Source organism: Pleurodeles waltl, chromosome 1_1, assembly GCF_031143425.1.
Source record: "Pleurodeles waltl isolate 20211129_DDA chromosome 1_1, aPleWal1.hap1.20221129, whole genome shotgun sequence".
Lineage (NCBI taxonomy): Eukaryota > Metazoa > Chordata > Amphibia > Caudata > Salamandridae > Pleurodeles > Pleurodeles waltl.
In genome coordinates, this window is record NC_090436.1 from 579,143,155 (window position 1) to 579,213,388 (window position 70,234).

A 70,234-nucleotide genomic window follows, 5' to 3' on the forward strand; every position below is an offset into this window, starting at 1 on the left:
GCCCAGAGTGCTTCATCCTGCCAAGGAATGAGGTAGTGGATGTGATACTCCACTAGTTCTGGAGGGGGCTTTGTGCCCAGAGTGCTTCATCCTGCCAAGGACTGAGGTAGTGGATGTGATACTCCACTGGTTCTGGAGGGGGCTTGGTGCCCAGAGTGCTTCATCCTGCCAAGGACTGAGGTAGTGGATGTGATACTCCACTGGTTCTGGAGGGGGGTTAGTGCCCAACGTGCTTCATCCTGCCAAGGACTGAGGTAGTTGATGCCTTTCTCCCCTGGTTATAGAGAGCTTTGTGCCCAGAGTGCTTCATCATGCCAAGGAATGAGGTAGTGGATGTGATACTCCACTAGTTCTGGAGGGGGCTTTGTGCCCAGAGTGCTTCATCCTGCCAAGGACTGAGGTAGTGGATGTGATACTCCACTGGTTCTGGAGGGGGCTTGGTGCCCAGAGTGCTTCATCCTGCCAAGGACTGAGGTAGTGGATGCGATACTCCACTGGTTCGGAAGGGGGTTTGGTGCCCAGAGTGATTCATCCTGCCAAGGACTGAGGTAGTGGATGCCTTTCTCCACTGGTTCTGGAGGGGGCTTGGTGCCCAGAGTACTTCATCCAGCCATGGACTGAGGTAGTGGATGCCTTTCTCCACTGGTTCTGGAGGGGACTTGGTGCCCAGAGTGCTTCATCCTGCCAAGGACTGAGGTAGTGGATGTGATACTCTACTGGTACTGGAGGGGGCTTGGTGCACAGAGTGCTTCATCCTGCCAAGGACTGAGGTAGTGGATGCCTTTCTCCACTGGTTCTGGAGGGGGCTTTGTGCTCAGAGTGCTTCATCCTGCCAAGGACTGAGGTAATGGATGAGATACTCCACTGGTTCTGGATGGGGCTTGGTGCCCAGAGTGCTTCATCCTGCAAAGGACTAAGGTAGTGGATGCCTTTCTCCACTGGTTCTGGAGGGGGCTTAGTGCCCAGAGTGCTTCATCCTGCCAAGGACAGAGGTAGTGGATGTGATACTCCACTGGTTCTGGAGGGGGCTTTTTGACCAGAGTGCTTCATCCTGCCAAGGACTGAGGAAGTGGATGTAATACTCCACTGGTTCTGGAGGGGGCTTGGTGCCCAGAGTGCTACATCCTGCCAAGGACTGAGGTAGTGGATGCCTTTCTCCACTGGTTCTGGTGGGGGCTTGGTACCCAGAGTACTTCGTCCTGCCAAGGAATGAGGTAGTGGATGCCTTTCTCCACTGGTTCTGGAGGGGGCTTGGTACCCAGAGTGCTTCATCCTGCCAAGGACTGAGGTAGTGGATGCCTCTCTCCACTGGATCTGGAGGGAGCTTTGTGTCCAGAGTGCTTCATCCTGCCAAGGACTGAGGTAGTGGATGTGATTCTCTACTGGTACTGGAGGGGGCTTGGTGCACAGAGTGCTTCATCCTGCCAAGGACTGAGGTAGTGGATGCCTTTCTCCACTGGTTCTGGAGGGGGCTTTGTGCTCAGAGTGCTTCATCCTGCCAAGGACTGAGGTAATGGATGTGATACTCCACTGGTTCTGGAGGGTGCTTGGTGCCCAGAGTGCTTCACCCTGCAAATAACTGAGGTAGTGGATGCCTTTCTCCATTGGTTCTGGAGGGGGCTTAGTGCCCAGAGTGCTTCATCCTGCCAAGGACAGAGGTAGTGGATGTTATACTCCACTGGTTCTGGAGGGGGCTTGGTGCCCAGAGTGCTTCATCCTGCCAAGGACTGAGGTAGTGGATATGATACTCCACTGGTTCTGGAGGGGGCTTGGTGCCCAACGTGCTTTATCCTGCCAAGGACTGAGGTAGTGGATGCCTTTCTCCACTGGTTCTGGAGGGGGCTTTGTGCCCAGAGTGCTTCATCCTGCCAATGAATGAGGTAGTGGATGTGATACTCAACTGGTTCTGGAGGGGGCTTTGTGCCCAGAGTGCTTCATCCTGCCAAGCACTGAGGTAGTGGATGTGATACTCCACTGGTTCTGGAGGGGGCTTTGTGCCCAGAGTGCTTCCTCCTGCCATGGACTAAGGTAGTGGATGGCTTTCTCCACTGGTTCTGGAGGGGGCTTGGTGCCCAGAGTGCTTCATCCTGCCAAGGACTGAGGTAGTGGATGTGATACTCCACTGGTTCTGGGGGGGGCTTGGTGCCCAACGTGCTTCATCCTGCCAAGGACTGAGGTAGTGGATGCCTTTCTCCACTGGTTCTGGAGGGGGTTTTTGTGCCCAGAGTGCTTCATCCTGCCAAGGACTAAGGTAGTGGATGCCTTTCTCCACTGGTTCTGGAGGGGGCTTGGTGCCCAGAGTGCTTCATACTGCCAAGGAATGAGGTAGTGGATGCCTTTCTCCATTGGTTCTGGAGGGGGCTTTGTGCCCAGAGTGCTTCATCCTACCAAGGACTGAGGTAGTGGATGTGATACTCAACTGGTTCTGGAGGGGGCTTTGTGCCCAGAGTGCTTCATCCTGCCAAGGACTGAGGTAGTGGATGCGATACTCCACTGGTTCTGAAGGGGGTTTGGTGCCCAGAGTGATTCATCCTGCCAAGGACTAAGGTAGTGGATGCCTTTCACCACTGGTTATAGAGGGGGCTTTGTGCCCAGAGTGCTTTATCCTGCCAAGGAATGAGGTAGTGGATGTGATACTCCACTAGTTCTGGAGGGGGCTTTGTGCCCAGAGTGCTTCATCCTGCCAAGGACTGAGGTAGTGGATGTGATACTCCACTGGTTCTGGAGGGGGCTTGGTGCCTAGAGTGCTTCATCCTGCCAAGGACTGAGGTAGTGGATGTGATACTCCACTGGTTCTGGAGGGGGGTTAGTGCCCAACGTGCTTCATCCTGCCAAGGACTGAGGTAGTTGATGCCTTTCTCCCCTGGTTATAGAGGGCTTTGTGCCCAGAGTGCTTCATCCTGCCAAGGAATGAGGTAGTGGATGTGATACTCCACTAGTTCTGGAGGGGGCTTTGTGCCCAGAGTGCTTCATCCTGCCAAGGACTGAGGTAGTGGATGTGATACTCCACTGGTTCTGGAGGGGGCTTGGTGCCCAGAGTGCTTCATCCTGCCAAGGACTGAGGTAGTGGATGCGATACTCCACTGGTTCTGAAGGGGGTTTGGTGCCCAGAGTGATTCATCCTGCCAAGGACTGAGGTAGTGGATGCCTTTCTCCACTGGTTCTGGAGGGGGCTTGGTGCCCAGAGTACTTCATCCAGCCAAGGACTGAGGTAGTGGATGCCTTTCTCCACTGGTTCTGGAGGGGGCTTTGTGCTCAGAGTGCTTCATCCTGCCAAGGACTGAGGTAATGGATGTGATACTCCACTGGTTCTGGAGGGGGCTTGGTGCCCAGAGTGCTTCATCCTGCAAAGGACTAAGGTAGTGGATGCCTTTCTCCACTGGTTCTGGAGGGGGCTTAGTGCCCAGAGTGCTTCATCCTGCCAAGGACAGAGGTAGTGGATGTGATACTCCACTGGTTCTGGAGGGGGCTTTTTGACCAGAGTGCTTCATCCTGCCAAGGACTGAGGAAGTGGATGTAATACTCCACTGGTTCTGGAGGGGGCTTGGTGCCCAGAGTGCTACATCCTGCCAAGGACTGAGGTAGTGGATGCCTTTCTCCACTGGTTCTGGTGGGGGCTTGGTACCCAGAGTACTTCGTCCTGCCAAGGAATGAGGTAGTGGATGCCTTTCTCCACTGGTTCTGGAGGGGGCTTGGTACCCAGAGTGCTTCATCCTGCCAAGGACTGAGGTAGTGGATGCCTCTCTCCACTGGATCTGGAGGGAGCTTTGTGTCCAGAGTGCTTCATCCTGCCAAGGACTGAGGTAGTGGATGTGATTCTCTACTGGTACTGGAGGGGGCTTGGTGCACAGAGTGCTTCATCCTGCCAAGGACTGAGGTAGTGGATGCCTTTCTCCACTGGTTCTGGAGGGGGCTTTGTGCTCAGAGTGCTTCATCCTGCCAAGGACTGAGGTAATGGATGTGATACTCCACTGGTTCTGGAGGGTGCTTGGTGCCCAGAGTGCTTCACCCTGCAAATAACTGAGGTAGTGGATGCCTTTCTCCACTGGTTCTGGAGGGGGCTTAGTGCCCAGAGTGCTTCATCCTGCCAAGGACAGAGGTAGTGGATGTTATACTCCACTGGTTCTGGAGGGGGCTTGGTGCCCAGAGTGCTTCATCCTGCCAAGGACTGAGGTAGTGGATATGATACTCCACTGGTTCTGGAGGGGGCTTGGTGCCCAACGTGCTTTATCCTGCCAAGGACTGAGGTAGTGGATGCCTTTCTCCACTGGTTCTGGAGGGGGCTTTGTGCCCAGAGTGCTTCATCCTGCCAATGAATGAGGTAGTGGATGTGATACTCAACTGGTTCTGGAGGGGGCTTTGTGCCCAGAGTGCTTCATCCTGCCAAGCACTGAGGTAGTGGATGTGATACTCCACTGGTTCTGGAGGGGGCTTTGTGCCCAGAGTGCTTCCTCCTGCCATGGACTAAGGTAGTGGATGGCTTTCTCCACTGGTTCTGGAGGGGGCTTGGTGCCCAGAGTGCTTCATCCTGCCAAGGACTGAGGTAGTGGATGTGATACTCCACTGGTTCTGGGGGGGGCTTGGTGCCCAACGTGCTTCATCCTGCCAAGGACTGAGGTAGTGGATGCCTTTCTCCACTGGTTCTGGAGGGGGTTTTTGTGCCCAGAGTGCTTCATCCTGCCAAGGACTAAGGTAGTGGATGCCTTTCTCCACTGGTTCTGGAGGGGGCTTGGTGCCCAGAGTGCTTCATACTGCCAAGGAATGAGGTAGTGGATGCCTTTCTCCACTGGTTCTGGAGGGGGCTTTGTGCCCAGAGTGCTTCATCCTACCAAGGACTGAGGTAGTGGATGTGATACTCAACTGGTTCTGGAGGGGGCTTTGTGCCCAGAGTGCTTCATCCTGCCAAGGACTGAGGTAGTGGATGCGATACTCCACTGGTTCTGAAGGGGGTTTGGTGCCCAGAGTGATTCATCCTGCCAAGGACTAAGGTAGTGGATGCCTTTCACCACTGGTTATAGAGGGGGCTTTGTGCCCAGAGTGCTTTATCCTGCCAAGGAATGAGGTAGTGGATGTGATACTCCACTAGTTCTGGAGGGGGCTTTGTGCCCAGAGTGCTTCATCCTGCCAAGGACTGAGGTAGTGGATGTGATACTCCACTGGTTCTGGAGGGGGCTTGGTGCCTAGAGTGCTTCATCCTGCCAAGGACTGAGGTAGTGGATGTGATACTCCACTGGTTCTGGAGGGGGGTTAGTGCCCAACGTGCTTCATCCTGCCAAGGACTGAGGTAGTTGATGCCTTTCTCCCCTGGTTATAGAGGGCTTTGTGCCCAGAGTGCTTCATCCTGCCAAGGAATGAGGTAGTGGATGTGATACTCCACTAGTTCTGGAGGGGGCTTTGTGCCCAGAGTGCTTCATCCTGCCAAGGACTGAGGTAGTGGATGTGATACTCCACTGGTTCTGGAGGGGGCTTGGTGCCCAGAGTGCTTCATCCTGCCAAGGACTGAGGTAGTGGATGCGATACTCCACTGGTTCTGAAGGGGGTTTGGTGCCCAGAGTGATTCATCCTGCCAAGGACTGAGGTAGTGGATGCCTTTCTCCACTGGTTCTGGAGGGGGCTTGGTGCCCAGAGTACTTCATCCAGCCAAGGACTGAGGTAGTGGATGCCTTTCTCCACTGGTTCTGGAGGGGACTTGGTGCCCAGAGTGCTTCATCCTGCCAAGGACAGAGGTAGTGGATGTGATACTCCACTGGTTCTGAAGGGGGCTTGGTGCCCAGAGCGATTCATCCTGCCAAGGATTGAGGTAGTGGATGCCTTTCTCCACTGGTTCTGGAGGGGGCTTGGTGCCCAGAGTGCTTCATCCTGCCAAGGACTGAGGTAGTGGATGTGATACTCCACTAGTTCTGGAGGGGGCTTGGTGCCCAGAGTGCTTCATCCTGCCAAGAACTGAGGTAGTGGATGTGATACTCCACTGGTTCTGGAGGGGGCTTTGTGCCCAGAGTGCTTCATCCTGCCAAGGAGTGAGGAAGTGGATGTGATATTCCACTGGTTCTGGAGGGGGCTTGGTGCCCAGAGTGCTTCATCTTGCCAAGGACTGAGGTAGTGGATGCCTTTCTCCACTGGTTCTGGAGGGGGTTTGGTGCCCAGAGTGCTTCATCCTGCCAAGGACTGAGGTAGTGGACGCCTTTCTCCACTGGTTCTGGAGGGGCCTTTGTGCCCTGAGTGCTTCATCCTGCCAAGGACTGAGGTAGTGGATGCCTTTCTCCACTGGTCCTGGAGGGGGCTTGGTGCCCAGAGTGCTTCATACTGCCAAAGACTGAGGTAGTGGATGCCTTTCTCCATTGGTACTGGAGGGGGCTTTGTGCCCAGAGTGCTTCATCCTGCCAAGGACTGAGTTAGTGGATGTGATACTCCACTGGTTCTGGAGGGGGCTTTTTGCCCAGAGTGCTTCATCCTGCTAAGGACTGAGGAAGTGGATGTAATACTCCACTGGTTCTGGAAGGGGCTTGGTGCTCAGAGTGCTACATCCTGCCAAGGACTGAGGTAGTGGATGCCTTCCTCCACTGGTTCTGGTGGGGGCTTGGTACCCAGAGTACTTCATCCTGCCAAGGACTGAGGTAGTGGATGCCTTTCTCCTCTGGTTCTGGAGGGGGCTTGGTACCCAGAGTGCTTCATCCTGCCAAGGACTGAGGTAGTGGATGCCTTTCTCCACTGGATCTGGAGGGAGCTTTGTGCCCAGAGTGCTTCATCCTGCCAAGGACTGAGGTAGTGGATGTGATACTCTACTGGTACTGGAGGGGGCTTGGTGCACAGAGTGCTTCATCCTGCCAAGGACTGAGGTAGTGGATGCCTTTCTCCACTGGTTCTGGAGGGGGCTTTGTGCTCAGAGTGCTTCATCCTGCCAAGGACTGAGGTAATGGATGTGATACTCCACTGGTTCTGGAGGGGGCTTGGTGCCCAGAGTGCTTCATCCTGCAAAGGAGTGAGGTAGTGGATGCCTTTCTCCACTGGTTCTGGAGGGGGCTTAGTGCCCAGAGTGCTTCATCCTGCCAAGGACAGAGGAAGTGGATGCCTTTCTCCACTGGTTCTGGAAGGGGCGTTGTGCCCAGAGTGCTTCATCCTGCCAAGGACTGAGGAAGTGGATGTGATACTCCACTGGTTCTGGAGGGGGCTTTGTGCCCAGAGTGCTTCATCCTGCCAAGGACTGAGGTAGTGGATGTGATACTCCACTGGTTCTGAAGGGGGCTTGGTGCCCAGAGTGATTCATCCTGCCAAGGACCGAGGTAGTGGATGCCTTTCTCCACTGGTTCTGGAGGGGGCTTGGTGCCCAGAGTACTTCATCCTGCTAAGGACTGAGGTAGTGGATGCCTTTCTCCACTGGTTCTGGAGGGGCCTTTGTGCCCAGAGTGCTTCATCCTGCCAAGGACTGAGGTAGTGGATGTGATACTCCACTGGTGGTGGAGGGGGCTTGGTGGCCAGAGTGCTTCATCCTGGCAAGGACTGAAGTAGTGGATGTGATACTCCACTGGTTCTGAAGGGGGCTTGGTGCCCAGAGTGATTCATCCTGCCAAGGACTGAGGTAGTGGATGCCTTTCACCACTGGTTATAGAGGGGGCTTTGTGCCCAGAGTGCTTTATCCTGCCAAGGAATGAGGTAGTGGATGTGATACTCCACTAGTTCTGGAGGGGGCTTTGTGCCCAGAGTGCTTCATCCTGCCAAGGACTGAGGTAGTGGATGTGATACTCCACTGGTTCTGGAGGGGGCTTGGTGCCCAGAGTGCTTCATCCTGCCAAGGACTGAGGTAGTGGATGTGATACTCCACTGGTTCTGGAGGGGGGTTAGTGCCCAACGTGCTTCATCCTGCCAAGGACTGAGGTAGTTGATGCCTTTCTCCCCTGGTTATAGAGGGCTTTGTGCCCAGAGTGCTTCATCCTGCCAAGGAATGAGGTAGTGGATGTAATACTCCACTAGTTCTGGAGGGGGCTTTGTGCCCAGAGTGCTTCATCCTGCCAAGGACTGAGGTAGTGGATGTGATACTCCACTGGTTCTGGAGGGGGCTTGGTGCCCAGAGTGCTTCATCCTGCCAAGGACTGAGGTAGTGGATGTGATACTCCACTGGTTCTGGAGGGGGGTTAGTGCCCAACGTGCTTCATCCTGCCAAGGACTGAGGTAGTTGATGCCTTTCTCCCCTGGTTATAGAGAGCTTTGTGCCCAGAGTGCTTCATCATGCCAAGGAATGAGGTAGTGGATGTGATACTCCACTAGTTCTGGAGGGGGCTTTGTGCCCAGAGTGCTTCATCCTGCCAAGGACTGAGGTAGTGGATGTGATACTCCACTGGTTCTGGAGGGGGCTTGGTGCCCAGAGTGCTTCATCCTGCCAAGGACTGAGGTAGTGGATGCGATACTCCACTGGTTCTGAAGGGGGTTTGGTGCCCAGAGTGATTCATCCTGCCAAGGACTGAGGTAGTGGATGCCTTTCTCCACTGGTTCTGGAGGGGGCTTGGTGCCCAGAGTACTTCATCCAGCCATGGACTGAGGTAGTGGATGCCTTTCTCCACTGGTTCTGGAGGGGACTTGGTGCCCAGAGTGCTTCATCCTGCCAAGGACTGAGGTAGTGGATGTGATACTCTACTGGTACTGGAGGGGGCTTGGTGCACAGAGTGCTTCATCCTGCCAAGGACTGAGGTAGTGGATGCCTTTTTCCACTGGTTCTGGAGGGGGCTTTGTGCTCAGAGTGCTTCATCCTGCCAAGGACTGAGGTAATGGATGTGATACTCCACTGGTTCTGGAGGGGGCTTGGTGCCCAGAGTGCTTCATCCTGCAAAGGACTGAGGTAGTGGATGCCTTTCTCCACTGGTTCTGGAGGGGGCTTAGTGCCCAGAGTGCTTCATCCTGCCAAGGACAGAGGTAGTGGATGTGATACTCCACTGGTTCTGGAGGGGGCTTTTTGCCCAGAGTGCTTCATCCTGCCAAGGACTGAGGAAGTGGATGTAATACTCCACTGGTTCTGGAGGGGGCTTGGTGCCCAGAGTGCTACATCCTGCCAAGGACTGAGGTAGTGGATGCCTTTCTCCACTGGTTCTGGAGGGGGCTTGGTACCCAGAGTACTTCGTCCTGCCAAGGAATGAGGTAGTGGATGCCTTTCTCCACTGGTTCTGGAGGGGGCTTGTTACCCAGAGTGCTTCATCCTGCCAAGGACTGAGGTAGTGGATGCCTTTCTCCACTGGATCTGGAGGGAGCTTTGTGTCCAGAGTGCTTCATCCTGCCAAGGATTGAGGTAGTGGATGTGATTCTCTACTGGTACTGGAGGGGGCTTGGTGCACAGAGTGCTTTATCCTGCCAAGGACTGAGGTAGTGGATGCCTTTCTCCACTGGTTCTGGAGGGGGCTTTGTGCCCAGAGTGCTTCATCCTGCCAAGGACTGAGGTAATGGATGTGATACTCCACTGGTTCTGGAGGGGGCTTGGTGCCCAGAGTGCTTCACCCTGCAAATAACTGAGGTAGTGGATGCCTTTCTCCACTGGTTCTGGAGGGGGCTTAGTGCCCAGAGTGCTTCATCCTGCCAAGGACAGAGGTAGTGGATGTTATACTGCACTGGTTCTGGAGGGGGCTTGGTGCCCAGAGTGCTTCATCCTGCCAAGGACTGAGGTAGTGGATATGATACTCCACTGGTTCTGGAGGGGGCTTGGTGCCCAACGTGCTTTATCCTGCCAAGGACTGAGGTAGTGGATGCCTTTCTCCACTGGTTCTGGAGGGGGCTTTGTGCCCAGAGTGCTTCATCCTGCCAATGAATGAGGTAGTGGATGTGATACTCAACTGGTTCTGGAGGGGGCTTTGTGCCCAGAGTGCTTCATCCTGCCAAGCACTGAGGTAGTGGATGTGATACTCCACTGGTTCTGGAGGGGGCTTTGTGCCCAGAGTGCTTCCTCCTGCCATGGACTAAGGTAGTGGATGGCTTTCTCCACTGGTTCTGGAGGGGGCTTGGTGCCCAGAGTGCTTCATCCTGCCAAGGACTGAGGTAGTGGATGTGATACTCCACTGGTTCTGGGGGGGGCTTGGTGCCCAACGTGCTTCATCCTGCCAAGGACTGAGGTAGTGGATGCCTTTCTCCACTGGTTCTGGAGGGGGTTTTTGTGCCCAGAGTGCTTCATCCTGCCAAGGACTAAGGTAGTGGATGCCTTTCTCCACTGGTTCTGGAGGGGGCTTGGTGCCCAGAGTGCTGCATACTGCCAAGGAATGAGGTAGTGGATGCCTTTCTCCACTGGTTCTGGAGGGGGTTTGGTGCCCAGAGTGATTCATCCTGCCAAGGACTGAGGTAGTGGATGCCTTTCTCCACTGGTTCTGGAGGGGGCTTGGTGCCCAGAGTACTTCATCCAGCCAAGGACTGAGGTAGTGGATGCCTTTCTCCACTGGTTCTGGAGGGGACGTGGTGCCCAGAGTGCTTCATCCTGCCAAGGACAGAGGTAGTGGATGTGATACTCCACTGGTTCTGAAGGGGGCTTGGTGCCCAGAGCGATTCATCCTGCCAAGGATTGAGGTAGTGGATGCCTTTCTCCACTGGTTCTGGAGGGGGCTTGGTGCCCAGAGTGCTTCATCCTGCCAAGGACTGAGGTAGTGGATGTGATACTCCACTAGTTCTGGAGGGGGCTTGGTGCCCAGAGTGCTTCATCCTGCCAAGAACTGAGGTAGTGGATGTGATACTCCACTGGTTCTGGAGGGGGCTTTGTGCCCAGAGTGCTTCATCCTGCCAAGGAGTGAGGTAGTGGATGTGATATTCCACTGGTTCTGGAGGGGGCTTGGTGCCCAGAGTGCTTCATCTTGCCAAGGACTGAGGTAGTGGATGCCTTTCTCCACTGGTTCTGGAGGGGGTTTGGTGCCCAGAGTGCTTCATCCTGCCAAGGACTGAGGTAGTGGACGCCTTTCTCCACTGGTTCTGGAGGGGCCTTTGTGCCCTGAGTGCTTCATCCTGCCAAGGACTGAGGTAGTGGATGCCTTTCTCCACTGGTCCTGGAGGGGGCTTGGTGCCCAGAGTGCTTCATACTGCCAAGGACTGAGGTAGTGGATGCCTTTCTCCATTGGTACTGGAGGGGGCTTTGTGCCCAGAGTGCTTCATCCTGCCAAGGACTGAGTTAGTGGATGTGATACTCCACTGGTTCTGGAGGGGGCTTTTTGCCCAGAGTGCTTCATCCTGCTAAGGACTGAGGAAGTGGATGTAATACTCCACTGGTTCTGGAAGGGGCTTGGTGCTCAGAGTGCTACATCCTGCCAAGGACTGAGGTAGTGGATGCCTTCCTCCACTGGTTCTGGTGGGGGCTTGGTACCCAGAGTACTTCATCCTGCCAAGGACTGAGGTAGTGGATGCCTTTCTCCTCTGGTTCTGGAGGGGGCTTGGTACCCAGAGTGCTTCATCCTGCCAAGGACTGAGGTAGTGGATGCCTTTCTCCACTGGATCTGGAGGGAGCTTTGTGCCCAGAGTGCTTCATCCTGCCAAGGACTGAGGTAGTGGACGTGATACTCTACTGGTACTGGAGGGGGCTTGGTGCACAGAGTGCTTCATCCTGCCAAGGACTGAGGTAGTGGATGCCTTTCTCCACTGGTTCTGGAGGGGGCTTTGTGCTCAGAGTGCTTCATCCTGCCAAGGACTGAGGTAATGGATGTGATACTCCACTGGTTCTGGAGGGGGCTTGGTGCCCAGAGTGCTTCATCCTGCAAAGGAGTGAGGTAGTGGATGCCTTTCTCCACTGGTTCTGGAGGGGGCTTAGTGCCCAGAGTGCTTCATCCTGCCAAGGACAGAGGAAGTGGATGCCTTTCTCCACTGGTTCTGGAAGGGGCGTTGTGCCCAGAGTGCTTCATCCTGCCAAGGACTGAGGAAGTGGATGTGATACTCCACTGGTTCTGGAGGGGGCTTTGTGCCCAGAGTGCTTCATCCTGCCAAGGACTGAGGTAGTGGATGTGATACTCCACTGGTTCTGAAGGGGGCTTGGTGCCCAGAGTGATTCATCCTGCCAAGGACCGAGGTAGTGGATGCCTTTCTCCACTGGTTCTGGAGGGGGCTTGGTGCCCAGAGTACTTCATCCTGCTAAGGACTGAGGTAGTGGATGCCTTTCTCCACTGGTTCTGGAGGGGCCTTTGTGCCCAGAGTGCTTCATCCTGCCAAGGACTGAGGTAGTGGATGTGATACTCCACTGGTGCTGGAGGGGGCTTGGTGGCCAGAGTGCTTCATCCTGGCAAGGACTGAAGTAGTGGATGTGATACTCCACTGGTTCTGAAGGGGGCTTGGTGCCCAGAGTGATTCATCCTGCCAAGTACTGAGGTAGTGGATGCCTTTCACCACTGGTTCTGGAGGGGGCTTGGTGCCCAGAGTACTTCATCCTGCCAAGGACTGAGGTAGTGGATGCCTTTTTCCACTGGTTCTGGAGGGGGCTTGGTGCCCAGAGTGCTTCATTCTGCCAAAGGACTAAGGTAGTGGATGCCTTTCTCTACTGGTTATAGAGGGGGCTTTGTGCCCAGAGTGCTTTATCTTGCCAAGGAATGAGGTAGTGGGTGTGATACTCCACTAGTTCTGGAGGGGGCTTTGTGCCCAGAGTGCTTCATCCTGCCAAGGACTGAGGTAGTGGATGTGATACTCCACTGGTTCTGGAGGGGGCTTGGTGCCCAGACTGCTTCATCCTGCCAAGGACTGAGGTAGTGGATGTGATACTCCACTGGTTCTGGAGGGGGCTTAGTGCCCAGAGTGCTTCATCCTGCCAAGGACTAAGGTAGTGGATGCCTTTCTCGACTGGTTCTGGAGGGGTCTTGGTGCCCAGAATGCTTCATACTGCCAAGGACTGAGGTAGTGGATGCCTTTCTCCACTGGTTCTTGAGGGGGCTTTGTGCCCAGAGTGCTTCATCCTGCCAAGGACTGAGGTAGTGGATGTGATACTCCACTGGTTCTGGAGACGGCTTTGTGCCCAGAGTGCTTCATCCTGCCAAGGAGTGAGGTAGTGGATGTGATATTCCACTGGTTCTGGAGGGGGCTTGGTGCCCAGAGTGCTTCATCTTGCCAAGTACTGAGGTAGTGGATGCCTTTCTCCACTGGTTCTGGAGGGGGTTTTGTGCCCAGAGTGCTTCATCCTGCCAAGGACTGAGGTAGTGGATGCCTTTCTCCACTGGTTCTGGAGGGGGCTTTGTGCCCAGAGTGCTTCATCCTGCCAAGGACTGAGGTAGTGGATGTGATACTCCACTGGTTCTGGAGGGGGCTTTGTGCCCAGAGTGCTTCATCCTGCCAAGGAGTGAGGTAGTGGATGTGATATTCCACTGGTTCTGGAGGGGGCTTGGTGCCCAGAGTGCTTCATCTTGCCAAGGACTGAGGTAGTGGATGCCTTTCTCCACTGGTCCTGGAGGGGGCTTGGTGCCCAGAGTGCTTCATACTGCAAAGGACTGAGGTAGTGGATGCCTTTCTCCACTGGTTCTGGAGGGGGCTTTGTGCCCAGAGTGCTTCATCCTGCCAAGGACTGAGTTAGTGGATGTGATACTCCACTGGTTCTGGAGGGGGCTTTTTGCCCAGAGTGCTTCATCCTGCCAAGCACTGAGGAAGTGGATGTAATACTCCACTGGTTCTGGAAGGGGCTTGGTGCCCAGAGTGCTTCATCCTGCCAAGGACTGAGTTAGTGGATGTGATACTCCACTGGTTCTGGAGGGGGCTTTTTGCCCAGAGTGCTTCATCCTGCCAAAGACTGAGGAAGTGGATGTAATACTCCACTGGTTCTGGAGGGGGCTTGGTGCCCAGAGTGCTACATCCTGCCAAGGACTGAGGTAGTGGATGCCTTTCTCCACTGGTTCTGGAGGGGGCTTGGTACCCAGAGTACTTCATCCTGCCAAGGACTGAGGTAGTGGATGCCTTTCTCCACTGGTGCTGGAGGGGGCTTGGTACCCAGAGTGCTTCATCCTGCCAAGGACTAAGGTAGTGGATGCCTTTCTCCACTGGATCTGGAGGGAGCTTTGTGCCCAGAGTGCTTCATCCTGCCAAGGACTGAGGTAGTGGATGTGATACTCTACTGGTACTGGAGGGGGCTTGGTGCACAGAGTGCTTCATCCTGCCAAGGACTGAGGTAGTGGATGCCTTTCTCCACTGGTTCTGGAGGGGGCTTTGTGCTCAGAGTGCTTCATCCTGCCAAGGACTGAGGTAGTGGATGTGATACTCCACTGGTTCTGGAGGGGGTTTGGTGCCCAGACTGCTTCATCCTGCCAAGGACTGAGGTAGTGGATGTGATACTCCACTGGTTCTGGAGGGGGCTTAGTGCCCAGAGTGCTTCATCCTGCCAAGGACAAAGGTAGTGGATGCCTTTCTCGACTGGTTCTGGAGGGGGCTTGGTGCCCAGAATGCTTCATACTGCCAAGGACTGAGGTAGTGGATGCCTTTCTCCACTGGTTCTTGAGGGGGCTTTGTGCCCAGAGTGCTTCATCCTGCCAAGGACTGAGGTAGTGGATGTGATACTCCACTGGTTCTGGAGACGGCTTTGTGCCCAGAGTGCTTCATCCTGCCAAGGAGTGAGGTAGTGGATGTGATATTCCACTGGTTCTGGAGGGGGCTTGGTGCCCAGAGTGCTTCATCTTGCCAAGTACTGAGGTAGTGGATGCCTTTCTCCACTGGTTCTGGAGGGGGTTTTGTGCCCAGAGTGCTTCATCCTGCCAAGGACTGAGGTAGTGGATGCCTTTCTCCACTGGTTCTGGAGGGGGCTTTGTGCCCAGAGTGCATCATCCTGCCAAGGACTGAGGTAGTGGATGTGATACTCCACTGGTTCTGGAGGGGGCTTTGTGCCCAGAGTGCTTCATCCTGCCAAGGAGTGAGGTAGTGGATGTGATATTCCACTGGTTCTGGAGGGGGCTTGGTGCCCAGAGTGCTTCATCTTGCCAAGGACTGAGGTAGTGGATGCCTTTCTCCACTGGTCCTGGAGGGGGCTTGGTGCCCAGAGTGCTTCATACTGCAAAGGACTGAGGTAGTGGATGCCTTTCTCCACTGGTTCTGGAGGGGGCTTTGTGCCCAGAGTGCTTCATCCTGCCAAGGACTGAGTTAGTGGATGTGATACTCCACTGGTTCTGGAGGGGGCTTTTTGCCCAGAGTGCTTCATCCTGCCAAGCACTGAGGAAGTGGATGTAATACTCCACTGGTTCTGGAAGGGGCTTGGTGCCCAGAGTGCTTCATCCTGCCAAGGACTGAGTTAGTGGATGTGATACTCCACTGGTTCTGGAGGGGGCTTTTTGCCCAGAGTGCTTCATCCTGCCAAAGACTGAGGAAGTGGATGTAATACTCCACTGGTTCTGGAGGGGGCTTGGTGCCCAGAGTGCTACATCCTGCCAAGGACTGAGGTAGTGGATGCCTTTCTCCACTGGTTCTGGAGGGGGCTTGGTACCCAGAGTACTTCATCCTGCCAAGGACTGAGGTAGTGGATGCCTTTCTCCACTGGTGCTGGAGGGGGCTTGGTACCCAGAGTGCTTCATCCTGCCAAGGACTAAGGTAGTGGATGCCTTTCTCCACTGGATCTGGAGGGAGCTTTGTGCCCAGAGTGCTTCATCCTGCCAAGGACTGAGGTAGTGGATGTGATACTCTACTGGTACTGGAGGGGGCTTGGTGCACAGAGTGCTTCATCCTGCCAAGGACTGAGGTAGTGGATGCCTTTCTCCACTGGTTCTGGAGGGGGCTTTGTGCTCAGAGTGCTTCATCCTGCCAAGGACTGAGGTAGTGGATGTGATACTCCACTGGTTCTGGAGGGGGCTTGGTGCCCAGACTGCTTCATCCTGCCAAGGACTGAGGTAGTGGATGTGATACTCCACTGGTTCTGGAGGGGGCTTAGTGCCCAGAGTGCTTCATCCTGCCAAGGACTAAGGTAGTGGATGCCTTTCTCGACTGGTTCTGGAGGGGGCTTGGTGCCCAGAATGCTTCATACTGCCAAGGACTGAGGTAGTGGATGCCTTTCTCCACTGGTTCTTGAGGGGGCTTTGTGCCCAGAGTGCTTCATCCTGCCAAGGACTGAGGTAGTGGATGTGATACTCCACTGGTTCTGGAGACGGCTTTGTGCCCAGAGTGCTTCATCCTGCCAAGGAGTGAGGTAGTGGATGTGATATTCCACTGGTTCTGGAGGGGGCTTGGTGCCCAGAGTGCTTCATCTTGCCAAGTACTGAGGTAGTGGATGCCTTTCTCCACTGGTTCTGGAGGGGGTTTTGTGCCCAGAGTGCTTCATCCTGCCAAGGACTGAGGTAGTGGATGCCTTTCTCCACTGGTTCTGGAGGGGGCTTTGTGTCCAGAGTGCTTCATCCTGCCAAGGACTGAGGTAGTGGATGTGATACTCCACTGGTTCTGGAGGGGGCTTTGTGCCCAGAGTGCTTCATCCTGCCAAGGAGTGAGGTAGTGGATGTGATATTCCACTGGTTCTGGAGGGGGCTTGGTGCCCAGAGTGCTTCATCTTGCCAAGGACTGAGGTAGTGGATACCTTTCTCCACTGGTCCTGGAGGGGGCTTGGTGCCCAGAGTGCTTCATACTGCAAAGGACTGAGGTAGTGGATGCCTTTCTCCACTGGTTCTGGAGGGGGCTTTGTGCCCAGAGTGCTTCATCCTGCCAAGGACTGAGTTAGTGGATGTGATACTCCACTGGTTCTGGAGGGGGCTTTTTGCCCAGAGTGCTTCATCCTGCCAAGCACTGAGGAAGTGGATGTAATACTCCACTGGTTCTGGAAGGGGCTTGGTGCCCAGAGTGCTTCATCCTGCCAAGGACTGAGTTAGTGGATGTGATACTCCACTGGTTCTGGAGGGGGCTTTTTGCCCAGAGTGCTTCATCCTGCCAAAGACTGAGGAAGTGGATGTAATACTCCACTGGTTCTGGAGGGGGCTTGGTGCCCAGAGTGCTACATCCTGCCAAGGACTGAGGTAGTGGATGCCTTTCTCCACTGGTTCTGGAGGGGGCTTGGTACCCAGAGTACTTCATCCTGCCAAGGACTGAGGTAGTGGATGCCTTTCTCCACTGGTGCTGGAGGGGGCTTGGTACCCAGAGTGCTTCATCCTGCCAAGGACTAAGGTAGTGGATGCCTTTCTCCACTGGATCTGGAGGGAGCTTTGTGCCCAGAGTGCTTCATCCTGCCAAGGACTGAGGTAGTGGATGTGATACTCTACTGGTACTGGAGGGGGCTTGGTGCACAGAGTGCTTCATCCTGCCAAGGACTGAGGTAGTGGATGCCTTTCTCCACTGGTTCTGGAGGGGGCTTTGTGCTCAGAGTGCTTCATACTGCCAAGGACTGAGGTAATGGATGTGATACTCCACTGGTTCTGGAGGGGGCTTGGTGCCCAGAGTGCTTTATCCTGCAAAGGACTGAGGTAGTGGATGCCTTTCTCCACTGGTTCTGGAGGGGGCTTAGTGCCCAGAATGCTTCATCCTGCCAAGGACAGAGGAAGTGGATGCCTTTCTCCACTGGTTCTGGAAGGGGCGTTGTACCCAGAGTGCTTCATCCTGCCAAGGACTGAGGTAGTGGATGTGATACTCCACTGGTTCTGGAGGGGGATTTGTGCCCAGAGTGCTTCATCCTGCCAAGGACTGAGGTAGTGGATTTGATACTCCACTGGTTCTGAAGGGGGCTTGGTGCCCAGAGTGATTCATCCTGCCAAGGACTGAGGTAGTGGATGCCTTTCTCCACTGGTTCTGGAGGGGGCTTGGTGCCCAGAGTACTTCATCCTGCTAAGGACTGAGGTAATGGATGCCGTCCACCACTGGTTCTGGAGGGGGCTTGGTGCCCAGAGTGCTTCATACTGCCAAGGACTGAGGTAGTGGATGCCTTTCTCCACTGGTTGTGGAGGGGCCTTTGTTCCCAGAGTGCTTCATCCTGCCAAGGACTGAGGTAGTGGATGTGATACTCCACTGGTGCTGGAGGGGGCTTGGTGCCCAGAGTGTTTCATCCTGCCAAGGACTGAAGTAGTGGATGTGATACTCCACGGGTTCTGAAGGGGGCTTGGTGCCCAGAGTGATTCATCCTGCCAAGGACTGAGGTAGTGGATGCCTTTCTCCACTGGTTCTGGAGGGGGCTTGGTGCCCAGAGTACTTCATCCTGCCAAGGACTGAGGTAGTGGATGCCTTTCTCCACTGGTTCGGGAGGGGGCTTGGTGCCCAGAGTACTTCATCCTGCTAAGGACTGAGGTAATGGATGCCGTCCACCACTGGTTCTGGAGGGGGCTTGGTGCCCAGAGTGCTTCATACTGCCAAGGACTGAGGTAGTGGATGCCTTTCTCCACTGGTTCTGGAGGGGCCTTTGTTCCCAGAGTGCTTCATCCTGCCAAGGAATGAGGTAGTGGATGTGATACTCCACTGGTGCTGGAGGGGGCTTGGTGCCCAGAGTGTTTCATCCTGCCAAGGACTGAAGTAGTGGATGTGATACTCCACGGGTTCTGAAGGGGGCTTGGTGCTCAGAGTGATTCATCCTGCCAAGGACTGAGGTAGTGGATGCCTTTCTCCACTGGTTCTGGAGGGGGCTTGGTGCCCAGAGTGCTTCATTCTGCCAAGGACTAAGGTAGTGGATGCTTTTCTCCACTGGTTATAGAGGGGGCTTTGTGCCCAGAGTGCTTTATCCTGCCAAGGAATGAGGTAGTGGATGTGATACTCCACTAGTTCTGTAGGGGGCTTTGTGCCCAGAGTGCTTCATCCTGCCAAGGACTGAGGTAGTGGATGTGATCCTTCACTGGTTCTGGAGGGGGCTTGGTGCCCAGAGTGCTTCATCCTGCCAAGGACTGAGGTAGTGGATGTGATACTCCACTGGTTCTGGAGGGGGGTTAGTGCCCAACGTGCTTCATCCTTCCAAGGACTGAGGTAGTTGATGCCTTTCTCCCCTGGTTATAGAGAGGGCTTTGTGCCCAGAGTGCTTCATCCTGCCAAGGAATGAGGTAGTGGATGTGATACTCCACTAGTTCTGGAGGGGGCTTTGTGCCCAGAGTGCTTCATCCTGCCAAGGACTGAGGTAGTGGATGTGATACTCCACTGGTTCTGGAGGGGGCTTGGTGCCCAGAGTGCTTCATCCTGCCAAGAACTGAGGTAGTGGATGCGATACTCCACTGGTTCTGAAGGGTGTTTGGTGCCCAGAGTGATTCATTCTGCCAAGGACTGAGGTAGTGGATGCCTTTCTCCACTGGTTCTGGAGGGGGCTTGGTGACCAGAGTACTTCATCCAGCCAAGGACTGAGGTAGTGGATGCCTTTCTCCACTGGTTCTGGAGGGGGCTTGGTGCCCAGAGTGCTTCATCCTGCCAAGGACAGAGGTAGTGGATGTGATACTCCACTGGTTCTGAAGGGGGCTTGGTGCCCAGAGCGATTCATCCTGCCAAGGACTGAGGTAGTGGATGCCTTTCTCCACTGGTTCTGGAGGGGGCTTGGTGCCCAGAGTACTTCATCTAGCCAAGGAATTAGGTAGTGGATGCCTTTCTCCGCTGGTTCTGGAGTGGGCTTGGTGCCCAGAGTGCTTCATCCTGCCAAGGACTGAGGTAGTGGATGTGATACTCCACTAGTTCTGGAGGGGGCTTGGTGCCCAGAGTGCTTCATCCTGCCAAGAACTGAGGTAGTGGATGTGATACTCCACTGGTTCTGGAGGGGGCTTGGTGCCCAACGTGCTTCAGCCTGCCAAGGACTGAGGTATTGGATGCCTTTCTCAACTGGTTCTGGAGGGGGCTTTGAGCCCAGAGTGCTTCATCCTGCCAAGGAATGAGGTAGTGGATGTGATACTCCACTAGTTCTGGAGGGGGCTTTGTGCCCAGAGTGCTTCATCCTGCCAAGGAGTGAGGTAGTTGATGTGATATTCCACTGGTTCTGGAGGGGGCTTGGTGCCCAGAGTGCTTCATCTTGCCATGGACTGAGGAAGTGGATGCCTTTCTCCACTGGTTCTGGAGGGGGTTTGGTGCCCAGAGTGCTTCATCCTGCCAAGGACTGAGGTAGTGGATGCCTTTCTCCACTGGTCCTGGAGGGGGCTTGGTGCCCAAAGTGCTTCATACTGCCAAGGACTGAGGTAGTGGATGCCTTTCTCCACTGGTTCTGGAGGGGGCTTTGTGCCCAGAGTGATTCATCCTGCCAAGGAATGAGTTAGTGGATGTGATACTCCACTGGTTCTGGAGGGGGCTTTTTGCCCAGAGTGCTTCATCCTGCCAAGGACTGAAGAAGTGGATGTAATACTCCACTGGTTCTGGAGGGGGCTTGGTGCCCAGAGTGCTACATACTGCCAAGGAAAGAGGTAGTGGATGCCTTTCTCCACTGGTTCTGGTGGGGGCTTGGTACCCAGAGTACTTCATCCTGCCAAGGACTGAGGTAGTGGATGCCTTTCTCCACTGGTTATTGAGGGGTCTTGGTACCCAGAGTGCTTCATCCTGCCAAGGACTGAGGTAGTGGATGCCTTTCTCCACTGGATCTGGAGGGAGCATTGTGCACAGAGTGCTTCATCCTGCCAATGACTGAGGTAGTGGATGTGATACCCTACTGGTACTGGAGGGGGCTTGGTGCACAGAGTGCTTCATCCTGCCAAGGACTGAGGTAGTGGATGCCTTTCTCCACTGGTTCTGGAGGGGGCTTGGTGCCCAGAGTGCTTCATCCTGCCAAGGACAGAGGTAGTGGATGTGATACTCCACTGGTTCTGAAGGGGGCTTGGTGCCCAGAGCGATTCATCCTGCCAAGGACTGAGGTAGTGGATGCCTTTCTCCACTGGTTCTGGAGGGGGCTTGGTGCCCAGAGTGCTTCATCCTGCCAAGGACAGAGGTAGTGGATGTGATACTCCACTGGTTCTGAAGGGGGCTTGGTGCCCAGAGCGATTCATCCTGCCAAGGACTGAGGTAGTGGATGCCTTTCTCCACTGGTTCTGGAGGGGGCTTGGTGCCCAGAGTACTTCATCTAGCCAAGGAATTAGGTAGTGGATGCCTTTCTCCGCTGGTTCTGGAGTGGGCTTGGTGCCCAGAGTGCTTCATCCTGCCAAGGACTGAGGTAGTGGATGTGATACTCCACTAGTTCTGGAGGGGGCTTGGTGCCCAGAGTGCTTCATCCTGCCAAGAACTGAGGTAGTGGATGTGATACTCCACTGGTTCTGGAGGGGGCTTGGTGCCCAACGTGCTTCAGCCTGCCAAGGACTGAGGTATTGGATGCCTTTCTCAACTGGTTCTGGAGGGGGCTTTGAGCCCAGAGTGCTTCATCCTGCCAAGGAATGAGGTAGTGGATGTGATACTCCACTAGTTCTGGAGGGGGCTTTGTGCCCAGAGTGCTTCATCCTGCCAAGGAGTGAGGTAGTTGATGTGATATTCCACTGGTTCTGGAGGGGGCTTGGTGCCCAGAGTGCTTCATCTTGCCAAGGACTGAGGAAGTGGATGCCTTTCTCCACTGGTTCTGGAGGGGGTTTGGTGCCCAGAGTGCTTCATCCTGCCAAGGACTGAGGTAGTGGATGCCTTTCTCCACTGGTCCTGGAGGGGGCTTGGTGCCCAAAGTGCTTCATACTGCCAAGGACTGAGGTAGTGGATGCCTTTCTCCACTGGTTCTGGAGGGGGCTTTGTGCACAGAGTGATTCATCCTGCCAAGGACTGAGTTAGTGGATGTGATACTCCACTGGTTCTGGAGGGGGCTTTTTGCCCAGAGTGCTTCATCCTGCCAAGGACTGAAGAAGTGGATGTAATACTCCACTGGTTCTGGAGGGGGCTTGGTGCCCAGAGTGCTACATACTGCCAAGGAAAGAGGTAGTGGATGCCTTTCTCCACTGGTTCTGGTGGGGGCTTGGTACCCAGAGTACTTCAACCTGCCAAGGACTGAGGTAGTGGATGCCTTTCTCCACTGGTTATTGAGGGGTCTTGGTACCCAGAGTGCTTCATCCTGCCAAGGACTGAGGTAGTGGATGCCTTTCTCCACTGGATCTGGAGGGAGCATTGTGCACAGAGTGCTTCATCCTGCCAATGACTGAGGTAGTGGATGTGATACCCTACTGGTACTGGAGGGGGCTTGGTGCACAGAGTGCTTCATCCTGCCAAGGACTGAGGTAGTGGATGCCTTTCTCCACTGGTTCTGGAGGGGGCTTTGTGCTCAGAGTGCTTCATCCTGCCAAGGACTGAGGTAATGGATGTGATACTCCACTGGTTCTGGAGGGGGCTTGGTGCCCAGAGTGCTTCATCCTGCAAAGGACTGAGGTAGTGGATGCCTTTCTCCACTGGTTCTGGAGGGGGCTTAGTGCCCAGAGTGCTTCATCCTGCCAAGGACAGAGGTAGTGGATGTGATACTCCACTGGTTCTGGAGGGGGCTTTTTGCCCAGAGTGCTTCATCCTGCCAAGGACTGAGGAAGTGGATGTAATACTCCACTGGTTCTGGAGGGGGCTTGGTGCCCAGAGTGCTACATCCTGCCAAGGACTGAGGTAGTGGATGCACTTCTCCACTGGTTCTGGTGGGGGCTTGGTACCCAGAGTACTTCATCCTGCCAAGGAATGAGGTAGTGGATGCCTTTCTCCACTGGTTCTGGAGGGGGCTTGGTACCCAGAGTGCTTCATCCTGCCAAGGACTGAGGTAGTGGATGCCTTTCTCCACTGGATCTGGAGGGAGCTTTGTGCCCAGAGTGCTTCATCCTGCCAAGGACTGAGGTAGTGGATATGATACTCTACTGGTACTGGAGGGGGCTTGGTGCACAGAGTGCTTCTTCCTGTCAAGGACTGAGGTAGTGGATGCCTTTCTCCACTGGTTCTGGAGGGTGCTTTGTGCTCAGAGTGCTTCATCCTGCCAAGGACTGAGGTAATGGATGTGATACTCCACTGGTTCTGGAGGGGGCTTGGTGCCCAGAGTGCTTCATCCTGCAAATGACTGAGGTAGTGGATGCCTTTCTCCACTGGTTCTGGAGGGTGCTTTGTGCTCAGAGTGCTTCATCCTGCCAAGGACTGAGGTAATGGATGTGATACTCCACTGGTTCTGGAGGGGGCTTGGTGCCCAGAGTGCTTCATCCTGCAAATGACTGAGGTAGTGGATGCCTTTCTCCACTGGTTCTGGAGGGGGCTTAGTGCCCAGAGTGCTTCATCCTGCCAAGGACTGAGGTAGTGGATGTGATACTCCACTGGTTCTGGAGACGGCTTTGTGCCCAGAGTGCTTCATCCTGCCAAGGAGTGAGGTAGTGGATGTGATATTCCACTGGTTCTGGAGGGGGCTTGGTGCCCAGAGTGCTTCATCTTGCCAAGTACTGAGGTAGTGGATGCCTTTCTCCACTGGTTCTGGAGGGGGTTTTGTGCCCAGAGTGCTTCATCCTGCCAAGGACTGAGGTAGTGGATGCCTTTCTCCACTGGTTCTGGAGGGGGCTTTGTGTCCAGAGTGCTTCATCCTGCCAAGGACTGAGGTAGTGGATGTGATACTCCACTGGTTCTGGAGGGGGCTTTGTGCCCAGAGTGCTTCATCCTGCCAAGGAGTGAGGTAGTGGATGTGATATTCCACTGGTTCTGGAGGGGGCTTGGTGCCCAGAGTGCTTCATCTTGCCAAGGACTGAGGTAGTGGATACCTTTCTCCACTGGTCCTGGAGGGGGCTTGGTGCCCAGAGTGCTTCATACTGCAAAGGACTGAGGTAGTGGATGCCTTTCTCCACTGGTTCTGGAGGGGGCTTTGTGCCCAGAGTGCTTCATCCTGCCAAGGACTGAGTTAGTGGATGTGATACTCCACTGGTTCTGGAGGGGGCTTTTTGCCCAGAGTGCTTCATCCTGCCAAGCACTGAGGAAGTGGATGTAATACTCCACTGGTTCTGGAAGGGGCTTGGTGCCCAGAGTGCTTCATCCTGCCAAGGACTGAGTTAGTGGATGTGATACTCCACTGGTTCTGGAGGGGGCTTTTTGCCCAGAGTGCTTCATCCTGCCAAAGACTGAGGAAGTGGATGTAATACTCCACTGGTTCTGGAGGGGGCTTGGTGCCCAGAGTGCTACATCCTGCCAAGGACTGAGGTAGTGGATGCCTTTCTCCACTGGTTCTGGAGGGGGCTTGGTACCCAGAGTACTTCATCCTGCCAAGGACTGAGGTAGTGGATGCCTTTCTCCACTGGTGCTGGAGGGGGCTTGGTACCCAGAGTGCTTCATCCTGCCAAGGACTAAGGTAGTGGATGCCTTTCTCCACTGGATCTGGAGGGAGCTTTGTGCCCAGAGTGCTTCATCCTGCCAAGGACTGAGGTAGTGGATGTGATACTCTACTGGTACTGGAGGGGGCTTGGTGCACAGAGTGCTTCATCCTGCCAAGGACTGAGGTAGTGGATGCCTTTCTCCACTGGTTCTGGAGGGGGCTTTGTGCTCAGAGTGCTTCATACTGCCAAGGACTGAGGTAATGGATGTGATACTCCACTGGTTCTGGAGGGGGCTTGGTGCCCAGAGTGCTTTATCCTGCAAAGGACTGAGGTAGTGGATGCCTTTCTCCACTGGTTCTGGAGGGGGCTTAGTGCCCAGAATGCTTCATCCTGCCAAGGACAGAGGAAGTGGATGCCTTTCTCCACTGGTTCTGGAAGGGGCGTTGTACCCAGAGTGCTTCATCCTGCCAAGGACTGAGGTAGTGGATGTGATACTCCACTGGTTCTGGAGGGGGATTTGTGCCCAGAGTGCTTCATCCTGCCAAGGACTGAGGTAGTGGATTTGATACTCCACTGGTTCTGAAGGGGGCTTGGTGCCCAGAGTGATTCATCCTGCCAAGGACTGAGGTAGTGGATGCCTTTCTCCACTGGTTCTGGAGGGGGCTTGGTGCCCAGAGTACTTCATCCTGCTAAGGACTGAGGTAATGGATGCCGTCCACCACTGGTTCTGGAGGGGGCTTGGTGCCCAGAGTGCTTCATACTGCCAAGGACTGAGGTAGTGGATGCCTTTCTCCACTGGTTGTGGAGGGGCCTTTGTTCCCAGAGTGCTTCATCCTGCCAAGGACTGAGGTAGTGGATGTGATACTCCACTGGTGCTGGAAGGGGCTTGGTGCCCAGAGTGTTTCATCCTGCCAAGGACTGAAGTAGTGGATGTGATACTCCACGGGTTCTGAAGGGGGCTTGGTGCCCAGAGTGATTCATCCTGCCAAGGACTGAGGTAGTGGATGCCTTTCTCCACTGGTTCTGGAGGGGGCTTGGTGCCCAGAGTACTTCATCCTGCCAAGGACTGAGGTAGTGGATGCCTTTCTCCACTGGTTCGGGAGGGGGCTTGGTGCCCAGAGTACTTCATCCTGCTAAGGACTGAGGTAATGGATGCCGTCCACCACTGGTTCTGGAGGGGGCTTGGTGCCCAGAGTGCTTCATCCTGCCAAGGACTGAGGTAGTGGATGCCTTTCTCCACTGGTTCTGGAGGGGCCTTTGTTCCCAGAGTGCTTCATCCTGCCAAGGAATGAGGTAGTGGATGTGATACTCCACTGGTGCTGGAGGGGGCTTGGTGCCCAGAGTGTTTCATCCTGCCAAGGACTGAAGTAGTGGATGTGATACTCCACGGGTTCTGAAGGGGGCTTGGTGCTCAGAGTGATTCATCCTGCCAAGGACTGAGGTAGTGGATGCCTTTCTCCACTGGTTCTGGAGGGGGCTTGGTGCCCAGAGTGCTTCATTCTGCCAAGGACTAAGGTAGTGGATGCTTTTCTCCACTGGTTATAGAGGGGGCTTTGTGCCCAGAGTGCTTTATCCTGCCAAGGAATGAGGTAGTGGATGTGATACTCCACTAGTTCTGTAGGGGGCTTTGTGCCCAGAGTGCTTCATCCTGCCAAGGACTGAGGTAGTGGATGTGATCCTTCACTGGTTCTGGAGGGGGCTTGGTGCCCAGAGTGCTTCATCCTGCCAAGGACTGAGGTAGTGGATGTGATACTCCACTGGTTCTGGAGGGGGGTTAGTGCCCAACGTGCTTCATCCTTCCAAGGACTGAGGTAGTTGATGCCTTTCTCCCCTGGTTATAGAGAGGGCTTTGTGCCCAGAGTGCTTCATCCTGCCAAGGAATGAGGTAGTGGATGTGATACTCCACTAGTTCTGGAGGGGGCTTTGTGCCCAGAGTGCTTCATCCTGCCAAGGACTGAGGTAGTGGATGTGATACTCCACTGGTTCTGGAGGGGGCTTGGTGCCCAGAGTGCTTCATCCTGCCAAGAACTGAGGTAGTGGATGCGATACTCCACTGGTTCTGAAGGGTGTTTGGTGCCCAGAGTGATTCATTCTGCCAAGGACTGAGGAAGTGGATGCCTTTCTCCACTGGTTCTGGAGGGGGCTTGGTGACCAGAGTACTTCATCCAGCCAAGGACTGAGGTAGTGGATGCCTTTCTCCACTGGTTCTGGAGGGGGCTTGGTGCCCAGAGTGCTTCATCCTGCCAAGGACAGAGGTAGTGGATGTGATACTCCACTGGTTCTGAAGGGGGCTTGGTGCCCAGAGCGATTCATCCTGCCAAGGACTGAGGTAGTGGATGCCTTTCTCCACTGGTTCTGGAGGGGGCTTGGTGCCCAGAGTACTTCATCTAGCCAAGGAATTAGGTAGTGGATGCCTTTCTCCGCTGGTTCTGGAGTGGGCTTGGTGCCCAGAGTGCTTCATCCTGCCAAGGACTGAGGTAGTGGATGTGATACTCCACTAGTTCTGGAGGGGGCTTGGTGCCCAGAGTGCTTCATCCTGCCAAGAACTGAGGTAGTGGATGTGATACTCCACTGGTTCTGGAGGGGGCTTGGTGCCCAACGTGCTTCAGCCTGCCAAGGACTGAGGTATTGGATGCCTTTCTCAACTGGTTCTGGAGGGGGCTTTGAGCCCAGAGTGCTTCATCCTGCCAAGGAATGAGGTAGTGGATGTGATACTCCACTAGTTCTGGAGGGGGCTTTGTGCCCAGAGTGCTTCATCCTGCCAAGGAGTGAGGTAGTTGATGTGATATTCCACTGGTTCTGGAGGGGGCTTGGTGCCCAGAGTGCTTCATCTTGCCAAGGACTGAGGAAGTGGATGCCTTTCTCCACTGGTTCTGGAGGGGGTTTGGTGCCCAGAGTGCTTCATCCTGCCAAGGACTGAGGTAGTGGATGCCTTTCTCCACTGGTCCTGGAGGGGGCTTGGTGCCCAAAGTGCTTCATACTGCCAAGGACTGAGGTAGTGGATGCCTTTCTCCACTGGTTCTGGAGGGGGCTTTGTGCCCAGAGTGATTCATCCTGCCAAGGAATGAGTTAGTGGATGTGATACTCCACTGGTTCTGGAGGGGGCTTTTTGCCCAGAGTGCTTCATCCTGCCAAGGACTGAAGAAGTGGATGTAATACTCCACTGGTTCTGGAGGGGGCTTGGTGCCCAGAGTGCTACATACTGCCAAGGAAAGAGGTAGTGGATGCCTTTCTCCACTGGTTCTGGTGGGGGCTTGGTACCCAGAGTACTTCATCCTGCCAAGGACTGAGGTAGTGGATGCCTTTCTCCACTGGTTATTGAGGGGTCTTGGTACCCAGAGTGCTTCATCCTGCCAAGGACTGAGGTAGTGGATGCCTTTCTCCACTGGATCTGGAGGGAGCATTGTGCACAGAGTGCTTCATCCTGCCAATGACTGAGGTAGTGGATGTGATACCCTACTGGTACTGGAGGGGGCTTGGTGCACAGAGTGCTTCATCCTGCCAAGGACTGAGGTAGTGGATGCCTTTCTCCACTGGTTCTGGAGGGGGCTTGGTGCCCAGAGTGCTTCATCCTGCCAAGGACAGAGGTAGTGGATGTGATACTCCACTGGTTCTGAAGGGGCTTGGTGCCCAGAGCGATTCATCCTGCCAAGGACTGAGGTAGTGGATGCCTTTCTCCACTGGTTCTGGAGGGGGCTTGGTGCCCAGAGTGCTTCATCCTGCCAAGGACAGAGGTAGTGGATGTGATACTCCACTGGTTCTGAAGGGGGCTTGGTGCCCAGAGCGATTCATCCTGCCAAGGACTGAGGTAGTGGATGCCTTTCTCCACTGGTTCTGGAGGGGGCTTGGTGCCCAGAGTACTTCATCTAGCCAAGGAATTAGGTAGTGGATGCCTTTCTCCGCTGGTTCTGGAGTGGGCTTGGTGCCCAGAGTGCTTCATCCTGCCAAGGACTGAGGTAGTGGATGTGATACTCCACTAGTTCTGGAGGGGGCTTGGTGCCCAGAGTGCTTCATCCTGCCAATAACTGAGGTAGTGGATGTGATACTCCACTGGTTCTGGAGGGGGCTTGGTGCCCAACGTGCTTCAGCCTGCCAAGGACTGAGGTATTGGATGCCTTTCTCAACTGGTTCTGGAGGGGGCTTTGAGCCCAGAGTGCTTCATCCTGCCAAGGAATGAGGTAGTGGATGTGATACTCCACTAGTTCTGGAGGGGGCTTTGTGCCCAGAGTGCTTCATCCTGCCAAGGAGTGAGGTAGTTGATGTGATATTCCACTGGTTCTGGAGGGGGCTTGGTGCCCAGAGTGCTTCATCTTGCCAAGGACTGAGGAAGTGGATGCCTTTCTCCACTGGTTCTGGAGGGGGTTTGGTGCCCAGAGTGCTTCATCCTGCCAAGGACTGAGGTAGTGGATGCCTTTCTCCACTGGTCCTGGAGGGGGCTTGGTGCCCAAAGTGCTTCATACTGCCAAGGACTGAGGTAGTGGATGCCTTTCTCCACTGGTTCTGGAGGGGGCTTTGTGCACAGAGTGATTCATCCTGCCAAGGACTGAGTTAGTGGATGTGATACTCCACTGGTTCTGGAGGGGGCTTTTTGCCCAGAGTGCTTCATCCTGCCAAGGACTGAAGAAGTGGATGTAATACTCCACTGGTTCTGGAGGGGGCTTGGTGCCCAGAGTGCTACATACTGCCAAGGAAAGAGGTAGTGGATGCCTTTCTCCACTGGTTCTGGTGGGGGCTTGGTACCCAGAGTACTTCAACCTGCCAAGGACTGAGGTAGTGGATGCCTTTCTCCACTGGTTATTGAGGGGTCTTGGTACCCAGAGTGCTTCATCCTGCCAAGGACTGAGGTAGTGGATGCCTTTCTCCACTGGATCTGGAGGGAGCATTGTGCACAGAGTGCTTCATCCTGCCAATGACTGAGGTAGTGGATGTGATACCCTACTGGTACTGGAGGGGGCTTGGTGCACAGAGTGCTTCATCCTGCCAAGGACTGAGGTAGTGGATGCCTTTCTCCACTGGTTCTGGAGGGGGCTTTGTGCTCAGAGTGCTTCATCCTGCCAAGGACTGAGGTAATGGATGTGATACTCCACTGGTTCTGGAGGGGGCTTGGTGCCCAGAGTGCTTCATCCTGCAAAGGACTGAGGTAGTGGATGCCTTTCTCCACTGGTTCTGGAGGGGGCTTAGTGCCCAGAGTGCTTCATCCTGCCAAGGACAGAGGTAGTGGATGTGATACTCCACTGGTTCTGGAGGGGGCTTTTTGCCCAGAGTGCTTCATCCTGCCAAGGACTGAGGAAGTGGATGTAATACTCCACTGGTTCTGGAGGGGGCTTGGTGCCCAGAGTGCTACATCCTGCCAAGGACTGAGGTAGTGGATGCACTTCTCCACTGGTTCTGGTGGGGGCTTGGTACCCAGAGTACTTCATCCTGCCAAGGAATGAGGTAGTGGATGCCTTTCTCCACTGGTTCTGGAGGGGGCTTGGTACCCAGAGTGCTTCATCCTGCCAAGGACTGAGGTAGTGGATGCCTTTCTCCACTGGATCTGGAGGGAGCTTTGTGCCCAGAGTGCTTCATCCTGCCAAGGACTGAGGTAGTGGATATGATACTCTACTGGTACTGGAGGGGGCTTGGTGCACAGAGTGCTTCTTCCTGTCAAGGACTGAGGTAGTGGATGCCTTTCTCCACTGGTTCTGGAGGGTGCTTTGTGCTCAGAGTGCTTCATCCTGCCAAGGACTGAGGTAATGGATGTGATACTCCACTGGTTCTGGAGGGGGCTTGGTGCCCAGAGTGCTTCATCCTGCAAATGACTGAGGTAGTGGATGCCTTTCTCCACTGGTTCTGGAGGGGGCTTAGTGCCCAGAGTGCTTCATCCTGCAAAGGACAGAGGTAGTGGATGTTATACTCCACTGGTTCTGGAGGGGCTTGATGCCCAGAGTGCTTCATCCTGCCAAGGACTGAGGTAGTGGATGTGATACTCCACTGGTTCTGGAGGGGGCTTGGTGCCCAACGTGCTTTATTCTGCCAAGGACTGAGGTAGTGGATGCCTTTCTCCACTGGTTCTGGAGGGGGCTTTGTGCCCAGAGTGCTTCATCCTGCCAATGAATGAGGTAGTGGATGTGATACTCCACTGGTTCTGGAGGGGGCTTTGTGCCCAGAGTGCTTCATCCTGCCAAGCACTGAGGTAGTGGATGTGATACTCCACTGGTTCTGGAGGCGGCTTTGTGCCCAGAGTGCTTCCTCCTGCCAAGGACTAAGGTAGTGGATGGCTTTCTCCACTGGTTCTGGAGGGGGCTTGGTGCCCAGAGTGCTTCATCCTGCCAAGGACTGAGGTAGTGGATGTGATACTCCACTGGTTCTGGAGGGGGCTTGGTGCCCAACGTGCTTCATCCTGCCAAGGACTGAGGTAGTGGATGCCTTTCTCCACTGGTTCTGGAGGGGGTTTTTGTGCCCAGAGTGCTTCATCCTGCCAAGGACTAAGGTAGTGGATGCCTTTCTCCACTGGTTCTGGAGGGGGCTTGGTGCCCAGAGTGCTTCATACTGCCAAGGACTGAGGTAGTGGATGCCTTTCTCCACTGGTTCTGGAGGGGGCTTTGTGCCCAGAGTGCTTCATCCTGCCAAGGACTGAGGTAGTGGATGTGATACTCAACTGGTTCTGGAGGGGGCTTTGTGCCGAGAGTGCTTCATCCTGCCAAGGACTGAGGTAGTGGATGCGATACTCCACTGGTTCTGAAGGGGGTTTGGTGCCCAAAGTGATTCATCCTGCCAAGGACTAAGGTAGTGGATGCCTTTCACCACTGGTTATAGAGGGGGCTTTGTGCCCAGAGTGCTTTATCCTGCCAAGGAATGAGGTAGTGGATGTGATACTCCACTAGTTCTGGAGGGGGCTTTGTGCCCAGAGTGCTTCATCCTGCCAAGGACTGAGGTAGTGGATGTGATACTCCACTGGTTCTGGAGGGGGCTTGGTGCCCAGAGTGCTTCATCCTGCCAAGGACTGAGGTAGTGGATGTGATACTCCACTGGTTCTGGAGGGGGGTTAGTGCCCAACGTGCTTCATCCTGCCAAGGACTGAGGTAGTTGATGCCTTTCTCCCCTGGTTATAGAGAGGGCTTTGTGCCCAGAGTGCTTCATCCTGCCAAGGAATGAGGTAGTGGATGTGATACTCCACTAGTTCTGGAGGGGGCTTTGTGCTCAGAGTGCTTCATCCTGCCAAGGACTGAGGTAGTGGATGTGATACTCCACTGCTTCTGGAGGGGGCTTGGTGCCCAGAGTGCTTCATCCTGCCAAGGACTGAGGTAGTGGATGCGATAGTCCACTGGTTCTGAATGGGGTTTGGTGCCCAGAGTGATTCATCCTGCCAAGGACTGAGGTAGTGGATGCCTTTCCCCACTGGTTCTGGAGGGGGCTTGGTGCCCAGAGTACTTCATCCAGCAAAGGACTGAGGTAGTGGATGCCTTTCTCCACTGGTTCTGGAGGGGGCTTGGTGCCCAGAGTGCTTCATCCTGCCAAGGACAGAGGTAGTGGATGTGATACTCCACTGGTTCTGAAGGGGGCTTGGTGCCCAGAGCGATTCATCCTGCCAAGGACTGAGGTAGTGGATGCCTTTCTCCACTGGTTCTGGAGGGGGCTTGCTGCCCAGAGTGCTTCATCCTGCCAAGGACTGAGGTAGTGGATGTGATACTCCACTAGTTCTGGAGGGGGCTTGGTGCCCAGAGTGCTTCATCCTGCCAAGAACTGAGGTAGTGGATGTGATACTCCACTGGTTCTGGAGGGGGCTTGGTGCCCAACGTGCTTAAGCCTGCCAAGGACTGAGGTATTGGATGTCTTTCTCCACTGGTTCTGGAGGGGGCTTTGTGCCCAGAGTGCTTCATCCTGCCAAGGAATGAGGTAGTGGATGCGATACTCCACTAGTTCTGGAGGGGGCTTTGTGCTCAGAGTGCTTCATCCTGCCAAGGAGTGAGGTAGTGGATGTGATATTCCACTGGTTCTGGAGGGGACTTGGTGCCCAGAGTGCTTCATCTTGCCAAGGACTGAGGTAGTGGATGCCTTTCTCCACTGGTTCTGGAGGGGGTTTGGTGCCCAGAGTGCTTCATCCTGCCAAGGACTGAGGTAGTGGACGCCTTTCTCCACTGGTCCTGGAGGGGGCTTGGTGCCCAGAGTGCTTCATACTGCCAAGGACTGAGGTAGTGGATGCCTTTCTCCACTGGTTCTGGAGGGGGCTTTGTGCCCAGAGTGCTTCATCCTGCCAAGGACTGGGTTAGTGGATGTGATACTCCACTGGTTCTGGAGGGGGCTTTTTGCCCAGAGTGCTTGTGAGAAGGTAGCCTCTTTCTAGCCTTGTTATCCCCACTTTTGGCCTGTTTGTGAGTGTATGTCAGGGTGTTTGTCACTGTTTTCACTGTCTCACTGGGATCCTGATAACCAGGCCTCAGTGCTCATAGTGAAAACACTATGTTTTCAGTATGGTTGTTATGTGTCACTGGGATCCTGCTGGTCAGGACCCCAGTGCTCATAGGTTTGTGGCCTATATGTATGTGTCACTGGGACCCTGTCACACAGGGCCCCAGTGCTCATAGGTGTGCATGTATATGTTCCCTGTGTGGTGCCTAACTGTCTCACTGAGGCTCTGCTAACCAGAACCTCAGTGGTTATGCTCTCTCATTACTTTCAAATTGTCACTAACAGGCTAGTGACCACTTTTACCAATTTACATTGGCTTACTGGAACACCCTTATAATTCCCTAGTATATGGTACTGAGGTACCCAGGGTATTGGGGTTCCAGGAGATCCCTGTGGGCTGCAGCATTTCTTTTGCCACCCATAGGGAGCTCTGACAATTCTTACACAGGCCTGCCACTGCAGCCTGAGTGAAATAACGTCCACGTTATTTCACAGCCATTTTACACTGCACTTAAGTAACTTATAAGTCACCTATATGTCTAACCTTTACCTGGTAAAGGTTAGGTGCAAAGTTACTTAGTGTGAGGGCACCCTGGCACTAGCCAAGGTGCCCCCACATTGTTCAGAGCCAATTCCCTGAACTTTGTGAGTGCGGGGACACCATTACACGCGTGCACTACATATAGGTCACTACCTATATGTAGCTTCACCATGGTAACTCCGAATATGGCCATGTAACATGTCTATGATCATGGAATTGCCCCCTCTATGCCATCCTGGCATTGTTGGTACAATTCCATGATCCCAGTGGTCTGTAGCACAGACCCTGGTACTGCCAAACTGCCCTTCCTGGGGTTTCACTGCAGCTGCTGCTGCTGCCAACCCCTCAGACAGGCATCTGCCCTCCTGGGGTCCAGCCAGGCCTGGCCCAGGATGGCAGAACAAAGAACTTCCTCTGAGAGAGGGTGTGACACCCTCTCCCTTTGGAAAATGGTGTGAAGGCAGGGGAGGAGTAGCCTCCCCCAGCCTCTGGAAATGCTTTGTTGGGCACAGAGGTGCCCAATTCTGCATAAGCCAGTCTACACCGGTTCAGGGACCCCTTAGCCCCTGCTCTGGCGCGAAACTGGACAAAGGAAAGGGGAGTGACCACTCCCCTGACCTGCACCTCCCCTGGGAGGTGTCCAGAGCTCCTCCAGTGTGCTCCAGACCTCTGCCATCTTGGAAACAGAGGTGCTGCTGACACACTGGACTGCTCTGAGTGGCCAATGCCACCAGGTGACGTCAGAGACTCCTGCTGATAGGCTCCTTCAGGTGTTAGTAGCCTATCCTCTTTCCTAGGAAGCCAAACCCTCTTTTCTGGCTATTTAGGGTCTCTGTCTCTGGGGAAACTTTAGATAACGAATGCATGAGCTCAGCCGAGTTCCTCTGCATCTCCCTCTTCACCTTCTGATAAGGAATCGACCGCTGACCGCGCTGGAAGCCTGCAAACCTGCAACATAGTAGCAAAGACGACTACTGCAACTCTGTAACGCTGATCCTGCCGCCTTCTCGACTGTTTTCCTGCTTGTGCATGCTGTGGGGGTAGTCTGCCTCATCTCTGCACCAGAAGCTCCGAAGAAATCTCCCGTGGGTCGACGGAATCTTCCCCCTGCAACCGCAGGCACCAAAAAGCTGCATTACCTGTCCCTTGGGTCTCCTCTCAGCACGACGAGCGAGGTCCCTCGAATCCAGCGACACCGTCCAAGTGACCCCCACAGTCCAGTGACTCTTCAGCCCAAGTTTGGTGGAGGTAAGTCCTTGCCTCACCTCTCTGGGCTGCATTGCTGGGAACTGCGACTTTGCAAGCTACTCCGGCCCCTGTGCACTTCCGGCGGAAATCCTTCGTGCACAGCCAAGCCTGGGTCCACGGCACTCTAACCTGCATTGCACGACTTTCTAAGTTGGTCTCCGGCGACGTGGGACCCCTTTGTGCAACTTTGGCGAGCACCGTTTCACGCATCCTCGTAGTGCCTGTTTCTGGCACTTCTCCGGGTGCTACCTGCTTCAGTGAGGGCTCTTTGTCTTGCTCGACGTCCCCTCTCTCTGCAGGTCCAATTTGCGACCTTCTGGTCCCTCCTGGGCCCCAGCAGCGTCCAAAAACGCCAAACGCACGATTTGCGTGTAGCAAGGCTTGTTGGCGTCCGTCTGGCGGGAAAGCACTTTTGCACGACTCTCCAAGGCGTGGGGGATCCATCCTCCAAAGGGGAAGTCTCTAGCCCTTGTCGTTCCTGCAGTATTCACAGTTCTTCAGCCTAGTAAGAGCTTCTTTGCACCAACCGCTGGCATTTCTTGGGCATCTGCCCATCTCCGAGCTGCTTGTGACTTTTGGACTTGGTCCCCTTGTTCCACAGGTACCCTCAGTCAGGAATCCATCGTTGTTGCATTGCTGATTTGTGTTTTCCTTGCATTCTCCCTCTAACACGACTATTTTGTCCTTAGGGGAACTTTGGTGCACTTTGCACTCACTTTTCAGGGTCTTGGGGAGGGTTATTTTTCTAACTCTCACTATTTTCTAATAGTCCCAGCGACCCTCTACAAGGTCACATAGGTTTGGGGTCCATTCGTGGTTCGCATTCCACTTTTGGAGTATATGGTTTGTGTTGCCCCTATCCCTATGTTTCCCCATTGCATCCTATTGTAACTATACATTGTTTGCACTGTTTTCTAAGACTATACTGCATATTTTTGCTATTGTGTATATATATCTTGTGTATATTTCCTATCCTCTCACTGAGGGTACACTCTAAGATACTTTGGCATATTGTCATAAAAATAAAGTACCTTTATTTTTAGTATAACTGTGTATTGTGTTTTCTTATGATATTGTGCATATGACACTAAGTGGTACTGTAGTAGCTTCACACGTCTCCTAGTTCAGCCTGAGCTGCTCTGCTAAGCTACCATTATCTATCAGCCTAAGCTGCTAGACACCCTATACACTAATAAGGGATAACTGGGCCTGGTGCAAGGTGCAAGTACCCCTTGGTACTCACTACAAGCCAGTCCAGCCTTCTACATTGGTTGTGCAGCGGTGGGATAAGTGCTTGAGACTACTTACCACTCTTGTCATTGTACTTTTCATAAGAGAAAAATATACAAAACAAGGTCAGTGTATATACACATAGCCAAAAAGTTTTGCATTTCCTCTTTTCACTCTTTTCTAAGTGCTGAAAAGTACTCCTAAACTTTCAAAAAGTTCTTAAAAGTTTAAAAAGTTTTTTTTCTGTCTTTCCAAAAAGTTCTGAAAACTTTTTTCTCTTTTTCTATCACTTTAACTCTCTCTAAAAAATGTCTGGTACAGGCCAAAATGTTGAACTGTCCAAAATTGCATATGATCACCTTAGCTGGAAAGGAGCAAGGAGTCTCTGCATAGAGAGAGGTTTGAGTGTAGGGAAGAATCCTTCCTTAGAACTGTTAATTAATATGCTTAGAGTACAGGATAAGGCCATAAGTGCCCAATCTGGTGAAAAAGTAGCCAATGGTTCTCAATCTGATCCAGGGACTCCCCCAGGAAAAGGTTCAGGAAAGAAACTTCTCAGCCTGCCCATTACTAGACAGTCTAGCATAGTTGGTACAGAAATTGAATCACACCATACTGATGGTGTGCTCTCACATTATGCTGGTAGCCAAGCTGTTAGGGTGCCCTCTGTAAGGGACAGGTCTCCTTCTGTTCATTCCCATCATACCTCTGTATCTAGAAATGTCCCTCCCACCCACCCTGATGACAGATTGTTAGAAAGGGAGCTCAATAGATTGAGAGTGGAACAAACCAGACTGAAGCTCAAGAAGCAACAGCTGGATTTGGATAAACAGTTTTTAGAATTAGAGAAGGAAAGACAGAAGTTGGGTTTAGATACCCATGGTGGCAGCAGCAGTATTCCCCATAGTCATCCTGCAAAAGAGCATGATTCCAGGAATCTGCACAAGATAGTTCCCCCTTATAAGGAGGGGGATGACATTAACAAGTGGTTTGCTGCACTTGAGAGGGCCTGTGTTGTACAGGATGTCCCTCAAAGGCAGTGGGCTGCTATCCTATGGCTATCATTTAGTGGAAAAGGTAGGGATAGGCTCCTTACTGTGAAAGAAAATGATGCCAATAATTTTACAGTTCTTAAGAATGCACTCCTGGATGGTTATGGCTTAACCACTGAACAGTACAGGATAAAGTTCAGAGAGACCAAAAAGGAGTCTTCACAAGACTGGGTTGATTTCATTGACCATTCAGTGAAGGCATTGGAGGGGTGGTTACATGGCAGTAAAGCTACTGATTATGAAAGCCTGTATAACACAATCCTGAGAGAGCATATACTTAATAATTGTGTGTCTGATTTGTTGCACCAGTACCTGGTAGACTCTGATCTGACCTCTCCCCAAGAATTGGGAAAGAAGGCAGACAAATGGGTCAGAACAAGGGTGAACAGAAAAGTTCATACAGGGGGTGACAAAGATGGCAATAAGAAGAAAGATGGTGAAAAATCTCAAGATAAGCATGGGGATAAGGGTAAAACCAAAGATCCCACTTCAAATCTTAAACACTCTTCAGAGGGTGGGGATAAAACAAATTCTTCCTCTTCTTCCCAACCTGCACACATTAAAAAGCCTTGGTGCTTTGTGTGTAAAAATAGAGGCCATAGGCCAGGGGATAAGTCCTGTCCAGGTAAACCCCCTGAGCCTACCACCACTAATACATCAAGCTCTAGTGCCCCTAGCAGTAGTGGTACTAGTGGTGGGACTGCTGGCAACAGTCAAGCAAAGGGTGTAGTTGGGTTCACTTATGGGTCCATAGTGGAAACTGATGTCATCAGTCCCAAGACAGTTTCTGTCACACCTAGTGGCATTGGCCTTGCCACACTGGCTGCTTGTCCCCTTACAATGGATAAGTACAGGCAGACAGTTTCAATAAATGGTGTTGAGGCCTTGGCCTACAGGGACACAGGTGCCAGTTTCACTTTGGTGACTGAAAACCTAGTGCCTCCTGAACAACACATCATTGGACAACAGTATAAGATTATTGATGTCCATAACTCCACTAAGTTTCTTCCCTTAGCTATAATTCAGTTTAGTTGGGGTGGAGTTACTGGCCCTAAGCAGGTGGTGGTATCACCTAGCTTACCTGTAGACTGTCTCTTAGGTAATGACCTAGAGGCCTCAGGTTGGGCTGATGTAGAGTTTTATGCCCATGCAGCCATGCTGGGCATCCCTGAGGAATTGTTCCCTCTCATTTCAAGTGAAATGAAAAAGCAAAGGAGAGAAGGCCTGAAAACTCAGGATCCCTCTCCATCAACAGGTAAAAAGGGTATCACAGTATCCCCTAACCACCCTACCATTCAGGATACTATTCCTGTGGTGGGAGAAACCTCTCCTGGGGTGGCACCTGTTCCAAGGGAATCATCAGCTGGCAAAGCTGGACTCCCTGAGGTGGAAGTACCTCTCTGTGGGATAACTAACATTGGTGAGAAAAACAGCACCATTTTAGTTAACATGGAGCATCCCTCCAACCCTCCCAGAGAAACTTTAGTGCAGAAACCCTGCACTACCTCACAACACTTAGGACAGCATCCCTGCCCTAGTGTGGAGCTCATAGGACAGCATCCCTGCCCTGCTCCAACTCAAGAGAAACAGCATCCCTGTTCTCTCTTCCAGCCAGATGGACAAAGTTTTTGCCCAGCTATGGCTTTTCTGAGACAGCATCCCTGTCTGGCATTTCCATCACTACAAATAGGTTCAGTGGACAATTCCCACTGCTCTAAACTAAAACTTACTGATAGAAACTCTGAAAATACATCTTCACATTGTTGCTTAGCTAAAAAACTTCAAACAGGGTGGTTTACATCCCCACAGGGAAGTAACCATATAGTGGATGATAAAGGGAGTAACCAGTCTATTGCAGAGCTACTCTCTACTTATCACCACTTAGACAATAAAGTCTCAACTGGCCAAGGTTAGCCTTATTGTCCTTCGTTTGGGGGGGGTTGTGTGAGAAGGTAGCCTCTTTCTAGCCTTGTTATCCCCACTTTTGGCCTGTTTGTGAGTGTATGTCAGGGTGTTTGTCACTGTTTTCACTGTCTCACTGGGATCCTGATAACCAGGCCTCAGTGGTCATAGTGAAAACACTATGTTTTCAGTATGGTTGTTATGTGTCACTGGGATCCTGCTGGTCAGGACCCCAGTGCTCATAGGTTTGTGGCCTATATGTATGTGTCACTGGGACCCTGTCACACAGGGCCCCAGTGCTCATAGGTGTGCATGTATATGTTCCCTGTGTGGTGCCTAACTGTCTCACTGAGGCTCTGCTAACCAGAACCTCAGTGGTTATGCTCTCTCATTACTTTCAAATTGTCACTAACAGGCTAGTGACCACTTTTACCAATTTACATTGGCTTACTGGAACACCCTTATAATTCCCTAGTATATGGTACTGAGGTACCCAGGGTATTGGGGTTCCAGGAGATCCCTGTGGGCTGCAGCATTTCTTTTGCCACCCATAGGGAGCTCTGACAATTCTTACACAGGCCTGCCACTGCAGCCTGAGTGAAATAACGTCCACGTTATTTCACAGCCATTTTACACTGCACTTAAGTAACTTATAAGTCACCTATATGTCTAACCTTTACCTGGTAAAGGTTAGGTGCAAAGTTACTTAGTGTGAGGGCACCCTGGCACTAGCCAAGGTGCCCCCACATTGTTCAGAGCCAATTCCCTGAACTTTGTGAGTGCGGGGACACCATTACACGCGTGCACTACATATAGGTCACTACCTATATGTAGCTTCACCATGGTAACTCCGAATATGGCCATGTAACATGTCTATGATCATGGAATTGCCCCCTCTATGCCATCCTGGCATTGTTGGTACAATTCCATGATCCCAGTGGTCTGTAGCACAGACCCTGGTACTGCCAAACTGCCCTTCCTGGGGTTTCACTGCAGCTGCTGCTGCTGCCAACCCCTCAGACAGGCATCTGCCCTCCTGGGGTCCAGCCAGGCCTGGCCCAGGATGGCAGAACAAAGAACTTCCTCTGAGAGAGGGTGTGACACCCTCTCCCTTTGGAAAATGGTGTGAAGGCAGGGGAGGAGTAGCCTCCCCCAGCCTCTGGAAATGCTTTGTTGGGCACAGAGGTGCCCAATTCTGCATAAGCCAGTCTACACCGGTTCAGGGACCCCTTAGCCCCTGCTCTGGCGCGAAACTGGACAAAGGAAAGGGGAGTGACCACTCCCCTGACCTGCACCTCCCCTGGGAGGTGTCCAGAGCTCCTCCAGTGTGCTCCAGACCTCTGCCATCTTGGAAACAGAGGTGCTGCTGACACACTGGACTGCTCTGAGTGGCCAGTGCCACCAGGTGACGTCAGAGACTCCTGCTGATAGGCTCCTTCAGGTGTTAGTAGCCTATCCTCTCTCCTAGGTAGCCAAACCCTCTTTTCTGGCTATTTAGGGTCTCTGTCTCTGGGGAAACTTTAGATAACGAATGCATGAGCTCAGCCGAGTTCCTCTGCATCTCCCTCTTCACCTTCTGATAAGGAATCGACCGCTGACCGCGCTGGAAGCCTGCAAACCTGCAACATAGTAGCAAAGACGACTACTGCAACTCTGTAACGCTGATCCTGCCGCCTTCTCGACTGTTTTCCTGCTTGTGCATGCTGTGGGGGTAGTCTGCCTCCTCTCTGCACCAGAAGCTCCGAAGAAATCTCCCGTGGGTCGACGGAATCTTCCCCCTGCAACCGCAGGCACCAAAAAGCTGCATTACCGGTCCCTTGGGTCTCCTCTCAGCACGACGAGCGAGGTCCCTCGAATCCAGCGACACCGTCCAAGTGAACCCCACAGTCCAGTGACTCTTCAGCCCAAGTTTGGTGGAGGTAAGTCCTTGCCTCACCTCGCTGGGCTGCATTGCTGGGAACCGCGACTTTGCAAGCTACTCCGGCCCCTGTGCACTTCCGGCGGAAATCCTTCGTGCACAGCCAAGCCTGGGTCCACGGCACTCTAACCTGCATTGCACGACTTTCTAAGTTGGTCTCCGGCGACGTGGGACCCCTTTGTGCAACTTCGGCGAGCACCGTTTCACGCATCCTCGTAGTGCCTGTTTCTGGCACTTCTCTGGGTGGTACCTGCTTCAGTGAGGGCTCTTTGTCTTGCTCGACATCCCCTCTCTCTGCAGGTCCAATTTGCGACCTCCTGGTCCCTCCTGGGCCCCAGCAGCGTCCAAAAACGCCAAACGCACGATTTGCGTGTAGCAAGGCTTGTTGGCGTCCGTCCGGCGGGAAAACACTTCTGTACGACTCTCCAAGGCGTGGGGGATCCATCCTCCAAAGGGGAAGTCTCTAGCCCTTGTCGTTCCTGCAGTATTCACAGTTCTTCAGCCTAGTAAGAGCTTCTTTGCACCAACCGCTGGCATTTCTTGGGCATCTGCCCATCTCCGAGCTGCTTGTGACTTTTGGACTTGGTCCCCTTGTTCCACAGGTACCCTCAGTCAGGAATCCATCGTTGTTGCATTGCTGATTTGTGTTTTCCTTGCATTCTCCCTCTAACACGACTATTTTGTCCTTAGGGGAACTTTGGTGCACTTTGCACTCACTTTTCAGGGTCTTGGGGAGGGTTATTTTTCTAACTCTCACTATTTTCTAATAGTCCCAGCGACCCTCTACAAGGTCACATAGGTTTGGGGTCCATTCGTGGTTCGCATTCCACTTTTGGAGTATATGGTTTGTGTTGCCCCTATCCCTATGTTTCCCCATTGCATCCTATTGTAACTATACATTGTTTGCACTGTTTTCTAAGACTATACTGCATATTTTTGCTATTGTGTATATATATCTTGTGTATATTTCCTATCCTCTCACTGAGGGTACACTCTAAGATACTTTGGCATATTGTCATAAAAATAAAGTACCTTTATTTTTAGTATAACTGTGTATTGTGTTTTCTTATGATATTGTGCATATGACACTAAGTGGTACTGTAGTAGCTTCACACGTCTCCTAGTTCAGCCTGAGCTGCTCTGCTAAGCTACCATTATCTATCAGCCTAAGCTGCTAGACACCCTATACACTAATAAGGGATAACTGGGCCTGGTGCAAGGTGCAAGTACCCCTTGGTACTCACTATAAGCCAGTCCAGCCTCCTACAGTGCTTCATCCTGCCAAGGACTGAGGAAGTGGATGTAATACTCCACTGGTTCTGGAAGGGGCGTGGTGCTCAGAGTGCTACATCCTGCCAAGGACTGAGGTAGTGGATGCCTTTCTCCACTGGTTCTGGTGGGGGCTTGGTACCCAGAGTACTTCATCCTGCCAAGGACTGAGGTAGTGGATGCCTTTCTCCACTGGTTCTGGAGGGGGCTTGGTACCCAGAGTGCTTCATCCTGCCAAGGACTGAGGTAGTGGATGCCTTTCTCCACTGGATCTGGAGGGAGCTTTGTGCCCAGAGTGCTTCATCCTGCCAAGGACTGAGGTAGTGGATGTGATACTCTACTGGTACTGGAGGGGGCTTGGTGCACAGAGTGCTTCATCCTGCCAAGGACTGAGGTAGTGGATGCCTTTCTCCACTGGTTCTGGAGGGGGCTTTGTGCCCAGAGTGCTTCATCCTGCCAAGGACTGAGGTAATAGATGTGATACTCCACTGGTTCTGGAGGGGGCTTGGTGCCCAGAGTGCTTCATCCTGCAAAGGACTGAGGTAGTGGATGCCTTTCTCCACTGGTTCTGGAGGGGGCTTAGTGCCCAGAGTGCTTCATCCTGCCAAGGACAGAGGAAGTGGATGCCTTTCTCCACTGGTTCTGGAAGGGGTGTTGTGCCCAGAGTGCTTCATCCTGCCAAGGATTGAGGTAGTGGATGTGATACTCCACTGGTTCTGGAGGGGGCTTTGAGCCCAGAGTGCTTCATCCTGCCAAGGACTGAGGTAGTGGATGTGATACTCCACTGGTTCTGAAGGGGGCTTGGTGCCCAGAGTGATTCATCCTGCCAAGGACTGAGGTAGTGGATGCCTTTCTCCACTGGTTCTAGAGGGGGCTTGGTGCCCAGAGTACTTCATCCTGCTAAGGACTGAGGTAGTGGATGCCTTTCTCCACTGGTTCTGGAGGGGGCTTTGTGCCCAGAGTGCTTCATCCTGCCAAGGACTGGGTTAGTGGATGTGATACTCCACTGGTTCTGGAGGGGGCTTTTTGCCCAGAGTGCTTCATCCTGCCAAGGACTGAGGAAGTGGATGTAATACTCCACTGGTTCTGGAAGGGGCGTGGTGCTCAGAGTGCTACATCCTGCCAAGGACTGAGGTAGTGGATGCCTTTCTCCACTGGTTCTGGTGGGGGCTTGGTACCCAGAGTACTTCATCCTGCCAAGGACTGAGGTAGTGGACGCCTTTCTCCACTGGTCCTGGAGGGGGCTTGGTGCTCAGAGTGCTTCATCCTGCTAAGGACTGAGGTAGTGGATGCCTTTCTCTACTGGTTCTGGAGGGGGCTTTGTGCCCAGAGTGCTTCATCCTGCCAAGGACTGGGTTAGTGGATGTGATACTCCACTGGTTCTGGAGGGGGCTTTTTGCCCAGAGTGCTTCATCCTGCCAAGGACTGAGGAAGTGGATGTAATACTCCACTGGTTCTGGAAGGGGCGTGGTGCTCAGAGTGCTACATCCTGCCAAGGACTGAGGTAGTGGATGCCTTTCTCCACTGGTTCTGGTGGGGGCTTGGTACCCAGAGTACTTCATCCTGCCAAGGACTGAGGTAGTGGATGCCTTTCTCCACTGGTTCTGGAGGGGGCTTGGTACCCAGAGTGCTTCATCCTGCCAAGGACTGAGGTAGTGGATGCCTTTCTCCACTGGATCTGGAGGGAGCTTTGTACCCAGAGTGCTTCATCCTGCCAAGGACTGAGGTAGTGGATGTGATACTCTACTGGTACTGGAGGGGGCTTGGTGCACAGAGTGCTTCATCCTGCCAAGGACTGAGGTAGTGGATGCCTTTCTCCACTGGTTCTGGAGGGGGCTTTGTGCTCAGAGTGCTTCATCCTGCCAAGGACTGAGGTAATGGATGTGATACTCCACTGGTTCTGGAGGGGGCTTGGTGCCCAGAGTGCTTCATCCTGCAAAGGACTGTTGTAGTGGATGCCTTTCTCCACTGGTTCTGGAGGGGGCTTAGTGCCCAGAGTGCTTCATCCTGCCAAGGACAGAGGAAGTGGATGCCTTTCTCCACTGGTTCTGGAAGGGGTGTTGTGCCCAGAGTGCTTCATCCTGCCAAGGATTGAGGTAGTGGATGTGATACTCCACTGGTTCTGGAGGGGGCTTTGTGACCAGAGTGCTTCATCCTGCCAAGGACTGAGGTAGTGGATGTGATACTCCACTGGTTCTGAAGGGGGCTTGGTGCCCAGAGTGATTCATCCTGCCAAGGACTGAGGTAGTGGATGCCTTTCTCCACTGGTTCTAGAGGGGGCTTGGTGCCCAGAGTACTTCATCCTGCTAAGGACTGAGGTAGTGGATGCCGTCCTCCACTGGTTCTGGAGGGGGCTTGGTGCCCAGAGTGCTTCATACTGCCAAGGACTGCGGTAGTGGATGCCTTTCTCCACTGGTTCTGGAGGGGCCTTTGTGCCCAGAATGCTTCATCCTGCCAAGGACTGAGGTAGTGGATGTGATACTCCACTGGCGCTGGAGGGGGCTTGGTGGCCAGAGTGCTTTATCCTGCCAAGGACTGAAGTAGTGGATGTGATACTCCACTATTTCTGAAGGGGGCTTGGTGCCCAGAGTGATTCATCCTTCCAAGGACTGAGGTAGTGGATGCCTTTCTCCACTGGTTCTGGAGGGGGCTTGGTGCTCAGAGTACTTCATCCTGCCAAGGACTGAGGTAGTGTATGCCTTTCTCCACTGGTTCTGGAGGGGGCTTGGTGCCCAGAGTGCTTCATAATGCCAAAGGACTAAGGTAGTGGATGCCTTTCTCCACTGGTTATAGAGGGGGCTTTGTGCCCAGAGTGCTTTATCCTGCCAAGGAATGAGGTAGTGGATGTGATACTCCACTAGTTCTGGAGGGGGCTTTGTGCCCATAGTGCTTCATCCTGCCAAGGACTGAGGTAGTGGATGTGATACTCCACTGGTTCTGGAGGGGGCTTGGTGCCCAGAGTGCTTCATCCTGCCAAGGACTGAGGTAGTGGATGTGATACTCCACTGGTTCTGGAGGGGGATTAGTGCCCAGAGTGCTTCATCCTGCCAAGGACTAAGGTAGTGGATGCCTTTCTCCACTGGTTCTGGAGGGGGCTTGGTGCCCAGAGTGCTTCATACTGCCAAGGACTGAGGTAGTGGATGCCTTTCTCCACTGGTTCTGGAGGGGGCTTTGTGCCCAGAGTGCTTCATCCTGCCAAGGACTGAGGTAGTGGATGTGATACTCCACTGGTTCTGGAGGGGGCTTTGTGCCCAGAGTGCTTCATCCTGCCAAGGAGTGAGGTAGTGGATTTGATATTCCACTGGTTCTGGAGGGGGCTTGGTGCCCAGAGTGCTTCATCTTGCCAAGTACTGAGGTAGTGGATGCCTTTCTCCACTGGTTCTGGAGGGGGTTTGGTGCCCAGAGTGCTTCATCCTGCCAAGGACTGAGGTAGTGGATGCCTTTCTCCACTGGTTCTGGAGGGGGCTTTGTGCCCAGAGTGCTTCATCCTGCCAAGGACTGAGGTAGTGGATGTGATACTCCACTGGTTCTGGAGGGGGCTTTATGCTTAGAGTGCTTCATCCTGCCAAGGAGTGAGGTAGTGGTTGTGATATTCCACTGGTTCTGGAGGGGGCTTGGTGCCCAGAGTGCTTCATCTTGCCAAGGACTGAGGTAGTGGATGCCTTTCTCCACTGGTCCTGGAGGGGGCTTGGTGCCCAGAGTGCTTCATACTGCAAAGGACTGAGGTAGTGGATGCATTTCTCCACTGGTTCTGGAGGGGGCTTTGTGCCCAGAGTGTTTCATCCTGCCAAGGACTGAGTTAGTGGATGTGATACTCCACTGGTTCTGGAGGGGGCTTTTTGCCCAGAGTGCTTCATCCTGCCAAGGACTGAGGAAGTGGATGTAATACTCCACTGGTTCTGGAAGGGGCTTGGTGCTCAGAGTGCTACATCCTGCCAAGGACTGAGGTAGTGGATGCCTTTCTCCACTGGTTCTGGTGGGGGCTTGGTACCCAGAGTACTTCATCCTGCCAAGGACTGAGGTAGTGGATGCCTTTCTCCACTGGTTCTGGAGGGGGCTTGGTACCCAGAGTGCTTCATCCTGCCAAGGACTGAGGTAGTGCATGCCTTTCTCCACTGGATCTGGAGGGAGCTTTGTGCCCAGAGTGCTTCATCCTGCCAAGGACTGAGGTAGTGGATGTGATACTCTACTGGTACAGGAGGGGGCTTGGTGCACAGAGTGCTTCATCCTGCCAAGGACTGAGGTAGTGGATGCCTTTATCCACTGGTTCTGGAGGGGGCTTTGTGCTCAGAGTGCTTCATCCTGCCAAGGACTGAGGTAATGGATGTGATACTCCACTGGTTCTGGAGGGGGCTTGGTGCCCAGAGTGCTTCATCCTGCAAAGGACTGAGGTAGTGGATGCCTTTCTCCACTGGTTCTGGAGGGGGCTTAGTGCCCAGAGTGCTTCATCCTGCCAAGGACAGAGGAAGTGGATGCCTTTCTCCACTGGTTCTGGAAGGGGCGTTGTGCCCAGAGTGCTTCATCCTGCCAAGGACTGAGGTAGTGGATGTGATACTCCACTGGTTCTGGAGGGGGCTTTGTGCCCAGAGTGCTTCATCCTGCCAAGGACTGAGGTAGTGGATGTGATACTCCACTGGTTCTGAAGGGGGCTTGGTGCCCAGAGTGATTCATCCTGCCAAGGACTGAGGTAGTGGATGCCTTTCTCAACTGGTTCTGGAGGGGGCTTGGTGCCCAGAGTACTTCATCCTGCTAAGGACTGATGTAGTGGATGCCGTCCTCCACTGGTTCTGGAGGGGTCTTGGTGCCCAGAGTGCTTCATACTGCCAAGGACTGAGGTAGTGGATGCCTTTCTCCACTGGTTCTGGAGGGTCCTTTGTGCCCAGAGTGCTTCATCCAGCCAAGGACTGAGGTAGTGGATGTGATACTCCACTGGTGCTGGAGGGGGCTTGGTGGCCAGAGTGCTTCATCCTGCCAAGGACTGAAGTAGTGGATGTGATACTCCACTGGTTCTGAAGGGGGCTTGGTGCCCAGAGTGATTCATCCTGCCAAGGACTGAGGTAGTGGATGCCTTTCTCCACTGGTTCTGGAGGGGGCTTGGTGCCCAGAGTACTTCATCCTGCCAAGGACTGAGGTAGTGGATGCCTTTCTCCACTGGTTCTGGAGGGGGCTTGGTGCCCAGAGTGCTTCATTCTGCCAAAGGACTAAGGTAGTGGATGCCTTTCTCCACTGGTTATAGAGGGGGCTTTGTGCCCAGAGTGCTTTATCCTGCCAAGGAATGAGGTAGTGGGTGTGATACTCCACTAGTTCTGGAGGGGGCTTTGTGCCCAGAGTGCTTCATCCTGCCAAGGACTGAGGTAGTGGATGTGATACTCCACTGGTTCTGGAGGGGGCTTGGTGCCCAGAGTGCTTCATCCTGCCAAGGACTGAGGTAGTGGATGTGATACTCCACTGGTTCTGGAGGGGGATTAGTGCCCAGAGTGCTTCATCCTGCCAAGGACTAAGGTAGTGGATGCCTTTCTCCACTGGTTCTGGAGGGGGCTTGGTGCCCAGAGTGCTTCATACTGCCAAGGACTGAGGTAGTGGATGCCTTTCTCCACTGGTTCTGGAGGGGGCTTTGTGCCCAGAGTGCTTCATCCTGCCAAAGACTGAGGTAGTGGATGTGATACTCCACTGGTTCTGGAGGGGGCTTTGTGCCCAGAGTGCTTCATCCTGCCAAGGAGTGAGGTAGTGGATGTGATATTCCACTGGTTCTGGAGGGGGCTTGGTGCCCAGAGTGCTTCATCTTGCCAAGTACTGAGGTAGTGGATGCCTTTCTCCTCTGGTTCTGGAGGGGGTTTGGTGCCCAGAGTGCTTCATCCTGCCAAGGACTGAGGTAGTGGATGCCTTTCTCCACTGGTTCTGGAGGGGGCTTTGTGCCCAGAGTGCTTCTTCCTGCCAAGGACTGAGGTAGTGGATGTGATACTCCACTGGTTCTGGAGGGGGCTTGGTGCCCAGAGTGCTTCATCTTGCCAAGGACTGAGGTAGTGGATGCCTTTCTCCACTGGTCCTGGAGGGGGCTTGGTGCCCAGAGTGCTTCATACTGCAAAGGACTGAGGTAATGGATGCCTTTCTCCACTGGTTCTGGAGGGGGCTTTGTGCCCAGAGTGCTTCATCCTGCCAAGGACTGAGTTAGTGGATGTGATACTCCACTGGTTCTGGAGGGGGCTTTTTGCCCAGAGTGCTTCATCCTGCCAAGGACTGAGGAAGTGGATGTAATACTCCACTGGTTCTGGAGGTGGCTTGGTGCCCAGAGTGCTTCATCCTGCCAAGGACTGAGGTAGTGGATGCCTTTCTCCACTGGTTCTGGAGGGGGCTTGGCACCCAGAGTACTTCATCCTGCCAAGGACTGAGGTAGTGGATGCCTTTCTCCACTGGTTCTGGAGGGGGCTTGGTACCCAGAGTGCTTCATCCTGCCAAGGACTGGGGTAGTGGATGTGATACTCTACTGGTACTGGAGGGGGCTTGGTGCACAGAGACCTTCATCCTGCCAAGGACTGAGGTAGTGGATGCCTTTCTCCACTGGTTCTGGAGGGGGCTTGGTGCCCAGAGTACTTCATCCTTCCAAGGACTGAGGTAGTGGATGCCTTTCTCCACTGGTTCTGGAGGGGGATTGGTGCCCAGAGTGCTTCATACTGCCAAGGACTGAGGTAGTGGATGCCTTTCTCCACTGGTTCTGGAGGGGGCTTGGTGCCCAGAGTACTTCATCCTGCCAAGGACTGAGGTAGTGGATGCCTTTCTCCACTGGTTCTGGAGGTGGCTTGGTGCCCAGAGTGCTTCATTCTGCCAAAGGACTAAGGTAGTGGATGCCTTTCTCCACTGGTTATAGAGGGGGCTTTGTGCCCAGAGTGCTTTATCCTGCCAAGGAATGAGGTAGTGGGTGTGATACTCCACTAGTTCTGGAGGGGGCTTTGTGCCCAGAGTGCTTCATCCTGCCAAGGACTGAGGTAGTGGATGTGATACTCCACTGGTTCTGGAGGGGGCTTGGTGCCCAGAGTGCTTCATCCTGCCAAGGACTGAGGTAGTGGATGTGATACTCCACTGGTTCTGGAGGGGGATTAGTGCCCAGAGTGCTTCATCCTGCCAAGGACTAAGGTAGTGGATGCCTTTCTCCACTGGTTCTGGAGGGGGCTTGGTGCCCAGAGTGCTTCATACTGCCAAGGACTGAGGTAGTGGATGCCTTTCTCCACTGGTTCTGGAGGGGGCTTTGTGCCCAGAGTGCTTCATCCTGCCAAAGACTGAGGTAGTGGATGTGATACTCCACTGGTTCTGGAGGGGGCTTTGTGCCCAGAGTGCTTCATCCTGCCAAGGAGTGAGGTAGTGGATGTGATATTTCACTGGTTCTGGAGGGGGCTTGGTGCCCAGAGTGCTTCATCTTGCCAAGTACTGAGGTAGTGGATGCCTTTCTCCTCTGGTTCTGGAGGGGGTTTGGTGCCCAGAGTGCTTCATCCTGCCAAGGACTGAGGTAGTGGATGCCTTTCTCCACTGGTTCTGGAGGGGGCTTTGTGCCCAGAGTGCTTCTTCCTGCCAAGGACTGAGGTAGTGGATGTGATATTCCACTGGTTCTGGAGGGGGCTTGGTGCCCAGAGTGCTTCATCTTGCCAAGGACTGAGGTAGTGGATGCCTTTCTCCACTGGTCCTGGAGGGGGCTTGGTGCCCAGAGTGCTTCATACTGCAAAGGACTGAGGTAATGGATGCCTTTCTCCACTGGTTCTGGAGGGGGCTTTGTGCCCAGAGTGCTTCATCCTGCCAAGGACTGAGTTAGTGGATGTGATACTCCACTGGTTCTGGAGGGGGCTTTTTGCCCAGAGTGCTTCATCCTGCCAAGGACTGAGGAAGTGGATGTAATACTCCACTGGTTCTGGAAGTGGCTTGGTGCCCAGAGTGCTTCATCCTGCCAAGGACTGAGGTAGTGGATGCCTTTCTCCACTGGTTCTGGAGGGGGCTTGGCACCCAGAGTACTTCATCCTGCCAAGGACTGAGGTAGTGGATGCCTTTCTCCACTGGTTCTGGAGGGGGCTTGGTACCCAGAGTGCTTCATCCTGCCAAGGACTGGGGTAGTGGATGTGATACTCTACTGGTACTGGAGGGGGCTTGGTGCACAGAGACCTTCATCCTGCCAAGGACTGAGGTAGTGGATGCCTTTCTCCACTGGTTCTGGAGGGGGCTTGGTGCCCAGAGTACTTCATCCTTCCAAGGACTGAGGTAGTGGATGCCTTTCTCCACTGGTTCTGGAGGGGGATTGGTGCCCAGAGTGCTTCATACTGCCAAGGACTGAGGTAGTGGATGCCTTTCTCCACTGGTTCTGGAGGAGCCTTTGTGCCCAGAGTGCTTCATCCTGCCAAGGACTGAGGTAGTGATGTGATACTCCACTGGTGATGGAGGGGGCTTGGTGCGCAGAGTGCTTCATCCTGCCAAGGACTGAAGTAGTGGATGTGATACTCCACTGGTTCTGAAGGGGGCTTGGTGCCCAGAGTGATTCATCCTGCCAAGGACTGAGGTAGTGGATGCTTTTCTCCACTGGATCTGGAGGGGGCTTGGTGCCCAGAGTGCTTCATTCTTCCAAGGACTAAGGTAGTGGATGCCTTTCTCCACTTGTTATAGAGGGGTCTTTGTGCCCAGAGTGCTTTATCCTGCGAAGGAATGAGGTAGTGGATGTGATACTCCACTAGTTCTGGAGGGGGCTTTGTGCCCAGAGTGCTTCATCCTGCCAAGGACTGAGGTAGTGGATGTGATACTCCACTGGTTCTGGAGGGGGCTTGGTGCCCAGAGTGCTTCATCCTGCCAAGGACTGAGGTAGTGGATGTGATACTCCACTGGTTCTGAAGGGGGGTTAGTGCCCAACATGCTTCATCCTGCCAAGGACTGAGGTAGTTGATGCCTTTCTCCCCTGGTTATAGAGAGGGCTTTGTGCCCAGAGTGCTTCATCCTGCCAAGGAATGAGGTAGAGGATGTGATACTCCACTAGTTGTGGAGGGGGCTTTGTGCCCAGAGTGCTTCATCCTGCCAAGGACTGAGGTAGTGGATGCAATACTCCACTGGTTCTGAAGGGGGTTTGGTGCCCAGAGTGATTCATCCTGCCAAGGACTGAGGTAGTGGATGCCTTTCTCCACTGGTTCTGGAGGGGGCTTGGTGCCCAGAGTACTTCATCCAGCCAAGGACTGAGGTAGTGGATGCCTTTCTCCACTGGTTCTGGAGGGGGCTTGGTGCCCAGAGTGCTTCATCCTGCCAAGGACAGAGTTAGTGGATGTGATACTCCACTGGTTCTGAAGGGGGCTTGGTGCCCAGAGCGATTCATACTGCCAAGGACTAAGGTAGTGGATGCCTTTCTCCACTGGTTCTGGAGGGGGCTTGGTGTCCAGAGTACTTCATCCAGCCAAGGAATTAGGTAGTGGATGCCTTTCTCCACTGGTTCTGGAGGGGGTTTGGTGCCCAGAGTGCTTCATCCTGCCAAGGACTGAGGTAGTGGATGTGATACTCCACTAGTTCTGAAGGGGGCTTGGTGCCCAGAGTGCTTCATCCTGCCAAGGACTGAGGTAGTGGATGTGATACTCCACTGGTTCTGTAGGGGGCTTGGTGCCCAGAGTGCTTCATCCTGCCAAGGACTGAGGTAGTGGATGCGATACTCCACTGGTTCTGAAAGGGGCTTGGTGCCCAGAGTGATTCATCCTGCCAAGGACTGAGGTAGTGGATGCCTTTCTCCACTGGTTCTGGAGGGGGCTTGGTGCCCAGAGTACTTCATCCAGCCAAGGACTGAGGTAGTGGATGCCTTTCTCCACTGGTTCTGGAGGGGGCTTAGTGCCCAGAGTGCTTAATCCTGCCAAGGACAGAGGTAGTGGAAGTGATACTCCACTGGTTCTGAAGGGGGCTTGGTGCCCAAAGTGATTCATCCTGCCAAGGACTGAGGTAGTGGATGCCTTTCTCCACTGGTTCTGGAGGGGGCTTGGTGCCCAGAGTTCTTCATCCTGCCAAGGACTGAGGTAGTGGATGCCTTTCTCCACTGGTTATGGAGGGGGCTTTGTGCCCAGAGTGCTTCATCCTGCCAAGGACTGAGGTAGTGGATGTGATACTCCACTAGTTCTGGAGGGGGCTTGGTGCTCAGAGAGCCTCATCCTGCCAAGGACTGAGGTAGTGAATGTGATACTCCACTGGTTCTGGAGGGGGCTTGGTGCCCAAAGTGCTTCATCCTGCCAAGGACTGAGGTAGTGGATGCCTTTCTCCACTGGTCCTGGAGGGGGCTTTGTGCCCAGACTGCTTCATCCTGCCAAGGAATGAGGTAGGGGATGTGATACTCCACTGGTTCTGGAGGGGGCTTTGTGCCCAGAGTGCTTCATCCTGCCAGGGACTGAGGTAGTGGATGTGATACTCCACTGCTTCTGGAGGGGGGTTAGTGCCCAACGTGATTCATCCTGCCAAGGACTGAGGTAGTTGATGCCTTTCTCCCCTGGTTATAGAGAGGGCTTTGTGCCCAGAGTGCTTCATCCAGCCAAGGACTGAGGTAGTGGATGCCTTTCTCCACTGGTTCTGAAGGGGGCTTGGTGCCCAGAGTGCTTCATCCTGCCAAGGACTGAGGTAGTGGATGTGATACTCCACTGGTTCTGGAGGGGGGTTAGTGCCCAACGTGCTTCATCCTGCCAAGGACTGAGGTAGTTGATGCCTTTCTCCCCTGGGTATAGAGAGGGCTTTGTGCCCAGAGTGCTTCATCCTGCCAAGGAATGAGGTAGTGGATGTGATACTCCACTACTTCTGGAGGGGGCTTTGGCCCAGAGTGCTTCATCCTGCCAAGGACTGAGGTAGTGGATGTGATACTCCACAGCTTCTGGAGGGGGCTTTGTGCCCAGAGTGCTTCATCCTGCCAAGGACTGAGGTAGTGGATGTGATACTCCACTGGTTCTGGAGGGGGCTTGGTGCCGTGAGTGCTTCATCCTGCCAAGGACTGAGGTAGTGGATGCGATACTCCACTGGTTCTGAAGGGGGTTTGGTGCCCAGAGTTATTCATCCTGCCAAGGACTGAGGTAGTGGATGCCTTTCTCCACTGGTTCTGGAGGGGGCTTGGTGCCCAGAGTACTTCATCCAGCCAAGGACTGAGGTAGTGGATGCCTATCTCCACTGGTTCTGGAGGGGGCTTGGTGCCCAGAGTGATTCATCCTGCCAAGGACAGAGGTAGTGGATGTGATACTCCACTGGTTCTGAAGGGGGCTTGGTGCCCAGAGCGATTCATCCTGCCAAGGACTGAGGTAGTGGATGCCTTTCTCCACTGGTTCTGGAGGGGGCTTGGTGCCCAGAGTACTTCATCCAGCCAAGGACTGAGGTAGTGGTTGCCTTTCTCCACTGGTTCTGGAGGGGGCTTGGTGCCCAGAGTGCTTCATCCTGCCAAGGACTGAGGTAGTGGATGTGATACTTCACTAGTTCTGGAGGGGGCTTGGTGCCTAAAGTTCTTCATCCTGCCAAGGACTGAGGTAGTGGATGCCTTTCTCCACTGGTTCTGGAGGGGGCTTTGTGCCCAGAGTGCTTCATCCTGCCAAGGACTGAGGTAGTGGATGTGATACTCCACTAGTTCTGGAGGGGGCTTGGTGCTCAGAGAGCCTCATCCTGCCAAGGACTGAGGTAGTGAATGTGATACTCCACTGGTTCTGGAGGGGGCTTGGTGCCCAAAGTGCTTCATCCTGCCAGGGACTGAGGTAGTGGATGTGATACTCCACTGGTTCTGGAGGGGGGTTAGTGCCCAACGTGCTTCATCCTGCCAAGGACTGAGGTAGTTGATGCCTTTCTCCCCTGGTTATAGAGAGGGCTTTGTGCCCAGAGTGCTTCATCCTGCCAAGGAATGAGGTAGTGGATGTGGTACTCCACTAGTTCTAGAGGGGGCTTTGTGCCCAGAGTGCTTCATCCTGCCAAGGACTGGGGTAGTGGATGTGATACTCCACTGGTTCTGGAGGGAGCTTGGTGCCGTGAGTGCTTCATCCTGCCAAGGACTGAGGTAGTGGATGCGATACTCCACTGGTTCTGAAGGGGGTTTGGTGCCCAGAGTTATTCATCCTGCCAAGGACTGAGGTAGTGGATGCCTTTCTCCACTGGTTCTGGAGGGGGCTTGGTGCCCAGAGTACTTCAACCAGCCAAGGACTGAGGTAGTGGATGCCTTTCTCCACTGGTTCTGGAGGGGGCTTGGTGCCCAGACTGCTTCATCCTGCCAAGGACAGAGGTAGTGGATGTGATACTCCACTGGTTCTGAAGGAGGCTTGGTGCCCAGAGCGATTCATCCTGCCAAGGACTGAGGTAGTGGATGCCTTTCTCCACTGGTTCTGGAGGGGGCTTGGTGCCCAGAGTTCTTCATCCAGCCAAGGAATGAGGTAGTGGATGCCTTTCTCCACTGGTTCCGGAGGGGGCTTGGTGCCCAGAGTGCTTCATCCTGCCAAGGACTGAGGTAGTGGATGTGATACTCCACTAGTTCTGGAGGGGGCTTGGTGCCCAGAGTGCTTAACCCTGCCAAGGACTGAGGTAGTGGATGTGATACTCCACTGGATCTGGAGGGGGCTTGGTGCCCAGAGTGCTTCATCCTGCCAAGGACTGAGGTAGTGGATGCGATACTCCACTGGTTCTGAAAGGGGCTTGGTGCCCAGAGTGATTCATCCTGCCAAGGAATGAGGTAGTGGATGCCTTTCTCCACTGGTTCTGGAGGGGGCTTGGTGCCCAGAGTACTTCATCCAGCCAAGGACTGAGGTAGTGGATTCCTTTCTCCACTGGTTCTGGAGGGGGCTTGGTGCCCAGAGTGCTTCATCCTGCCAAGGACAGAGGTAGTGGAAGTGATACTCCACTGATTCTGAAGGGGGCTTGGTGCCCAGAACGATTCATCCTGCCAAGGACTGAGGTAGTGGATGCCTTTCTCCACTGGTTCTGGAGGGGGCTTGGTGCCCAGAGTACTTCATCCAGCCAAGGACTGAGGTAGTGGATGCCTTTCTCCACTGGTTCTGGAGGGGGCTTGGTGCCCAGAGTGCTTCATCCTGCCAAGGACTGAGGTAGTGGATGTGATACTCCACTGGTTCTGAAGGGGGCTTGGTGCCCAGATTGATTCGTCCTGCCAAGGACTGAGGTAGTGGATGCCTTTCTCCACTGGTTCTGGAGGGGGCTTGGTGCCCAGAGTGCTTCATCCTGCCAAGGACTGAGGTAGTGGATGTGATACTCCACTGGTTCTGAAGGGGGCTTGGTGCCCAGATTGATTCGTCCTGCCAAGGACTGAGGTAGTGGATGCCTTTCTCCACTGGTTCTGGAGGGGGCTTGGTGCCCAGAGTACTTCATCCTGCTAAGGACTGAGGTAGTGGATGCCGTCCTCCACTGGTTCTGGAGGGGGCTTGGTGCCCAGAGTGCTTCATACTGCCAAGGACTGAGGTAGTGGATGCCTTTCTCCACTGGTTCTGGAGGGGCCTTTGTGCCCAGAGTGCTTCATCCTGCCAAGGACTGAGGTAGTGAATGTGATACTCCACTGGTTCTGAAGAGGGCTTGGTGCCCAGAGCGATTCATCCTGCCAAGGACTGAGGTAGTGGATGCCTTTCTCCACTGGTTCTGGAGGGGGCTTGGTGCCCAGAGTACTTCATCCAGCCAAGGAATTAGGTAGTGGATGCCTTTCTCCACTGGTTCTGGAGGGGGCTTGGTGCCCAGAGTACTTCATCCAGCCAAGGAATTAGGTAGTGGATGCCTTTCTCCACTGGTTCTGGAGGGGGCTTGGTGCCCAGAGTGCTTCATCCTGCCAAGGACTGAGGTAGTGGATGTGATACTCCACTAGTTCTGAAGGGGGCTTGGTGCCCAGAGTGCTTCATCCTGCCAAGGACTGAGGTAGTGGATGTGATACTCCACTGGTTCTGGAGGGGGCTTGGTGCCCAGAGTACTTCATCCAGCCAAGGACTGAGGTAGTGGATGCCTTTCTCCACTGGTTCTGGAGGGGGTTTGGTGCCCAGAGTGCTTAATCCTGCCAAGGACAGAGGTAGTGGAAGTGATACTCCACTGGTTCTGAAGGGGGCTTGGTGCCCAAAGCGATTCATCCTGCCAAGGACTGAGGTAGTGGATGCCTTTCTCCACTGGTTCTGGGGGGGGCTTGGTACCCAGAGTGCTTCATCCTGCCAAGGACTGAGGTAGTGGATGCCTTTCTCCACTGGATCTGGAGGGAGCTTTGTGCCCAGAGTGCTTCATCCTGCCAAGGACTGAGGTAGTGGATATGATACTCTACTGGTACTGGAGGGGGCTTGGTGCACAGAGTGCTTCATCCTGCCAAGGACTGAGGTAGTGGATGCCTTTCTCCACTCGTTCTGGAGGGGGCTTTGTGCTCAGAGTGCTTCATCCTGCCAAGGACTGAGGTAATGGATGTGATACTCCACTGGTTCTGGAGGGGGCTTGGTGCCCAGAGTGCTTCATCCTGCAAATGACTGAGGTAGTGGATGCCTTTCTCCACTGGTTCTGGAGGGGGCTTAGTGCCCAGAGTGCTTCATCCTGCCAAGGACAGAGGTAGTGGATGTTATACTCCACTGGTTCTGGAGGGGGCTTGGTGCCCAGAGTGCTTCATCCTCCCAAGGACTGAGGTAGTGGATGTGATACTCCACTGGTTCTGGAGGGGGCTTGGTGCCCAACGTGCTTTATTCTGCCAAGGACTGAGGTAGTGGATGCCTTTCTCCACTGGTTCTGGAGGGGGCTTTGTGCCCAGAGTGCTTCATCCTGCCAATGAATGAGGTAGTGGATGTGATACTCCACTGGTTCTGGAGGGGGCTTTGTGCCCAGAGTGCTTCATCCTGCCAAGCACTGAGGTAGTGGATGTGATACTCCACTGGTTCTGGAAGGGGCTTTGTGCCCAGAGTGCTTCCTCCTGCCAAGGACTAAGGTAGTGGATGGCTTTCTCCACTGGTTCTGGAGGGGGCTTGGTGCCCAGAGTGCTTCATCCTGCCAAGGACTGAGGTAGTGGATGTGATACTCCACTGGTTCTGGAGGGGGCTTGGTGCCCAACGTGCTTCATCCTGCCAAGGACTGAGGTAGTGGATGCCTTTCTCCACTGGTTCTGGAGGGGGTTTTTCTGCACAGAGTGCTTCATCCTGCCAAGGACTAAGGTAGTGGATGCCTTTCTCCACTGGTTCTGGAGGGGGCTTGGTGCCCAGAGTGCTTCATACTGCCAAGGACTGAGGTAGTGGATGCCTTTCTCCACTGGTTCTGGAGGGGGCTTTGTGCCCAGAGTGCTTCATCCTGCCAAGGACTGAGGTAGTGGATGTGATACTCAACTGGTTCTGGAGGGGGCTTTGTGCCCAGAGTGCTTCATCCTGCCAAGGACTGAGGTAGTGGATGCGATACTCCACTGGTTCTGAAGGGGGTTTGGTGCCCAGAGTGATTCATCCTGCCAAGGACTAAGGTAGTGGATGCCTTTCACCACTGGTTATAGAGGGGGCTTTGTGCCCAGAGTGCTTTATCCTGCCAAGGAATGAGGTAGTGGATGTGATACTCCAATAGTTCTGGAGGGGGCTTTGTGCCCAGAGTGCTTCATTCTGCCAAGGACTGAGGTAGTGGATGTGATACTCCACTGGTTCTGGAGGGGGCTTGGTGCCCAGAGTGCTTCATCCTGCCAAGGACTGAGGTAGTGGATGTGATACTCCACTGGTTCTGGAGGGGGGTTAGTGCCCAACGTGCTTCATCCTGCCAAGGACTGAGGTAGTTGATGCCTTTCTCCCCTGGGTATAGAGAGGGCTTTGTGCCCAGAGTGCTTCATCCTGCCAAGGAATGAGGTAGTGGATGTGATACTCCACTACTTCTGGAGGGGGCTTTGGCCCAGAGTGCTTCATCCTGCCAAGGACTGAGGTAGTGGATGTGATACTCCACAGCTTCTGGAGGGGGCTTTGTGCCCAGAGTGCTTCATCCTGCCAAGGACTGAGGTAGTGGATGTGATACTCCACTGGTTCTGGAGGGGGCTTGGTGCCGTGAGTGCTTCATCCTGCCAAGGACTGAGGTAGTGGATGCGATACTCCACTGGTTCTGAAGGGGGTTTGGTGCCCAGAGTTATTCATCCTGCCAAGGACTGAGGTAGTGGATGCCTTTCTCCACTGGTTCTGGAGGGGGCTTGGTGCCCAGAGTGCTTCATCCTGCCAAGGACTGAGGTAGTGGATGTGATACTCCACTGGTTCTGGAGGGGGCTTGGTGCCCAACGTGCTTCATCCTGCCAAGGACTGAGGTAGTGGATGCCTTTCTCCACTGGTTCTGGAGGGGGTTTTTCTGCACAGAGTGCTTCATCCTGCCAAGGACTAAGGTAGTGGATGCCTTTCTCCACTGGTTCTGGAGGGGGCTTGGTGCCCAGAGTGCTTCATACTGCCAAGGACTGAGGTAGTGGATGCCTTTCTCCACTGGTTCTGGAGGGGGCTTTGTGCCCAGAGTGCTTCATCCTGCCAAGGACTGAGGTAGTGGATGTGATACTCAACTGGTTCTGGAGGGGGCTTTGTGCCCAGAGTGCTTCATCCTGCCAAGGACTGAGGTAGTGGATGCGATACTCCACTGGTTCTGAAGGGGGTTTGGTGCCCAGAGTGATTCATCCTGCCAAGGACTAAGGTAGTGGATGCCTTTCACCACTGGTTATAGAGGGGGCTTTGTGCCCAGAGTGCTTTATCCTGCCAAGGAATGAGGTAGTGGATGTGATACTCCAATAGTTCTGGAGGGGGCTTTGTGCCCAGGGTGCTTCATCCTGCCAAGGACTGAGGTAGTGGATGTGATACTCCACTGGTTCTGGAGGGGGCTTGGTGCCCAGAGTGCTTCATCCTGCCAAGGACTGAGGTAGTGGATGTGATACTCCACTGGTTCTGGAGGGGGGTTAGTGCCCAACGTGCTTCATCCTGCCAAGGACTGAGGTAGTTGATGCCTTTCTCCCCTGGGTATAGAGAGGGCTTTGTGCCCAGAGTGCTTCATCCTGCCAAGGAATGAGGTAGTGGATGTGATACTCCACTACTTCTGGAGGGGGCTTTGGCCCAGAGTGCTTCATCCTGCCAAGGACTGAGGTAGTGGATGTGATACTCCACAGCTTCTGGAGGGGGCTTTGTGCCCAGAGTGCTTCATCCTGCCAAGGACTGAGGTAGTGGATGTGATACTCCACTGGTTCTGGAGGGGGCTTGGTGCCCAGAGTGCTTCATCCTGCCAAGGACTGAGGTAGTGGATGCGATACTCCACTGGTTCTGAAGGGGGTTTGGTGCCCAGAGTTATTCATCCTGCCAAGGACTGAGGTAGTGGATGCCTTTCTCCACTGGTTCTGGAGGGGGCTTGGTGCCCAGAGTACTTCATCCTGCCAAGGACTGAGGTAGTGGATGCCTTTCTCCACTGGTTCTGGAGGGGGCTTGGTGCCCAGAGTGCTTAATCCTGCCAAGGACAGAGGTAGTGGAAGTGATACTCCACTGGTTCTGAAGGGGGCTTGGTGCCCAGAGCGATTCATCCTGCCAAGGAATGAGGTAGTGGATGCCTTTCTCCACTGGTTCTGGGGGGGGCTTGGTACCCAGAGTGCTTCATCCTGCCAAGGACTGAGGTAGTGGATGCCTTTCTCCACTGGATCTGGAGGGAGCTTTGTGCCCAGAGTGCTTCATCCTGCCAAGGACTGAGGTAGTGGATATGATACTCTACTGGTACTGGAGGGGGCTTGGTGCACAGAGTGCTTCATCCTGCCAAGGACTGAGGTAGTGGATGCCTTTCTCCACTCGTTCTGGAGGGGGCTTTGTGCTCAGAGTGCTTCATCCTGCCAAGGACTGAGGTAATGGATGTGATACTCCACTGGTTCTGGAGGGGGCTTGGTGCCCAGAGTGCTTCATCCTGCAAATGACTGAGGTAGTGGATGCCTTTCTCCACTGGTTCTGGAGGGGGCTTAGTGCCCAGAGTGCTTCATCCTGCCAAGGACAGAGGTAGTGGATGTTATACTCCACTGGTTCTGGAGGGGGCTTGGTGCCCAGAGTGCTTCATCCTGCCAAGGACTGAGGTAGTGGATGTGATACTCCACTGGTTCTGGAGGGGGCTTGGTGCCCAAAGTGCTTTATTCTGCCAAGGACTGAGGTAGTGGATGCCTTTCTCCACTGGTTCTGGAGGGGGCTTTGTGCCCAGAGTGCTTCATCCTGCCAATGAATGAGGTAGTGGATGTGATACTCCACTGGTTCTGGAGGGGGCTTTGTGCACAGAGTGCTTCATCCTGCCAAGCACTGAGGTAGTGGATGTGATACTCCACTGGTTCCGGAAGGGGCTTTGTGCCCAGAGTGCTTCCTCCTGCCAAGGACTAAGGTAGTGGATGGCTTTCTCCACTGGTTCTGGAGGGGGCTTGGTGCCCAGAGTGCTTCATCCTGCCAAGGACTGAGGTAGTGGATGTGATACTCCACTGGTTCTGGAGGGGGCTTGGTGCCCAACGTGCTTCATCCTGCCAAGGACTGAGGTAGTGGATGCCTTTCTCCACTGGTTCTGGAGGGGGTTTTTCTGCACAGAGTGCTTCATCCTGCCAAGGACTAAGGTAGTGGATGCCTTTCTCCACTGGTTCTGGAGGGGGCTTGGTGCCCAGAGTGCTTCATACTGCCAAGGACTGAGGTAGTGGATGCCTTTCTCCACTGGTTCTGGAGGGGGCTTTGTGCCCAGAGTGCTTCATCCTGCCAAGGACTGAGGTAGTGGATGTGATACTCAACTGGTTCTGGAGGGGGCTTTGTGCCCAGAGTGATTCATCCTGCGAAGGACTGAGGTAGTGGATGCGATACTCCACTGGTTCTGAAAGGGGCTTGGTGCCCAGAGTGATTCATCCTGCCAAGGACTGAGGTAGTGGATGCCTTTCTCCACTGGTTCTGGAGGGGGCTTGGTGCCCAGAGTACTTCATCCTGCCAAGGACTGAGGTAGTGGATGCCTTTCTCCACTGGTTCTGGAGGGGGCTTGGTGCCCAGAGTGCTTCATTCTGCCAAAGGACTAAGGTGGTGGATGCCTTTCTCCACTGGTTATAGAGGGGGCTTTGTGCCCAGAGTGCTTTATCCTGCCAAGGAATGAGGTAGTGGGTGTGATACTCCACTAGTTCTGGAGGGGGCTTTGTGCCCAGAGTGCTTCATCCTGCCAAGGACTGAGGTAGTGGATGTGATACTCCACTGGTTCTGGAGGGGGCTTTGTGCCCAGAGTGCTTCATCCTGCCAAGGACTGAGGTAGTGGATGTGATACTCCACTGGTTCTGGAGGGGGCTTGGTGCCCAGAGTGCTTCATCCTGCCAAGGACTGAGGTAGTGGATGCGATACTCCACTGGTTCTGAAAGGGGCTTGGTGCCCAGAGTGATTCATCCTGCCAAGGACTGAGGTAGTGGATGCCTTTCTCCACTGGTTCTGGAGGGGGCTTGGTGCCCAGAGTACTTCATCCAGCCAAGGACTGAGGTAGTGGATGCCTTTCTCCACTGGTTCTGGAGGGGGCTTGGTGTCCAGAGTGCTTCATCCTGCCAAGGACAGAGGTAGTGGAATTGATACTCCACTGGTTCTGAAGGGGGCTTGGTGCCCAGAGCGATTCATCCTGCCAAGGACTGAGGTAGTGGATGCCTTTCTCCACTGGTTCTGGAGGGGGCTTGGTGCCCAGAGTACTTCATGCAGCCAAGGACTGAGGTAGTGGATGCCTTTCTCCACTGGTTCTGGAGGGGGCTTGGTGCCCAGAGTGCTTCATCCTGCCAAGGACTGAGGTAGTGGATGCGATACTCCACTGGTTCTGAAGGGGGTTTGGTGCCCAGAGTGATTCATCCTGCCAAGGACTAAGGTAGTGGATGCCTTTCACCACTGGTTATAGAGGGGGCTTTGTGCCCAGAGTGCTTTATCCTGCCAAGGAATGAGGTAGTGGATGTGATACTCCAATAGTTCTGGAGGGGGCTTTGTGCCCAGAGTGCTTCATCCTGCCAAGGACTGAGGTAGTGGATGTGATACTCCACTGGTTCTGGAGGGGGCTTGGTGCCCAGAGTGCTTCATCCTGCCAAGGACTGAGGTAGTGGATGTGATACTCCACTGGTTCTGGAGGGGGGTTAGTGCCCAACGTGCTTCATCCTGCCAAGGACTGAGGTAGTTGATGCCTTTCTCCCCTGGTTATAGAGAGGGCTTTGTGCCCAGAGTGCTTCATCCTGCCAAGGAATGAGGTAGTGGATGTGATACTCCACTAGTTCTGGAGGGGGCTTTGGCCCAGAGTGCTTCATCCTGCCAAGGACTGAGGTAGTGGATGTGATACTCCACTGCTTCTGGAGGGGGCTTGGTGCCCAGAGTGCTTCATCCTGCCAAGGACTGAGGTAGCGGATGCGATACTCCACTGGTTCTGAAGGGGGTTTGGTGCCCAGAGTGATTCATCCTGCCAAGCACTGAGGTAGTGGATGCCTTTCTCCACTGGTTCTGGAGGGGGCTTGGTGCCCAGAGTACTTCATCCTGCCAAGGACTGAAGTAGTGGATGTGACACTCCACTGGTTCTGAAGGGGGCTTGGTGCCCAGAGTGATTCATCCTGCCAAGGACTGAGGTAGTGGATGCCTTTCTCCACTGGTTCTGGAGGGGGCTTGGTGCCCAGAGTACTTCATCCTGCCAAGGACTGAGGTAGAGGATGCCTTTCTCCACTGGTTCTGGAGGGGGCTTGGTGCCCAGAGTGCTTCATTCTGCCAAAGGACTAAGGTAGTGGATGCCTTTCTCCACTGGTTATAGAGGGGGCTTTGTGCCCAGAGTGCTTTATCCTGCCAAGGACTGAGGTAGTGGATGCCTTTCTCCACTGGTTCTGGAGGGGGCTTGGTGCCCAGAGTACTTCATCCTGCCAAGGACTGAGGTAGTGGATGCCTTTCTCCACTGGTTCTGGAGGGGGCTTGGTGCCCAGAGTGCTTCATTCTGCCAAAGGACTAAGGTAGTGGATGCCTTTCTCCACTGGTTATAGAGGGGGCTTGGTGTCCAGAGTGCTTCATACTGCCAAGGACTGAGGTAGTGGATGCCTTTCTGCACTGGTTCTGGAGGGGCCTTTGTGCCCAGAGTGCTTCATCCTGCCAAGGACTGAGGTAATGGATGTGATACTCCACTGGTTCTGGAGGGGGCTTGGTGCCCAGAGTACTTCATCCTGCCAAGGACTGAGGTAGTGGATGCCTTTCTCCACTGGTTCTGGAGGGGGCTTGGTACCCAGAGTGCTTCATCCTGCCAAGGACTGAGGTAGTGGATGCCTTTCTCCACTGGATCTGGAGGGAGCTTTGTGCCCAGAGTGCTTCATCCTGCCAAGGACTGAGGTAGTGGATGTGATACTCTACTGGTACTGGAGGGGGCTTGGTGCACAGAGTGCTTCATCCTGCCAAGGACTGAGGTAGTGGATGCCTTTCTCCACTGGTTCTGGTGGGGGCTTGGTACCCAGAGTACTTCATCCTGCCAAGGACTGAGGTAGTGGATGCCTTTCTCCACTGGTTCTGGAGGGGGCTTGGTACCCGGAGTGCTTCATCCTGCCAAGGACTGAGGTAGTGGATGCCTTTCTCCACTGGATCTGGAGGGAGCTTTGTGCCCAGAGTGCTTCATCCTGCCAAGGACTGAGGTAGTGGATGTGATACTTTACTGGTACTGGAGGGGGCTTGGTGCACAGAGTGCTTCATCCTGCCAAGGACTGAGGTAGTGGATGCCTTTCTCCACTGGTTCTGGAGGGGGCTTTGTGCTCAGAGTGCTTCATCCTGCCAAGGACTGAGTTAATGGATGTGATACTCCACTGGTTCTGGAGGGGGCTTGGTGCCCAGAGTGATTCATCCTGCAAAGGACTGAGGTAGTGGATGCCTTTCTCCACTGGTTCTGGAGGGGGCTTAGTGCCCAGAGTGCTTCATCCTGCCAAGGACAGAGGTAGTGGATGCCTTTCTCCACTGGTTCTGGAGGGGGCTTGGTGCCCAGAGTACTTCATCCTGCTAAGGACTGAGGTAGTTGATGCCGTCCTCCACTGGTTCTGGAGGGGGCTTGGTGCCCAGAGTGCTTCATACTGCCAAGTACTGAGGTAGTGGATGCCTTTCTCCACTGGTTCTGGAGGGGCCTTTGTGCCCAGATTGCTTCATCCTGCCAAGGACTGAGGTAGTGGATGTGATACTCCACTGGTGCTGGAGGGGGCTTGGTGCCAAGAGTGATTCATCCTGCCAAGGACTGAGGTAGTGGATGCCTTTCTCCACTGGTTCTGGAGGAGGCTTGGTGCCCAGAGTACTTCATCCTGCTAAGGACTGAGGTAGTGGATGCCGTCCTCCACTGGTTCTGGAGGGGGCTTGGTGCCCACAGTGCTTCATACTGCCAAGTACTGAGGTAGTGGATGCCTTTCTCCACTGGTTCTGGAGGGGCCTTTGTGCCCAGAGTGCTTCATCCTGCCAAGGACTGAGGTAGTGGATGTGATACTCCACTGGTGCTGGAGGGGGCTTTTTGGCCAGAGTACTTCATCCTGCCAAGGACTGAGGTAGTCGATGCCTTTCTCCACTGGTTCTGGAGGGGGCTTGGTGCCCAGAGTACTTCATCCTGCCAAGGACTGAGGTAGTGGATGCCTTTCTCCACTGGTTCTGGAGGGGGCTTGGTGCCCAGAGTGCTTCATTCTGCCAAAGGACTAAGGCAGTGGATGCCTTTCTCCACTGGTTATAGAGGGGGCTTTGTGCCCAGAGTGCTTTATCCTGCCAAGGAATGAGGTAGTGGGTGTGATAGTCCACTAGTTCTGGAGGGGGCTTTGTGCCCAGAGTGCTTCATCCTGCCAAGGACTGAGTTAGTGGATGTGATACTCCACTGGATCTGGAGGGGGCTTGGTGCCCAGAGTGCTTCATCCTGCCAAGGACTGAGGTAGTGGATGTGATACTCCACTGGTTCTGGAGGGGGATTAGTGCCCAGAGTGCTTCATCCTGCCAAGGACTAAGGTAGATGATGCCTTTCTCCACTGGTTCTGGAGGGGGCTTGGTGCCCAGAGTGCTTCATACTGCCAAGGACTGAGGTAGTGGATGCCTTTCTCCACTGGTTCTGGAGGGGGCTTTGTGCCCAGAGTGCTTCATCCTGCCAAGGACTGAGGTAGTGGATGTGATACTCCACTGGTTCTGGAGGGGGCTTGGTGCCCAGAGTACTACATCCTGCCAAGGACTGAGGTAGTGGATGCCTTTCTCCACTGGTTCTGGAGGGGGCTTGGTACCCAGAGTGCTTCATCCTGCCAAGGAGTGAGGTAGTGGATGCCTTTCTCCAATGATCTGGAGGGAGCTTTGTGCCCAGAGTGCTTCATCCTGCCAAGGACTGAGGTAGTGGATGTGATACTCTACTGGTACTGGAGGGGGCTTGGTGCACAGAGTGCTTCATCCTGCCAAGGACTGAGGTAGTGGATGCCTTTCTCCACTGGTTCTGGTGGGGGCTTGGTACCCAGAGTACTTCATCCTGCCAAGGACTGAGGTAGTGGATGCCTTTCTCCACTGGTTCTGGAGGGGGCTTGGTACCCAGAGTGCTTCATCCTGCCAAGGACTGAGGTAGTGGATGCCTTTCTCCACTGGATCTGGAGGGAGCTTTGTGCCCAGAGTGCTTCATCCTGCCAAGGACTGAGGTAGTGGATGTGATACTCTACTGGTACTGGAGGGGGCTTGGTGCACAGAGTGCTTCATCCTGCCAAGGACTGAGGTAGTGGATGCCTTTCTCCACTGGTTCTGGAGGGGGCTTTGTGCTCAGAGTGCTTCATCCTGCCAAGGACTGAGGTAATGGATGTGATACTCCACTGGTTCTGGAGGGGGCTTGGTGCCCAGAGTGATTCATCCTGCAAAGGACTGAGGTAGTGGATGCCTTTCTCCACTGGTTCTGGAGGGGGCTTAGTGCCCAGATTGCTTCATCCTGCCAAGGACTGAGGTAGTGGATGTGATACTCCACTGGTTCTGGAGGGGGCTTTGTGCCCAGAGTGCTTCATCCTGCCAAGGACTGAGGTAGTGGATGTGATACTCCACTGGTTCTGAAGGGGGCTTGGTGCCCAGAGTGATTCATCCTGCCAAGGACTGAGGTAGTGGATGCCTTTCTCCACTGCTTCTGGAGGGGGCTTGGTGCCCAGACTACTTCATCCTGCTAAGGACTGAGGTAGTGGATGCCGTCCTCCACTGGTTCTGGAGGGGGCTTGGTGGCCAGAGTACTTCATCCTGCCAAGGACTGAAGTAGTGGATGTGACACTCCACTGGTTCTGAAGGGGGCTTGGTGCCCAGAGTGATTCATCCTGCCAAGGACTGAGGTAGTGGATGCCTTTCTCCACTGGTTCTGGAGGGGGCTTGGTGCCAAGAGTACTTCATCCTGCCAAGGACTGAGGTAGTGGATGCCTTTCTCCACTGGTTCTGGAGGGGGCTTGGTACCCAGAGTGCTTCATTCTGCCAAAGGACTAAGGTAGTGGATGCCTTTCTCCACTGGTTCTGGAGGGGGCTTGGTGCCCAGAGTACTTCATCCTGCCAAGGACTGAGGTAGTGGATGCCTTTCTCCACTGGTTCTGGAGGTGGCTTGGTGCCCAGAGTGCTTAATTCTGCCAAAGGACTAAGGTAGTGGATGCCTTTCTCCACTGGTTATAGAGGGGGCTTGGTGCCCAGAGTGCTTCATACTGCCAAGGACTGAGGTAGTGGATGCCTTTCTCCACTGGTTCTGGAGGGGCCTTTGTGCCCAGAGTGCTTCATCCTGCCAAGGACTGAGGTAATGGATGTGATACTCCACTGGTTCTGGAGGGGGCTTGGTGCCCAGAGTACTTCATCCTGCCAAGGACTGAGGTAGTGGATGCCTTTCTCCACTGGTTCTGGAGGGGGCTTGGTACCCAGAGTGCTTCATCCTGCCAAGGACTGAGGTAGTGGATGCCTTTCTCCACTGGATCTGGAGGGAGCTTTGTGCCCAGAGTGCTTCATCCTGCCAAGGACTGAGGTAGTGGATGTGATACTCTACTGGTACTGGAGGGGGCTTGGTGCACAGAGTGCTTCATCCTGCCAAGGACTGAGGTAGTGGATGCCTTTCTCCACTGGTTCTGGTGGGGGCTTGGTACCCAGAGTACTTCCTCCTGCCAAGGACTGAGGTAGTGGATGCCTTTCTCCACTGGTTCTGGAGGGGGCTTGGTACCCAGAGTGCTTCATCCTGCCAAGGACTGAGGTAGTGGATGCCTTTCTCCACTGGTTCTGGTGGGGGCTTGGTACCCAGAGTACTTCATCCTGCCAAGGACTGAGGTATGGATGCCTTTCTCCACTGGTTCTGGAGGGGGCTTGGTACCCAGAGTGCTTCATCCTGCCAATGACTGAGGTAGTGGATGCCTTTCTCCACTGGATCTGGAGGGAGCTTTGTGCCCAGAGTGCTTCATCCTGCCAAGGACTGAGGTAGTGGATGTGATACTCTACTGGTACTGGAGGGGGCTTGGTGCACAGAGTGCTTCATCCTGCCAAGGACCGAGGTAGTGGATGCCTTTCTCCACTGGTTCTGGAGGGGGCTTTGTGCTCAGAGTGCTTCATCCTGCCAAGGACTGAGGTAATGGATGTGATACTCCACTGGTTCTGGAGGGGGCTTGGTGCCCAGAGTGATTCATCCTGCAAAGGACTGAGGTAGTGGATGCCTTTCTCCACTGGTTCTGGAGGGGGCTTAGTGCCCAGAGTGCTTCATCCTGCCAAGGACAGAGGTAGTGGATGCCTTTCTCCACTGGTTCTGGAGGGGGCTTGGTGCCCAGAGTACTTCATCCAGCTAAGGACTGAGGTAGTGGATGCCGTCCTCCACTGGTTCTGGAGGGGGATTGGTGCCCAGAGTGCTTCATACTGCCAAGTACTGAGGTAGTGGATGCCTTTCTCCACTGGTTCTGGAGGGGCCTTTGTGCCCAGAGTGCTTCATCCTGCCAAGGACTGAGGTAGTGGATGTGATACTCCACTGGTGCTGGAGGGGGCTTGTTGGCCAGAGTACTTCATCCTGCCAAGGACTGAAGTAGTGGATGTGACACTCCACTGGTTCTGAAGGGGGCTTGGTGCCCAGAGTGATTCATCCTGCCAAGGACTGAGGTAGTGGATGCCTTTCTCCACTGGTTCTGGAGGGGGCTTGGTGCCCAAAGTACTTCATCCTGCCAAGGACTGAGGTAGTGGATGCCTTTCTCCACTGGTTCTGGGGGGGGCTTGGTGCCCAGAGTGCTTCATTCTGCCAAAGGACTAAGGCAGTGGATGCCTTTCTCCATTGGTTATAGAGGGGGCTTTGTGCCCAGAGTGCTTTATCCTGCCAAGGAATGAGGTAGTGGGTGTGATACTCCACTAGTTCTGGAGGGGGCTTTGTGCCCAGAGTGCTTCATCCTGCCAAGAACTGAGGTAGTGGATGTGATACTCCACTGGTTCTGGAGGGGGCGTGGTGCCCAGAGTGCTTCATCCTGCCAAGGACTGAGCTAGTGGATGTGATACTCCACTGGTTCTGAAGGGGGATTAGTGCCCAGAGTGCTTCATCCTGCCAAGGACTAAGGTAGTGGATGCCTTTCTCCACTAGTTCTGGAGCGGGCTTGGTGCCCAGAGTGCTTCATACTGCCAAGGACTGAGGTAGTGGATGCCTTTCTCCACTGGTTCTGGAGGGGGCTTTGTGCCCAGAGTGCTTCATCCTGCCAAGGACTGAGGTAGTGGATGTGATACTCCACTGGTTCTGGAGGGGGCTTGGTGCCCAGAGTACTTCATCCTGCCAAGGACTGAGGTAGTGGATGCCTTTCTCCACTGGTTCTGGAGGGGGCTTGGTACCCAGAGTGCTTCATCCTGCCAAGGACTGAGGTAGTGGATGCCTTTCTCAACTGATCTGGAGGGAGCTTTGTGCCCAGAGTGCTTCATCCTGCCAAGGACTGAGGTAGTGGATGTGATACTCTACTGGTACTGGAGGGGGCTTGGTGCACAGAGTGCTTCATCCTGCCAAGGACTGAGGTAGTGGATGCGTTTCTCCACTGGTTCTGGTGGGTGCTTGGTACCCAGAGTACTTCATCCTGCCAAGGACTGAGGTAGTGGATGCCTTTCTCCACTGGTTCTGGAGGGGGCTTGATACCCAGAGTGCTTCATCCTGCCAAGGACTGAGGTAGTGGATGCCTTTCTCCACTGGATCTGGAGGGAGCTTTGTGCCCAGAGTGCTTCATCCTGCCAAGGACTGAGGTAGTGGATGTGATACTCTACTGGTACTGGAGGGGGCTTGGTGCACAGAGTGCTTCATCCTGCCAAGGACTGAGGTAGTGGATGCCTTTCTCCACTGGTTCTGGAGGGGGCTTTGTGCTCATAGTGCTTCATCCTGCCAAGGACTGAGGTAATGGATGTGATACTCCACTGGTTCTGGAGGGGGCTTGGTGCCCAGAGTGATTCATCCTGCAAAGGACTGAGGTAGTGGATGCCTTTCTCCACTGGTTCTGGAGGGGGCTTAGTGCCCAGAGTGCTTCATCCTGCCAAGGACTGAGGTAGTGGATGTGATACTCCACTGGTTCTGGAGGGGGCTTTGTGCCCAGAGTGCTTCATCCTGCCAAGGACTGAGGTAGTGGATGTGATACTCCACTGGTTCTGAAGGGGGCTTGGTGCCCAGAGTGATTCATCCTGCCAAGGACTGAGGTAGTGGATGCCTTTCTCCACTGGTTCTGGAGGGGGCTTGGTGCCCAGAGTACTTCATCCAGCTAAGGACTGAGGTAGTGGATGCCGTCCTCCACTGGTTCTGGAGGGGGCTTGGTGCCCAGAGTGCTTCATACTGCCAAGGACTGAGGTAGTGGATGCCTTTCTCCACTGGTTCTGGAGGGGCCTTTGTGCCCAGAGTGCTTCATCCTGCCAAGGACTGAGGTAGTGGATGTGATACTCCACTGGTGCTGGAGGGGGCTTGGTGGCCAGAGTACTTCATCCTGCCAAGGACTGAAGTAGTGGATGTGACACTCCACTGGTTCTGAAGGGGGCTTGGTGCCCAGAGTGATTCATCCTGCCAAGGACTGAGGTAGTGGATGCCTTTCTCCACTGGTTCTGGAGGGGGCTTGGTGCCCAGAGTACTTCATCCTGCCAAGGACTGAGTGTAGGAGGCTGGACTGGCTTGTAGTGAGTACCAAGGGGTACTTGCACCTTGCACCAGGCCCAGTTATCCCTTATTAGTGTATAGGGTGTCTAGCAGCTTAGGCTGATAGATAATGGTAGCTTAGCAGAGCAGCTTAGGCTGAACTAGGAGACGTGTGAAGCTACTACAGTACCACTTAGTGTCATATGCACAATATCATAAGAAAACGCAATACACAGTTATACTAAAAATAAAGGTACTTTATTTTTATGACAATATGCCAAAGTATCTTAGAGTGTACCCTCAGTGAGAGGATAGGAAATATACACAAGATATATATACACAATAGCAAAAATATGCAGTATAGTCTTAGAAAACAGTGCAAACAATGTATAGTTACAATAGGATGCAATGGGGAAACATAGGGATGGGGCAACACAAACCATATACTCCAAAAGTGGAATGCGAACCACGAATGGACCCCAAACCTATGTGACCTTGTAGAGGGTCGCTGGGACTATTAGAAAATAGTGAGAGTTAGAAAAATAACCCTCCCCAAGACCCTGAAAAGTGAGTGCAAAGTGCACTAAAGTTCCCCTAAGGACAAAATAGTCGTGTTAGAGGGAAAATGCAAGGAAAACACAAATCAGCAATGCAACAA